General features: G+C 46.6%; 2 long non-coding RNA genes across 2 annotated transcripts; one reads left to right on the plus strand and one right to left on the minus strand.

The window, feature by feature from the left end:
* The first annotated feature begins 23,232 nt into the window (after positions 1-23,232).
* On the plus strand, positions 23,233-48,142 carry LOC132663805 (uncharacterized). Its single transcript, XR_009603284.2, has 3 exons — positions 23,233-23,519; positions 25,600-25,658; positions 47,946-48,142. It is a non-coding gene; the product is annotated as an uncharacterized LOC132663805 (long non-coding RNA).
* A 13,014-nt stretch (positions 48,143-61,156) lies between these two features.
* LOC132663804 (uncharacterized) lies at positions 61,157-66,806 on the minus strand. Its single transcript, XR_009603283.3, has 3 exons — positions 66,452-66,806; positions 64,567-64,770; positions 61,157-61,858 (listed from the first exon to the last, which is right to left on the minus strand). It is a non-coding gene; the product is annotated as an uncharacterized LOC132663804 (long non-coding RNA).
* Between the last annotated feature and the right edge of the window lie 4,669 nt (positions 66,807-71,475).

Consider the following 71,475-nt stretch of genomic DNA (forward strand, 5'->3'; position numbering starts at 1 on the left):
GTGAACCAAATGTCCATCAGGTGGTTAATGGATCAACAAAACAATGTATATCTACGTGGTGGAATACTACATAGTCATTAAAAGGAATAAATTATTGATAGCTTAAAACATTAGGCTCAGTGAAAGAAGCCTTAATTTACAAAGTACATTTTGTATAAGTTATTTACAATTTTTTTAAATTTATTCTTTTCTTGAGAGACAGAGAGGCAGAGCACGAGCAGAAGAGGGGCAGAGAGAGCGGGAGACACAGACTCTGAAGCTGGCTCCAGGCTCTGAGCTGTCAGCGCAGAGCCCGATGCGGGGCTCAAACCCCCAAACTGAGAGATCATGACGTGAGCTGAAGTCGGATGCTCAACTGACTGAGTCACCCAGGTGCTCCTGTATAAGTTATTTCATATGAAATTCTAGAACAGGCAAATGTAATCTCTAGCATAAAAAAATCAGAACTGTGGTTGCGTCTGCAGAGAGGGTGACTTTCGTGATTGGCTTGTTAGGGGCATGAGGAAACCTTCTGGAAAAATGGGAGTGTTCTCTATCTTGAGAAGGGTTTGGATTATAGGTAAGTGCATTTGTCAAGTCTCAGCGCATACCTCAAGATTTGTGCACTGCGTTGTACATCAATTTTACAACAGAAGGAAAAGGTGTAAGTAAATATTGAATCCTGCTAATGATATGAATGCTGAAGTTTTCAGAGTGACTAAGACTTGTAGTTTCCTTTGAAATGCAAAAAAGGAATCGATTAAAGGAAGGATAGATATGTAATAAAATAAGTATAGTAAAATGTTAATGGTACATTGAAAATAGCTTGGCCGTTGTTCAAAAGGTTAAACACTGAGTTACCATATGACCCAGCAATTCCACTCGTAGAGATATACCCAAGAGAAATGAAAACATATGTCCACACAAATACTTGTAGACAAATGTTCATGGCAGCATTATTCACAATAGCCAAAAAGTGGAAACAACCCATATGGCCATCAACTGATGAACGGGTAAATAAAATGTGGCATATCCATACAATGGAATATTTTTTGGTAATAAAAACAATGTAGTACTGATGTATGTTGCAACATGGATGAACCTTGAAGACATTACGTGAGCTAAAGAAGCTAGTCATGGAAGGTCACCTGTTGTATGATTCTATTTATATGAAATGTGCAGAATAAGCAACTCTCTAGAGACAGAAAGTAGATTATTGGCTTCCTAGAGCTGGGGGATGATGGAAAGGACATGGGTGGTAGGAGGGGGAAAGAGAGCAGCTGGTGACGGGTATGGTGTTTTCTGAGAAGGAATGACAAACATATTTGAAAATCATTTGTGGTGCTGGTTACACAGTAAGAAAGCATTTAACGGCACACTTTTGATATATGAGCTATATGGTATATGAATCCTGTCGCAATAAGGCTATCATAAAATTTGTTAATGGTAAAATCTAGGTGGTGAGTATACAGGTGTTTACTATAAAGATATTTCAACTTTGCTATATATTTGAAAACTTATTTATTTATTTATTTATTTTTAACATTTATTTATTTTTGAAAGAGAAAGAGGGAGAGAGAGAGCATGAGCAGGGGAGGGACAGAGAGAGAGGGAGACACAGAATCCGAAGCATGTTCCAGGCTCTGAGCTATCAGCACAGAGCCTGATGCGGGGCTTGAACTCACGAACTGTGAGATCGTGACCTGCACCGAAGTCTGAAGCTTACCCACCTGAGCCACCCAGGAGCCTCTATATTTGAAAACTTTTGAACTAAAATAGCCTAAGTAAGATCTGGATTGGAATTGTCTTATATCTAGAGATGAACAGGGACAAAACTGATACCTGGAAAATGTTGACTTTTTCCAGTTAGGGATAGGCCACCTGCTGTTTAAATCCTTTGTCAGCGTCCTTAATACACTATATCATCTCAGGCCACCTCTGACGAGTATGTGACCAGGTCCACTATTCCATCACGGCTCAGCTCTGGATGTCAGAAAGGTCTTCCTTATGTGCCAAGACAGAAATCCCTGTCACTGGTTCACTAGAACTTGTTCTTAACTTCTCGAAACTTCTTTCACATTTAGTTCCATCCCTTGAGACAATAACAGTCATTAAGTCTACGAGTCTACTTGTCCTTCCAGTGGTGTTTTCTATTTGCATGCTCCTGAGACCCTTGGCTCTCTGGGGTCCCTTTCTCTGAAAATTGTCAGCTTCTCCTCGCCTCCTAGGTAGTACAAGAACGGAACAGTGTGGCTCGGGTAAGGTCTTATTAACCCAGAGGAGAGAGGAATTATTTTCTCTCATCTAAGACATTTTACTTCTATTAATACAACCTTAGGATTGCAGTAGCTTTTCCAGACAACCACATCTCATTGCTTTTGAACTTAAAACCACTTCGTCTATTCCTGTGTATTACCAAATACACTATGTTTTTTTTTTTCCCCCATCTGTTTTTAAAATGACCTTAAAAAAAAAAAACAACACCTCAAGGACTTTCCTCAGCAAGTGTTCTCGGAGTGCTGAGTGTCTGGATGCCTGGTTTAGTGGCCACCTACCTTTGAGAGAGCTGCTTTTCTGGATTTGCGTCACTTTCGTGATGAATAAAGCATGGAGAATCACTCTCAGCTGGTAGCGGTATTCATAGCCTTCCCAGATTGGAAGAGACCTTAAAAGTCCGGCTCCTCCCTCCTCCTGTCACCAAGCAAGACGATATCTACATCAATCCTCTTCAGAGAGAGGGCAACAGCTGTCACCAATCCCCCCGCCCCCAGGTCCCTAGGCTGTCCCTCTGTGACCCAGTCTCAGGTTAGCATAGTCCTGTTGATCAAGAGTTTTGAGAGCCTTGGATGAATACAGTACTGCAATTAGCAGGAAGTAGTGGAAATAATTCGCCTGCGCTCAGCGTCTTGTGCAGACAGCATCTGCCAGAAGTGGGGAACTGCGGGCCGGAAGAGATGTTGTGCATGCCAAAGGGTGATGAGGGGGCTTGGAGCTCCCTGCACCACGGAATGAGAACTGCTCGTTCCCGGTCATCTACTTGGAGAGCACGCTATGAATAGCACTCCACTCGCCGCATGCTGCCCACAGCCCATGAAGGGAACGATTTTCCAAGGAAAGTAGGTCAGTGCAGTTCCTGGATGGAGGGTCACTTCACCTATCATCTGGGTCAGTCCCCAAGGCCCACGGTCTCTTACTGGCGGGGAGACCAGCATTCACAGTGCCAGGCTCTTTTACGGTATTTCTGCCAGACTCATCATATCCCAGAACTGGAGGCAAGACGTGGGTCATGAGATTCCAAAATCGGCCACCGGGTTATGGGATTCAAACAGCATTAGCTACTCCAAAATGTTTATTAATGACTGTGGTCGTGTTGACATACGTCCACAAAGGTTTTGAGACTCGTATCTCTGGGAAACAGAGCTTCATCCCCCTCCCCCTGAATATGGCCTGGACTTAGTGATTGGCTTCTAACAAATAGAGCGCGGCAAGGGAACAATGCTAACTTTGCAAGGGAGAAACCTGGCAGACACCCCCTTCATCAAACGATTAATTAAGAGCAACAGTAACGTTGGAGTCACATAGCCAGGGCTGGCTTCGTAGATGCGCAACCTGTGTAGACACAGGGCTCCGTGCTCAGAAGGGTCCTGCCCTTGACGTAATGTTCCGCTTTGGGCATACTGAAATTCTTAATAATTTTATTTATGAACTTGTGTTTTAGAATTGAAGTGTTACAGGAAATGGGGCAGATGTGTGAGCAGAAGAGATACGTGCGGCACGCATGGCTTCCATTCCTTGCTACTCTGTTTGCATACAGCATCCGATGCCCCGTGAGCACAGGGTTCCAGTGGACCCATGATGCATGGGAGTCCAATGAGACTCAAGCAAGGACAGGATAAGCGCATCACCCTGTGACTGAGGAGGCAGGGACGCTGATCGCCCCTGGAAGCCACTTCCTGTTCCAACCAGAACTTCCTTGGAAGAGAGAAAAAGGCAATGAATGGCGTAGGCATAGAACACACGCACGTGCAAGCTTCAGAACACAAGTTGTGTAACTTCGATGATTCTGCATACAAATTAAATGCTCTAATATTTGTACTTAAAACTGCCATTCCGCGATGCAAAGATAATAAAATTCATGCCCATAATTTACAATATTTTTATTTAGAATGATCTTCAGTAGCAAATAAAAATTGGTGTAACAAGTTCAGAGATATTGTGGCGGAAAAGGAAAAGCTTTATATTTAGTGCCTTTAATGTTTTTTCCTCCTTTTTAAAAAAAAAACATGGGGTTTCACTTTTTCATTGTACACTGTACCCAGAAAATTACGTGGCCGATCCTGCATATATCCTGATGTTCTACAATCACCTCTTTGATATTCTTCCTCCAGATACTTAACTGTAGTCTAATCATAAGTAAGAGTCAGACAAATGCAGTGACATTCTCAAAATACCCAAACAGTGCTCTTCAAATATGTCCAGGTCATGAAAGGCAAGGAAAGACCAAGAAATTATCAGACTGGAGGAGATTAAGGAGACATGATGACTTAAAACAACATGCGGTTCTATATCTGATTCAGGAACAGAAAAAAGAACATGCATGGAAAAACTGGTGGAATCCAAATAGTCTGTGGTTTAGTTAATAGTACTCAAATTACTCAGTCATGTTAATTTTTCAGTTTTGATAAATATACTAAAGGATTATCAGATGTTAACGTTAAGGGAGGAAGCAGGATGACAAGTATGTGGAAACTCGTACTAATGTTGCAACTTTTCTGGAAATTTAAATTGCTTCCAAATAACCTTATTACTTTGAATAAAACATTAACTTGGGGTCTACTATGTTCAAATCACCACAAAAGGTAAATTCATGTATATGTTCTTCTTTAACCCTCACAACAGAGCTATGATGTGTGTGTGTGTGTGTGTGTGTGTGTGTGTGCGTGTACATATATTCTCTATTTTACAATAATAAAACTGAACCTCAGATGTCAAAGTGGCCACCTAAGATAAAAAAAATATCTAAAGCGATGGGGCTCAGATTAAGATCAAACCCAATGGGGGCACCTGGGCGACTCGGTCAGTTAAGTGACCGACTTTGGATTTCCGCTCAGGTCATGATCTCACGGCTCATGGGATCAAAGCCCGTGTTGAGCTCTGCGCTGACAGTGCGGAGCCTGCTTGGGATTCTCTCTCCTGCTCTCTCTGATTCTCCCCACCCACCCCCCCTCAGAATAAATACATAAACTTAAAACAAAGACCAAAACACATCCAATGATCACTTTCTTCCCTAAACGTTACTTTTCCTCCTTGTCCCCTAAATTAAGTCCAAAGCCCTGTGCCTTATAAACCAGTCTCCTTGTTCTCATTCCAGGCTCATATTACTTTGTGCTATATTATTTCACACATGCAACATCACACTTGACTTCTTCCAGATCACTAGTCACAACCTGTATTTTCCCTACTTTATGCCCAAATTCGTGTCACTTCCCTGCCTAAACTGCCCCCCCCAAAATATCTAACCCCAACCCCAATCTTACTTGATGTTTATGACCCAGCTCAAATGCCCCTTTCTCCTTGAAATTTCCCCTTATCTTTCTTCTGGAAGTGATCTCACTCCCTCTCGTCAAATTCCATAGCACTGTGTGAAATTCTTTATGATTCGTAATGGTAATAATAAACAATAATGACACAATGCCATTAACATCTACTAGTGCCAGGCACTGTCACAAGTTTTATGCCTGTGTTATCTCACTGGTTCCTCACACACAATGGTGCTCTGGGGTAGGTACAATTGTTTTATCCATTTTACAAATGAAAAACTGAGGCTTGTAGAGTTTAAGTAAATCACCCAAGGTCACAGAGCTACCCATGATAATACCATAAAACTATGTAATTTTTTAAAAATTGTTTTAACGTTTATTTATTTTTGAGACAGAGAGAGACAGAGCACGAACAGGGGAGGGTCAGAGAGAGAGGGAGCTACAGAATCCGAAACAGGCTCCAGGCTCTGAGCTGTCAGCACAGAGCCCGACGCGGGGCTTGAACTCATGGACCGCGAGATCATGACCTGAGCTGAGGTCGGATGCTTAACCGACTGAGCCACCTAGGCGCCTCAACCTTATAATTTTTAAGTAAAGGATTTCTGAAAAGCCAACTAACTCAACCAAGTCACCCAATGCTTGGATTTTCTTTAGCACGTGAGGAGCCTGAGGCCAAGAGAGGTAAAGATGACTTTTTACGAAATAGGCAATGGCGCAAATGGATTAGGACCCAACACTCCTAATATGGGGCTAGCTCCACAAGCTGAAGCTTTATGCATTTTGCCTTAACCAAAATCCCCAGCCTTCAGGAACACTGGCAGAAATGTTATGGCAACTCAGGGATAAAGGGGAGCCTTCCCACAATCCATAGAAGAATGCATGAAATGTCTCTGCTTTGGAGGATTTATGACCTACTGTAGTAATCCTCAAACTGTAGTCCCAGACCAGCATTACCTGAAATCCTGTATGAGATGACAATTATTGGGTTCCACCCAAGACCAGCTAAATTATCAACTCTGGGGTGGGGCCCAGGACTCTGATTAATGAGCCTTCCAGGTAATTACGCTACTTGCATAATTAGTCTGAGAACTACTGTTGCAGGGTAGATTCTAAGGCACAAGTAGAGACATATGTTACCAACTGCAGCAATTCTGTGAGTTTTTTGGGCTCCTCTGGTTGTGTTGTTTGTTTCATGAGGCACTTGGTTTTCTTTTTCCTTAATAGACTCACTTGTTCATTAGCATCTGAATCAGGAAGAACAGGTGAGAGGAACTTTTCCAATTGGAGCAAGGTCACCATCTTGTCTTTGTCTGCCTCAAATCTATTCTTCTCCTCTCTCTTGGGTAAGAGTTGTCATATGGGTTCTCAGTATAAAAAGGTTAATGCAAAAAATGTCAAGGATTCCTTTTATGGACATGAGAGGCTTAAAGATTTCTTCAGGCTCTTGCTAATGCAGCTGTGCCTTGATTTTCCTACCCTGACACAATTCAGGATAGATTGGATTATGTTTTCAAATTCTTTATTCCCCTGCAAAAAGATTGCATCCCCATGCTTTGTCTTTGCAGTGCTCTCCTCTGTTTGTGGAATCCACTTCCCTGTCACACTGATGTTAACTTTGGCACAGTGACTTGGTTTGGCTAACGGAATATAAACAAATGCGACATGAGCAGAGTCTTTAAACTTGCTTGTATATCATGGTCCTATTGATCTTCTTAGATCCGTCGTAAGAAGAGCATTCTTCAGGTAGCCAAAAGAATAACGGAGCACATGGATCGTAGCTGAACCCAACTCTTAGCCCAGGGCCAAACCCAGATTCCAGCGGAACCACAGCCAACCCAAAGGTTTGTGATTATGGAAATAAATGCTTATTGCATGACACTAAGAATTTGACAGTGTCACTTCCGTGAAGAGGTCCTGGAATATGACCATAATGGTAACCAGAGAGAGTTATGTTTCTGTTTGGGATGTGGTAGTTCAAGATAGACTATTGATCCCATAACCAAGAATTACAGAAAATATCATCTGTCTTTTAAGATAGGAGAGGACAGTGGACACAAAGACATCTAAAAGAATTAAATTTCAGCGAGAGCTGAGTCCTTTCTTGATGAGCAGAAAAGAGTGGCTGCTTTCCTTCCTGCTGGCATCAGCCTTTCTTAAGCCAGAGAAGGTGGATGGTTATGCCTTCCATAGGCAGACATTCCTTCCATAGGCGGTTGGCCAATAATAAGCCAACAAAGCCTTTTGTCACATGACCTGGTATGATGAATGGAAATCTGTTGGACCCCACCTCCCAAAATACACCACTAATTCTCTTTTCCTACTGTTTCCTCCCCCTAGGACTTTCACTAAATACATGGTGGTATTGCAGAAGGTTGAGGGCCGTGGTAGGAATAATAACAATCTCTCTTCATCTAGTGGTCCTCAGAGCTCAAAGTCTTGCAGGGAAAGGTGCAAGTAATACACACAGGATACATGTTGACCTTAGACATTTGAAATCAGAGGTGAACTGAAACTAAATAAAGTTTAACCTCAGATGTGACCAATTGCAACTCATGATGGAATTTAACTGAAGTCATCAGTCCCTATTCCACCTTCCTTGTTGAGTAAAAGGTTTGTCTCTTTGGAGCAAAATAATATTTACTCCATGCTCTATGGTTGTTTAAAGCACAATATCTGGCACACAATAAAATTTCAAGGTCTGCAAAGGAACAGGAAATTGCTATCCATTAACAAGAGGAAGAAATAGTCAATAAAAGCAGATCCACAGGTGACCCAGATATTGGAACTAATAGGTAATGACTTAAAAATTATAACCATGCAGTAATAACATCTAGGATTAAAAGGGAGATTAAAAAAGGAGAAATTTAATGGAGAAAAAGAATCTCTAAAACAGTTCCCAGTAAACACCCAAACCGAAGAGTACAATATCTAAAAGAGAGGATTGATTGGATAGGCCTACAGCAGACCTGACGTAGCTGGATGAAGGAAGAGTGAATTCAGAAATAAATAAATAAATAGAAATCACACAACCTCAAGCACAGAGAGAAAAAACCATGAAAAAAAAAAATACGTGTAAGACACTAACAAATGATACAACTGGAGCCCCAGAGGAGAGAGTTAGAAAAGAAGAAATATAAGAAGAGATAATGGCCAAAGGTTTTCCAAAATTGTTCGAGGAGGTCAAATCAAGAATACCTTTGAAACTCAATGGGGTTAATGATAATCCTAACCAATCTCAAGATGCCAGGTATGAGCAATCTGGGACCCTGATTTCCCTTTGCACCATGATCTGTTTTTCTCTCTGCTTAGCCCCATGCACTGACCTCCTAACTTTATCCCCTGTGCTAGTGGCTCTCAGACTCTCTTGTAGTACCTTCCCTACACTGAAGAAGTCCAGCAAGGGAGCTACCAATGCCTCTGTCTAGCTCAGACTGATCTGCCCACATCAAGCCACCAGGGGAAGTGGTGACTGACTGTTGTTTATATCAAATTTCCACATGCATAGTGAACAGCCTACCCAGAGGCAGCCCCTCCCTAGATGGCCAATGATGCCTGATTTATTGTGAACTCAAGTTTCTGCCCGGTGGGAACACTCTTAATTAGCTAAGTAAACCACCAGGAAAGAAAATGGGAGGGATTGGTTAACGCAGAATAAGGAAATAACAAAACATTGGGTTTGGAGATGAAAAGACCCCATGATAAAGAGACCATATGAGGTTTGGAGCGAAGGACCCTGGGAAGCCGCTTTGGATTATTCACTCACTTAATCTGTGCCAGATGCAGAGCATTCAGATTTCATTTGCAATCCTTTAACAAATGCTTCTAGAGTGTCTCTTGTCTTTGCCACCATGAGCAAAGCTGTGGTCCTGCCAGAACGGCCCGATTGTCTGTCCCTGAATGACCCGATGGTCATTCTGCCTGGGACCCAATTCTGCCATGCACAGCTCAATGCAATGATTCTATATCCCGAGGCTGCTATACCAACAGGAAAATGTGCCCTGGACCACTCTCCTCCCTCTAACCCATGCCCCAGGTCCTAATTATTGTGGCCCTTCCCTGCCCTAGCTCATTTCACCCATACAGCATCCACCCGTCTCCTAAACCCCCACCCCCCACTTTTTTTGTATATGCCTGTCAGGAGCTATTTCAACTCAACAAATATTAACTGAACACCAACACTATTCAAGCCGCTATGCCACTTGTAATAAGTAGATGCAACAAATAAGTTTCTTTTGCATCAAAACTCTGATTCTGCAACAGAAGGAGCTTAAGGGGCTTTGTTATGAAGGGTTCTGAGGCCTTTTACAAGCACTGTGGTAAGGGATGCTGTGATTGATTATTAATGTCTACCTAGAGCAAGGCTTGAGGTAAAGGCAGTATGTTGCATACTTACTATCCTGGCTGTAAGAGAGAGAAATATGTATTAAGGGCGCTTCTGTCCCAAAGAGTCTCTCAATTGATTGGGAAAGACAAATAAATATACACATAGCTAACTCGCACGACAAACAAGCCAATGTGAAATATTAATATATTCTATGACAACATGGGGGGACAATTGGTCTTAATAATGAGGGTTAAGAAAGGTGTTATAGAAGCGGTAAAATTTGAGCTGAGATTTATTATTTTTAATTTTAAAATATTTTTAATGTTTTATTTATTTTTGAGGGGGGGAGAGAGAGAGAAAGAGAGAGAGAGAGAGTACAAGCAACGGAGGGGCAGAGACAGAGGGAGACACAGAATCCTAAGCAGGCTCCAGGGTCTGAGCTGTCAGCACAGAGTCTGATGCGGGGCTTGAACTCACAAACTGAGAGATCATGACCTGAGCCAGATTCGGACACTTAACCGACTGAGCCACCCAGGTGCCTCTGAACTGAGCTTTCGATACAATTAAATCATTTGTGAGTTGAAATCCAAGTTATAACATCAAGTGGCTTTTGGCCATTTAATTTTGCATCACCTTTTTTTCTTTTTTAAATCCAGCATTTCATTTTGGACCCAGTGGGTTTTGTACCTAGTGCTGTTGGAGTTAGGGAAGCTAATGTCAAGTGCTGTCTCCAGGTTCCTTCCCTAATTCCTCTAAGGCAACATTTTGTGGCCCTTCAGCTCATGCTATGCATGATCCCATTCCCAACCCATCCTTAAGCACTTCAAGGAGCTGGGATCCATGTCCAGGCTCCAAGGAGAGAAGAGGTTTCCATACTATCCAGTGTTTATTGCCATCCCTGAAACATGATACTTTTCTTTTCACAAATGACACAGATGATGTGGAAATAAGGGGGCATTTATAAATTTAATACACGTTTGTTTGTTTGTTTGTTTTTGTTGTTTGTTTTTTTGCACCAGAGAGTGTCTGTCTGGTGAGATCCAGGTATGAAAGTCAAACAAAGATAGATTTCTTCATTGTGAGCCCCAGAACATGGTATCCTTGAAAGATAGCTGGACAAAAAGAGGAGAAGAGATCCGAGTTCAGATTCTGTCTCCGCTTTGCACTGGGACCTCCAGAAGCAACACATTTCCCCTGAGTCATGTTGTCGTGTGTCCAGTGAGAGGGTTGGAAAAGATGACCTCTCTGTGCTACTCTGACCTCAATTTCTGAGATCTATAAGAAGGATGAGTCTATCAGATAGTGAGGGGAAAAGGTAAAGGTTAGAATGAGACCCTGGAAAGCTGCCCCAAGTCACCTTCTTGTGCGAGTCAGAAATTCTGACTATTCACCCAGTTGGTGGCAGGAGGACGGAACAGAAAGGGAGACCGGAATGTACTCAGAAGCTAACCCCTGAATCAGCCATCTGCAATGGTAAGGGTGTGACTAACCATAGCACAAGGAAAGACAAAAAAGAGTGCTATACAGTAACCCTGCCCACTAGCAAAAAAAAAAAAAAAAAAAAAAATACTACTGTTAATGTTTTGGGCAGGACTAGGAAAGGAGGGGGCAGATGGACTGAGGCATAGGAAAAGGAGGTAGCTCCCTCCTCACCAGTTGGTTTGGAAACTTCTCTCCAAACTCATGAGATCCAGCCAGTTACTGCCTAGGAAGTTGGCATATCCGGGCTAAACTCAACAATCAGCTTCGTTTGAAAGCACACAACAACAACAACAACAATAACAGCAACCAAAACAAAGCAGTATATGAATCACTTGAGAAAAATAACTTCGACTAATTATAAATGTACTTGGAGTTCAGAGAAGAGAGGTCAGTATGAGCTGGAGAGATTAGCAAAACTCTCCTGGATGAGGCAGGATTTGAATTGATCTGGAAGAATGGGAAGGGGATAGTAGATAAGGTAGTGATAAGATTTAGGAAAGTAGGGGGGTCAGATGTGAATCCATAAACGCGTTTCAACAACAGGCAAATAGCAGTGGAATATATTTCAGAAAAATCAGAACATAAGCGAACGTGCAGAGCAAGCCTCAACATGACTTGTCTGGGGATGAGAACGATAACTTAGACTTGGCGGGTGGGTAGGAAATAATATCGGGAGATGTTTGGATGGGCTGCAGGGACAGATAGAGTCAGATTTGGAAGGGCCTTCAAATCCATGGGGTTTGGACTAAAGTCAGAGTCGACATTAAGTATTGATAGGCAATATGGTACAGGGCAGTGGAAATATGAGAATAGGATTTTCAGGAGATATTTCTTATAGCTTATAGCTTATAGGGGAATAATTGGCATGGTGGGAGGGGGTGGGACTGGCTGTGCTCCGAGCCAGAGGCTTGAAGACCTATAGCATCTGGTTAGATGCTCAAACATAATGGTAACCTGAATGGTTGAAGCTTGGATTGGGGGAATGGCTGCAGGGATCCAGATAAAGTGTCAACTCAGAGAGACAATTCAAGTGAATAGATGTCAAATCTCAATGCAAATTGGAGACACAGGTGAATAATTTGAAGAAAAATCTCTCTAGATGTGCATGTATACCTTAAATAACTTCCTATATAATTTTCTCAGGGAAAACAATCTATAATTGAGCTTCACTTCCTGCCTAATTCAAGTGCCAACGATTATAAGGCTGAATTTTTGAAAAAAAAAATTTTTAACGTTTATTTATTATTGAGAGATGGAGAGACACAGAGCATGAGCAGGGGAGGGGCAGAGAGAGGGGGAGGCACAGAATCCGAAGCAGGCTCCAGGCTCTGAGCTGTCAGCACAGAGCCCGACATGGGGCTCGAGCTCAGAAACTTCAAGATCATGACCTGAGCCGCAGTAGGTCGCTTAACCAACTGAGCCACCCAGGTGCCCTAAGACTGACTTTCTAATGCAAGCTTTGGCTCCCTGGAATGGCAGGAGCTCCAATGAAACCCATGAGGAAGTTGTTTGGGCTGGTTCTCACGCAATTTGTCCGGCTCCCTCATCTCAAAATTTCTCAAGGAATTCACCAGATCCGAATCACGCGAGAAAAGGTCTGTGTTTTCCTGAGGGCATCCCTTCGTATTTCGCATGCGTTGTCACGTTTAAATCTCACATCAGCGCTGTCCATATGATATACACAACTCCTCCCACTTAATGACAAAGGAACAGTCACTGAAGGCAGGCGAGCCTTAGACCAGCTACCCAGACAGGTTGTTGATGCACTGGGGCTCCAGTCTGCCTGTCCCAACCCAGGGGAAGTTTTATTCTTTGATTTAAAGTGACATGCTGTAAATAACTGTCTCTTTCCAAGCGCCCAAGTCCCAAATAGTTTTACAAGTAAAAAAAAAAAAAAAAAAAAAAAAGTGAAAAAACATCTTATGACCAGAAGTTTTTGGGTCAAGTTTAGACTTGATCTAAGATAAAGCGTCTCCCTAATTCCCAAGTGGGCTGCCCACTTCCACTTCCAAAGATTCCTGGGAGTGTAATCGTTATGACCCAAAGGGAGAAAGCAGAGAAAAGGATCGCAGAGAGGTAGGTGGGAGCAAATGGCAGGAGACTGGATCTAAATACGAAAATTTCCCAAGACTTCTGAATGAGGAGCTTCTGTCAGAACATACACCTGTTCTAGCTTGCCAGTAAACATGCCAGCCCGAGGAGCAAAAATACGATAGAGAATCCCAAAATGTAGGATGGAAAGGAAAACACTTACTGGTAAGTGTATATGTCCGGGGATGAGTGTGAGAGCCGGGTTTGGGGAAAGATTCATCCTTCGGTAAATATTCGTCGACTCCTTTTAATGTGTCAGATAATGTGCTAGTTTGCAAGACGGAATCCATGTTGGAGGCTGCCATTCATCATGTGATCACACAAATACATTTTATACTTATATATTTTGAACTGTGTTTAATGAAGAAAAAAATGTGAGTTATGAGCATTTATAAAAAAGGGATCCTGATGTAACCCGTGAGGTGGGAGCCTTTGGAGGCAGGAGAGTGAGACATAGGGAGGTCCCGAGGACAAAGTAATCCAGTGTATTCTAAGCCTAATGTGTAAAAATAAGGTCAGTGTGACTGGGGGACAGATCAGCACCGTCCAGGGCTCGAGAGATAGGTGACAGTGAACCTGGGCAGAACTCTGTGGGCTACCCTGAGAATTTTGGTAATTGACTGATAGAGTGCTTGTTTTGCCCACTGATTTGGGGGCACCGTCGAGTGGGTTTACGTGGAAAAGTGAAATGGCCAAGTTTGTGATTTCAAGTTTACCCCAGCCCTATGTAAACTACTCGAATGTTGAAAGCTCACCAATAAGTAAATAAGTGTAAGTATCTAGTAAGATCTGCTGAAGTTAACACGTTACCCTGAGGGCACTCGTTCATGGATCCGGGGAAGGAGGCAGTTTTTGCTTGGTAGACTTGGAGTCTTTTAGACTCCAGGGATTGTGACCAGTGTTTACTGGATCTCGTTTCATTTAATCTCCATAAAATCTCCATGAAGTAGATGGTATTTCTGCCACTTGACAGATAAGGGAATACCAACGTTAGAACAAACCATCCATCCATCCATCCATCCATCCATCCATCATTAGCTCATTCGTCCACTCACCAACTATTGTATGGAGCGTTTACAGTGAAGGTACCTAGCTAAGCACCAGGATTCCATTGGTGAACAAGACACAGTCCCTACCCTCAAAGAACTCATAGTCTAGTGGAGATGAGTAAATGGGTGAGTATGGTTAGTGGAGAAGGTTCTCTGCTATGGGTAAACTCATGGTGCTTGAAAGAGCAAAGGCAAACACCCATCCATGTTATGGTAGATGGGCCTCCTTACCTAAGGTCTCACAACCGGTATGTGTCAGAGCCAAACCTATGTAGGTGGCTCTTAATCTGAAATCCACGTACTTTTCATCCGACTACATACGCAAGCAATTACTTTAGATTCGGGGCCAACTGTCAGAAAACACATGTCACGTCTTGTCAAAATCCCAGGGGAGGCTGAGCTGAGAAGCACTGCGTGAATAAGAGCAGTTGAGGTTGACAGACCTCAGCTACCCTCCCCCACACTGCCTGGACTTGGCCGGCGCGGGGCCGCTCTGGAAGCACTGAGCACTCGGGCCTCCGCAAGCACCTGCCCAGGACAGGCCCTGCATCTAATGAGCTCGGCCACGGCAGAGGGGCACTTGGCACCTGGGCCGATGGAAATGGCCCCTCAGGCTAAACAAAAAATGAAGTGCACAGGCTGCCAGCGTTTGGAGCATGAGAGAAAGAAATCTGGGTTGAGTGAGGAAAAGCAATTAATTATAATCTCAGCTCGGGCCGAAGAGCGGTGAGAAGTGCTTCTTCCGAAAATCACTTGTCTCGGAGAAAAGGAGAGGGCTGTCACCCTTCTGTTCCATCTCGCAGGCCCGCAGGGGCCTCGGAGGGGGCGTGAACACACACGTACACGCTCACACACACACATACACACGTTACCTAGCACTGATCATGTGTCAAGCATGGTGCTTAGTGTTTATCTGAATCATCTTACTTCATTTTGTTCCTACAGTGGCCCCTTATTTGGATCTCTTAATCATTCTCTGTTACCTATCGATAGACCAAAAAAAAATAAAGCACCCTACCTTCACCTTCCACGTGATTCTTCCTGACTCTTCTCTGACTTTTTAAAACAGATTCGTGAAAAAAGACAAGTGACATAAAAAGGTACTATTTTGCATGGGCCTCTATTCCCCTGCCATGACCCCAGGAAGGTAGCTGACATGGATGATGACTTTGGCCTTTGAGGGGGGATCATCTGCACCGCCCCAGAAGACCCTAGGAAGGAGGGAAGTGGCTTTTTTTTTTTTTTTTTTTTTTTTTTGAGGAAGGAGGTTCACAGGAGTGAAAGAGACAGAGCCTCTTCGGCCTGGGGAGGGGATGCCGTTGGATGGCCGACCGCAGAACCTGAGCCGGGACCGGAGGGCAGGTGGCCATGTCTGTGCTCAGTGGGCAACTCAGCGGCCTGTAGAGTAGCTGTGCCTTGGAAAAAGGAGGCCAGGGTCAACACCCGTGGTCCCTGCTGAAGGGGATACTGCAGCCACTGCAACAGAGCACCTCTTCCCTCCCGGGAGTCCCGAAACGTCCTCCACTCTCACAACATACAGACGCCATCTTGGAAGGAAGGAAGTTGCGTATTCCACGACCACGCCCATAAGGATCAGTCCCTCCCCTTATACACGCAGTCATGTAAGCTCAGCGTTATACACAGTGCTTCTATCATTGGTTCTTTTTTGCATTAACCGGTGCTTCGGGGCCTCCGTGCATCTACGCAGGGGCCCTGGGGGCCATTTGCATGATTCTCTTAGCGCCGCACGTGAAAGCCATGGACTTCTTTAAAAAACAAACACAAAAACAAAAACCACTTTACATTAGTGAGTGGCACAGAAAACAAGGAGAGGGGGAGGGGGAGACAGCCAGCAAGTGATGCCTCTTTGATGAGGGGCCGGGATGTCTTTCACCACAGGCACCATCAAGGCCAGGCGCAGGGCACAGACCGAGCGGGCAGCTGCCTGCTGGCATGCTTGAAGCCTCTCTTCCACCACAACCTCCCCACCGTAATCCTGCAGCTCTCTGGATCGTCTCCCACATGTCCCTCGTTGGGTGTATGGCGAAGTCCCCATGTCCGGTTACGGGTGTGGGGGAGCATTTATTCGTGAACTCTCTATCAGTGGCGTGAATTACTGGCAGCCTTGACCAGAGACGAGGTTGAAGGCCACTGTCCCCGCTGACCATCTGAGGGGCTTTGGCAACATCACGGACCTCTCTTTGCTTCCATCTTCCTGTATAAACTGTTTTCTTTCGGGGGCCCCCTGGGAGGTTCAGTCGGTTAAGCCTCGCACTGCCGCTCAGGTCATGATCTCGCAGTTCGAGGGTTCGAGGCCCCACCGGGGTCTGTGCTGACAGCGTGGAGCCTGCCTGGGATTCTCACTCTCTCTCCCTCTGCCGCCTTCCCTGCTCGTGCTCTCTCTCTTTCAAAATAAATAAATAAACTTAAAATACTTTCTTCTCTTGGCATTTCACTGTAGTACGGTGGGGTGCAGGGGGGGGGGCATTAAATGGGGAGACGCACCGGAACGGATGGCTCGGCCACTGCTCTGGCCATCGTCACAGACTGACCAGCTTTGTGAGTGCTCGCCGAGGAAGACGAGTGTTCTCAGGGGTGCGTTCTGATGGCAGAGAGGGAGTGGAGAATGGCCAGGGGTGAGGGGATTTTGTCAGGAAAGGCAAGGCTGAGTAGGGTCGTGGGCAGATGGTGACATGGCCGGTGTGCAGATGCAGGGGGGCAGGGGGGGCCGGTGACGGCAGCTGTTCCAGTAGCTTCTTCCAGCAGGATGGGAGGAGAGCTGGTGCAGAGGCCCAGCAAGCATCCTCCGCGGTCTGCGGTCCCGCAGGTGAGAACTCGGGCAAACGTCGGGCGTCTGTAGCACGTTCAGGGTGCAGGGGACAGCGGTGCAGCTGAGAGGTGAAGGAAGCTTGCCCCAGGTCACTCAGCAGACCGGCTCTGGAGTTGAGACTGGAGCTGGGGTCCCTGGACCCCCGTTCCAGGGCACCATTCCACGCCTACATTGTCTCTGTTCAAATGGCAGCACTAGGCTGTGCCAGAGGCATTGATCACGCAGCCCCCTTGCAGCTTCCCTGGGTCCTGACACCGCCCCTGGCTAATCGTGGCCCTTAGGGGCACCCGTCCCCTCCCGGAGTTGTGTCAACCGGGTGGCTGATCGGATGGCTTCTGAGGTCCCTTTGGCTTTGACGATCTGTAATTCCTCGGCTCACGAGTCACGGAGGCTGTCAGATGTCCGAGTAGGAGGAGGACGCAACATGACAGGTGGTGTCCCTGACTCTGGAGGGGGACTTGGCAAAGCTGCCTCCTCTGATGGGGATGGGGGGGGGGGGGGGTTGGTGGGAGCTGGCAGGAGGATCCACCCACTTTGGACACCAGCTATGATTCACCCAGTGGAGGAAGGGAGGGAGGGAAGCGCATCAGCCGGCAGCATGGGACTTCACAAGAGATGGGTCTACAGTCTTCCAAGCTCTGGAAGCCCACCCCCCTCCCCCGCCAGACCTGTGTGCCAGAAGGCCTGAAGTTGACTCAGACAAAGCCCAGAGCTCAAAGGCACAACTTTCTCACCGAGATTCAAGGAGGCCACTATTTCTGTAGTGAAGATATTTTAGGATTATTCAGCAAGTTTTAGTGACTCAGTTCTTCATGGCACAGCCGGAGGGGGTCTTTCTAAAATGAAAAGTGGGCCATGGCATTTTCTTGCTTAAAATCTTTGAGGGACTTCTGCAATCCTCGTCACTGCCTCTAGAGTCTGGCTGGATGAGACCTTTGCCTGCCTTGCTGACCGCCTCCCAGCCCCCTGCCCTGCACCCTTGCCTGACTGCATTCCCACGGCCCTTCTCTCCTGAGGGACCCTGGCTGGTTCCCTTCTCAGTGCTGTTTTTTGCACGTGCTGTTCCCACCACCAGGAATGCTGTTCTCTCCACTTCTCTACCATCTATCACTAATCTTCCTCCAGGTCTCTGATGAAATAGGACGTTAGCAGCAAGGCTTTCTTACCCCTCTCCTACATAAATTAGGGTCCTTTTCCTCTTAGATCTTACCTCAACTTCTTTTTAAAAATATTTATTTATTGGGGTGGGAGGGAGGGCAGGGTGGGTGATGGGTATTGAGCAGGGCACCTTTTGGGATGAGCACTGGGTGTTGTATGGAAACCAATTTGACAGTAAATTTCATATATTAAAAAAATAAAAAATAAATAAATAAATAAAAAATAAAAAATAAATAAAATATTTATTTATTTATTTTGAGAGAGAGAAAGAGAGGGTGCGTGCAAATGGGGAAGGGGCAGAGAGAGAGAGACAGAGACAGAGACAGAGACAGAGACAGAGAGACAGAGAATCCCAGGCAGGCTCCACACTGTCAGCACAGAGCCCAATGCAGGCTTGAACTCACAAACCGTGAGATGGTGACCAGAGCTGAAATCAAGAGTTGGACACTTAACCGATTGAGCCACCCAGGTGCCCCATTTACCTACTTATAATTACATATTTGTTGGTGTTTATTCGTTGCTCTCTGTCTCTCTCCCCCACCATCCCCAAGCCCCATGAGACCAAAAATCATAGTTTTCCTTTTTCCTTCTTGAAATGCTGGTCCCTAACACAGTGCCTGGCAAATGATGAACACACAGTAAAATATATTTTTCTTTGCTTTAATAAAAAGGAACGTATGATCATTGGGACTCACATCAGGAACAACTGTCACAAAATGTGAAATGTCCACAGTTCGTTCCAAAATGCCTTCAGAGGAATTTGTGCATTTATGTAAATAAGGGCTTTGAATCACTCCTCCCCGAGGAGAGCAGTTTTAGAGCCATAAAATGTGGCGACTGGCAGAACTCTAGAAAGAACATATCAGCGGATAGCTTCAAATTCCTTTTTAGTGGTGGAACTTGTTTCCTGGCCAAAGCTATGTCCAAACCCCAATACATAAACCACACAAAAGCAAAGGTCTCTGGCTAATGTGTGTGTGTTGGGGGGGGCGGTGCTGGGGGCCCTGCAGAAGCAATTTCTAGAATCTTTCTCTCCTCCGGTGGTGTCCCTAGGGTGGGATAGCGGGAGTGGTCCACCCTGGATGTAAGCTATAAGAGGGTCTATAGAGAGTTTAAAACAGTCATACAATCAATAAACAACAAGCATAAAACAACATGATCTAAACCTAAAATTTGACTGGCTTTTTATTAGACAGCTCTAGATAATATCCGTGATAAAATGCCCGTTTTTGCCTGGGGGGTGGCTCCCACTGCTTGCACGCTGCAGGTCCCAGTGGCCTTCCTCCATGGAATTTTTATCCAAAGCCCCCATCAAAGAAGAGACGGATTTGGTCAAGTTCAAACTCCACGCCCGGGGGGAGCTCCGCATGAGGGCGCCCGCCTGGAATCAAGTCAAGCTAAACGGAGCGCTGGATCAAAGGGCTTTGGTGTTGTGCTTATGGCTACTCCCGGGACAGAGGCTCGAGTCTTTGAGGGCCTAGACTGGGTGGAGGTCAAAGGCAGCCAGCCAGCCTGGATCCAAACCCGTGCTGTGTCATTTGCTAGTGTTTGAGCTTGGGTAACTCACCTGAGCTTCTTAAGCTTCAGCCCTCACCGCTAAGTTGGGGATAACGAAACGACCTGCTGAAGAGTGCTGCTTTGGCAGTTAGAGGAGAGAATCGACTTCTCTTGTTGGGGTGTCGGGAAAAACGCAGGTGGTGTCGGGGATGTCCTTGATGCCAGCATTCCAAGGGCACCTTTCTCCCCCTGGGGGTGCTCCGTGGCAGGGGCTGAAGGCACAAAACGTTGAGATCCACAAGAAGAAGCCGGGAGTGCCTGCTGGCCCCCCAAAAGGGAACACCAAAACCTTTACCTTCCTGCCTGATCTTGAGAAGCCACCAACAGAGTTGGGAGAGGGGCGGGATTAGGACAATTACTGTGGCTGATCTCGACAGGACTGCAAACCAAATATTAAAAAAAAAAAAAAAAATCACGGAGGGGCGCCTGGGTGGCTCAGTCGGTTGAGCATCTGCCGTCGGCTCAGGTCATGATCTCACGGTTCATGAGTTCGAGCCCCGCGTCGGACTCTGTGCTGATGGCTCGGAGCCTGGGGCCTGCTCCGGATTCTGTGCCTCTCTCTCTCTCTCTCTCTCTCTCTCTCTCTCCCTGCCCCTCCCCCACTCACACTCTGTCTCTCAAAAATAATAAATAAACATTAAAAAAAAATGTAAAGCCAAATCACGGAAAGTACGTTTTCTTCTTAGAGCTAGGCTTGAGACGCTACTTCCTCTGCCCCTACAGTCCTGTCAGGCCTCACGAGCGTCCAGGGGCTAGAATAATCACCCCTTTTCTCAGTTACCTAAGACCTCCAGTGAGCCCAGAGCACGCCCAGCCTCTCAGAAACAAGAGCGTTACACATTGCACCGTGCAGCTTGCTGATACGTCTGTGATTTCAGGTGCTCGTCCAGAGAAACATGGAGACAAGGGCACGGTATTTGCTGCAAGCCTACCGTGTGCCCCTGACACTTTCCACAAAACACCTCCTTTAATCCCAGCCGTGACCTTGTGCCATATTCCCGTTTGTCAGATGGGAACATTGAAGCTCACGAGGTCAAAAGTAACTTGTCCGAGGCTACGCGTTTTCGAAGGGGGAGAGAAAGTATTGGAACCAGGCCTGGGAAGACTTGATGGTTTTACTCTTTCCCCTCTGCCCCTCTGTTGCCTTCTTCATAGTTTATGTCTCAAACATTAATCCATCTATTCTGAAAACAGCCTTGGAAGGCAGAGGTCATTGCGTCAGACAGAGCCGTGGAGAGACGACTCTTCGCTGTCCCGGAGCCATTTTGAGGACACAGCTCTACGTCTAAAATGGGTAAAGCTCCCTCCAGTGAGCATGGGAGGGTCTCGAAAGCTTTGTGACCCCCTGGCACCTTTCCGGAGAGAGATTGAGGAAAGGAGCAGGGGAGGTAAGTGATTTTCCTAATGCCACACCATAGAATATTTTGCAGTCCTGCCCCTGTAGGATTTTGGAGAGTCTCCCTTAGGGAGCTCTGGTTCAAGATTTTCAGAAACAGAGCCTGCTTCTGGATCCTCGTGGCTTCAGCTGTCTGGTGGGGTGGAATTTTCCACTTACTGAGCGAATTGACTTCTGAGTGACAACCTCCTCCCACCTAGAACCTGGATCAGGCCCAGGTTTCAGGTGCCAGACACTGCCATGAAATTCGTAAGCCCTCGTCCCCTGGGGCCGGACCGTCATGCCTGGTGCGGGCAGGCGCCCGGGCCGCAGCCCTTGCAGAAGGATGTGTTCCAGTCTTGTAGGAGCACACAGAGAAACTCACTCCATCCCGCGGGCCCTTGCTAAGCAGAGATGTTCCAGCTCGAGAACACATTAGTCATGCTGATGACTACTGCTGACTCAAAGCAGGGCAGGATGTAGCACAATAGTCGGGGGAGGAGGCCGAGGGGATCATCCAGGCCAGCCTCAATGGCTTCTTGCTAAGGAAGCTGAGGTCCAGTGGGAAGCAGTAACTCACTCAAGGCCACCTGGTGGGTCACGAGAGAGACAAGTCATAGCATTTGTTCACTCTGATCAGGGCCCGGGGAACTCTCAAGGGTGGAGGTGGTCAAAAGCCACAGGAGAGATGTAGGCATGTTTCAGAGACTGGTTCCGTTAGTGTCCTGGGCCAATACTGGCAGATTCTGGGCTGAGAGATTTGCTTAAGTCCCGAGTGCCCCAGTCCTTCCCCATGCTTCCGAAAAGACCGAATACGGGGCCTTAAACCTGGAAGGCCCCGCAGGAGAGCCTTCGGTGCGGATGCAATATTGACAAAAGGTATGCTTCAGTTGGGCAACGTAAACGGCTGCACTCGTGGTCCTGGAGCTGAGTGGAGCTTCTTGGACTTGCACACGTGTGGTTGTGTTAGGAGGAGGCTGGCCCCGCGACTCCCCATCACATGCCCTTGCCGTGCGGCCACCGCCATTCTAGTCACTCATTCATTGCACAAATACGTAGAGAGTGCCCGCACACGCCAAAGCACTGTCCTGAGTCCAGAGGTACAGGAGCAAATTAAACAGAGTCCCTTGCTCTCATGGAGCCTGAAATTTACAGACTCTCCTCAAATGTCAACCTTGTCAGTGAAGCCTTCTCAGGTTATACCGCACAGACATGGTCCGTCTCTCCATCGTTTTTACGGCACGCGAGGCCAGGAACTCAGTAATGCTGGACGAGTGTTTCCTGACGTATTTAATTAACCCAGTCAGTCAATCATCCATAAACACTTGTTTAGCATTTTCTATGTACAAGGTCCTATATTGGTGTCTATCACAAATGGATGCATATCATGTTTTGGGAACATGTGTTTTATCTTCTTAAGGATAATATAAACTCCTTGGTGATGATAGGGACTATATGTCATTTGTCCATGTGGTGGACATGATGTTTTCTGGTAGTAAAATAACCATCAGGGCATGTTATTAGAAGGAGGGAAGAAGGACGGCTAGTAATGACAGCTGCACAACTGTATGGTTAGAGACATTTGCCACCAGTTCAAAGACTAAGAAACTATGAGTTTCCTAGCCAGGTCATACTCAGATCCAGGATTAAGATCAAGGACTTTTGAATATGGGTCTCAGCTCTTTATTCTCTATGGGTAAAATAAAGGCTGTGGAGGCAACTTTGGGAACAACAGCTCTCCAAGGACCGCCGGGGGAGTGCCTAATCCTAGCCAGCTCTTTCTAGGGCCATGGCAACCTGACCTTCACCCATCACGGTCCTTGGCAACACACTCCAGAACTGAGAAACCTTCCGTTTACAAGAAGTTCCTCTTCATGGTCAGTCCACTAGAATCTCTCCATCCCTTCTGTGAATTGGTTCTGACCGTCATGGAAGTTGAGTTGAATTGTTGTCGAGCTTTTGTCCAAGGTGATGCTTAAAAGCACAGGCTCTAGTGTCAAAATGAACGTGGTTAAGACCCTTCACTTTCTGAATTTCTGTCTTCGGCATTGGTGATAGCCTCCGACTACCTGACTGCTATGAAGACGAAATGAGAGAATCTACATAAGGTTCCTACCCTAAGACTAAGTCCACGGTGAGTCCTTAACAAATATTAGCTCCTGGGGTTGTTTGCTTCCAGTGAAGATCACTAGTCACTCAGCAAACCTTTCCCAAGAGCTGGTCATGATGCCAGGCTTTATGCAAAGTTCTGAGAACTCAGGAGTAACTAAAAACAAAATCCCTGTCCTCAAGCTCCTGACACTCTCGTTGGGTTCTGACACACACACAAGTTATGTCCACTGAGGCAGAATCGGGCACGGCCCAAATGGATCGCCCATGGTGAACCGCACAGGGAAGAGATTCATTGTGACCGTGGGATGGAAGACGGGGTGGCATTTGAGCCAAGTCCTGAAGGATGAGCAACGAAGAAGGAGAAGGTTGAGGGAATGGCGTGATCAATGCTAAGAAAGAGCTGGGCATTTTCCACGTGTTCTGAAGCAGTCAGAGGGGAGGGAAGGTAGATGGATACAAACCAGGGTAGGACTGGAAAATGCTGAAACATCCACTAAATTACCATGAAGAGTAATTTGAACTTAGTTTTTATTTTTTTTTTAATATTTTTAATGTTTATTTATTATTGAGGGGGCGGGGAGAGAGTCAGGGAGGGGCAGAGAGAGAGGGAGATACAGAATCCTCAGCAGGCTCCGGGCTCTGAGCTGTGAGCACAGGGCCTGGCATGGAACTCAAACCCATGAACCGTGAGATCATGACCTGAGCCGAAGTCAGGCGATTAACCGACTGAGCCACCCAGGCACCCCGAAGTTAGTTTTTTCAATGTCAGGGAGCCACTGACAAGCCTTGAGGATGGATGTGACATGATCTACCCAGGATTGGATAGAGATTTGAAAATCAGATGCACGGGGAAGATGGGAAAGATGAGACACCGACATCAGGGAGAAACGTGGGAGTTTAGGCAGGAGGCAATAGCCCAAGCTCCCATATTGGCCAAATGCCCTCAACAAGCTACCCCTGCCTGCCCTTCTCACCTCCTTTCCTGCTACACTTCTTTCTACTCCGCTGTACTCCTGGCCCTGGAACCCCACAGACATGTCTAAACCTCAGGGCCTTTGCACTTGCTTTGCTCTCTGCCTGCAATCATCGCTCCCCAGTTATCCACATGGCTTGGTTCCTTCCTTCTCTCAGGTCTTATCCAGATGTCACCAGTCTATCTAAAATGGCCTCCAGTTGTTTTTCAGTCCCTTCACCCTGGTTTATTTTTATTCACAAAACTTACACCCCCTGTCCTTATGTTACGTGCTTACTTGTTTACGTCTTTGTTACCTGTCTTCTTGAGGGGAGGGAACTTATGCCTCTCATTCTTACCTATATCCATAGTGCCCTCCCATCACATTACAGGCACTTGGTGAATATTGGCCGAGTGAGCGACTGAATGAATGGTCTTCCTTTATCCTTATATCACTGCCACTTCTCACCGGCAATACATTTTGTAGGGCGACAAAACGAAAATGGTTCCTATCCTTGAGGATCCTACAAAATGACCCATAAAATGTTTGCGCAAATGTGAGCTCTGAGCCCTCGTGGCGCAACAAGGAAGACTTTCGGTGTGGTAGGAAAACCCCTCGAGGCAAGAACTTTTTGGGGCCTCAGGGAGGGCTGGGGATAAGACTTCGAGGACAGACTTGCCTCAAGCTACCACGGACCTAGCATACGACTGACACACGGGAGGCTCTCCGTAAACATTGGACGAATTACTGAAGGCATGGCACATTTAGCTGAGTTCTTTCCAACACATCCATGCCTATTTTAAGGGGCAAGATGGAAAACAGGGCCAAATACTGGCCCAGAGGCCACAACAGAGGTGGGAGCCAGGAGGCAGGAGTGAGCAAGCACGCGCCTTTTTTTATGAAACCCCGTATAGACCATTTTCCTCTCACAATGAGTAGTGCTCATGTTACGTGGTATTACAAAGGCCGGAACCACAATGCCGTGTATTTATGGAGGGGCTGCCTCCGAGGGGCTCAGACCGTTTTACAGACGTGATCTCATTCATGCTGTCTCAGGTCTCCTCTCCAATGACAGGATGGTTCATTGTTCCAAACGACGTCAACTATTTCTTTTAGACGCACTCAGAATTATCCGTTCTCCTGTTACAGGTTCAAAGATTTACAAATCACCACCACATGGCTCCAGAATTGCTACAGCAGGCAAGGAGGTGGGTGGAAATGGAAATTTTCTGAATTTGTAATTTAGAAACTCTTCAAATATTAGGAAGTCACTCTTTGTAAACTCGTCTTAAAAACGGGGGGAAACATAGGCTATGACTTCCAGTCGCATAATGTGCTAATAAAGGTAGGAAAAAAAGAATATCAATCCTCCACAATGTTAGCTGGGGCTATAAAAATAGGCGTTAACGAGTGTGGCTAAGCGGCGGGATAATTAGAGCCATGATAAGCATGAAAGCAGGTGGCGATATGGACGTATTCTCAAGCTCAGGGTCACAAGAAGTGGGTTCCTCTTTGGTGCTGCTGTAAGTTACTTTGTGCCCTTACACAAACGCTTCACTTCTCTGGGCATTTTTGTCTTATCTGGCAATGGAGGTGATTGGAAATAGGTCCTCCCAAGCCCCTGCTCTTAGTGAGAACATTCTGGTCTGCATGGCTCTACTACAACCACCAGTGCATCGTGGCCTAATGTTTCACCTGGAACATAATAGATGCTCACCAAATGTTTGGTAGATGACGGTGGCTACTCTTCGGTGGTTTCCACACTAGATTAGACTTCATACACAGTTGGCGAGCGCCTATTCTGTTCCAGGCACAAAGATGGTGCTGGGTTATAGCAATTTGTGGAGAAGGTCGTCATTGACACCCATGTGAGCTGTGAAGGGAGCCAGATGATTAACACTGACACAACAGAGCCTCCTTGGAGGAGGGGACATAAGCTGAGTTTAAACGGGTAACGACCAGGAGCTCACCAGATGGACCAGAAAGAGAAAGGCATTGCAGTCAGAGGGAAAAGCATGTGCAAAGACACAGAGGTGGGAAAGAGCTGGAGGAAAGGTGAACAGAGTGTGTGGGTGGGCCACCAGGAAGCCAGGCTGGAGAAGTAAGTTTGGGTCACATGGTTCAGGACCTGGAACCCTGGCTATAGATCTCAGGCTTTGTCTTCTAGGCAACCGCATCACTGAAAGGTTGATAGCAGGAGACGGTCATGTCTGATTTTCAGAAAAAACATTAGAAATTACTTTAGACTTTACTCCAAGGAATTGGTGGACTGGATGTTATTCCTGTTTTACAAAGGCAGAAGTTGAGACTCAGACAGGATAAGGCATCTGCCTAGAATCAAATGGCTTGAAGATAGCAGAGGGGCATCTGGGTGACTCAGTCGTTTAAGCGTCTGACCTCAGCTCAGGTCATGATCTCACAGTTAGTGGGTTCGAGTCCCAGGTCAGGCTCTGTGCTGACAACTCGGAGCCTGGAGCCTGCTGCAGATTCTGTGTCTCCCTCTCTCTCTCTTTCTGCCCTTTCCCAGCTCATGCTCTGTCTCTCTCTCTCTCTCTCAAATATAAATAAACATTAAAAAAAATTTAAAAAATAGCACAACCAGGATTAGACTCCTTTCCTAAAAGTCTGTCAAATCCACCTTCTCTTACTGATGTGATCTAACCTATTCTTCCTCTCCTGCACGGACACCTTGTTCCAGCAGCTAAGTCACTTGCTTGTCCTCTGAGCACACAGTGACACTCCCCCCTTCCCTACTCTGGCCCCCATGTTGTTCTCTCAATCTGGGATATGCTACTCGGTCCAAATCCCCCACATTCAAGGTCCACAAATACTTCAAAGTTCAGCTCAACCTCCCTCTACTGCGAGAAACTTTCCCTGGCGATTCCAGGGTCCACAGGCCCTTTGCAGAAGGACTATAGTGCGTAAGGTGTGAACCACATATCTCACCAGTCTTCATTTGCTCAACCCACTGGGCCATCCCAGACGGTGCAGCCTCCAAGCACCCAAAACCATGCTGGGCAGTGAGCAAAACACACAGTCTTTACCCTCATGTAGTTTACATCTAGTCTGGGGAGATGGCCGGATAGTGCTTCAAAGGAAGATGGCAGGGTCAGGGGAGGGGCTAAAGGAGAGAGGGGCTCCAGGGCTCGAGGGCTGCTATGATGAAATGGGGTTCAAGCTGAGGTCGAATGGCTAGAGGGCGAGTGGGGGTTAACTAGGTGAAAAGAAGGGGAGACAAGGGGAGAAACGTGGTCCTGGGCTGAAGGAACCCCCAGCCTAAGCCGACGGTGGGAGAGAATGTGATGTATGGAGGCATGGACAGGAGGCAGTGTTCCTCAGCCAGGATACAAAGGGGCAAGCAACAGAGATCGACTCTGGTGAGATTTAAGCCAGATAGAAGATTAGCGAAGGATATTGAGAAGTTCAAAGTTCCACCAGAAGACCAAAGGAGTTTATACCACCAAAGCCCATCACAAACATAAGCTCGCAAGCAATCTGGTAGGGATCCTGGGAGCTCACTGTTTTAACATCGGGATCCACAGCCAGCTTGAGCACTCCTCCCACACGCGGCTTCCCGCACCCTCCGGCACCTTTGTCACCAGTGCCCTGAAAATAGGCAGGTGTCACTGCCGCCACTACGATGAACTTTTTCCCAGTCTTTTCTCCCCCACCCGCTATACCACGACCCCCAGCCAGGCACCTCTGATTGGCCATCCATGCTCTCGATCCCGGCTATCTGGAAAAGCTTCTAGCTGGCTTTTTCAGCTTCTATCGTGGGGCGCGGACTATTTCCCATCAAGATGTATAATGTGAAGAAGTCCTCAAATATAGAAAGAAAGCTCATGTGCCGGGCACACGCTAGCACAACGGGAGGACGAGAGAACCTGTAAAATTCCGTAATTGTTTTAGTTGTGTTCCTGTCAGCTGCCGAACTGGATTGAGATCTCCTTTGGGGAAGTGCCCACGCTTTCTGCCTCCCTCACAAGTTCAGCCCTGACTGACGGTCCTGGCCACATACTCCCTGCTCAATAAATTCTTGTTGACTTCAGTCTAGTTCATTCTGCAAAGGTCATTTCATTTGGCCTTCGCTGGGAGATGATTTTCAAATGTAAAATATGAATAACTTGGCCCCGGAGTCAGTAACATCTGCAGATAATCATGTCATCTGGCCATGCAGAACCTGTGGGCATGGGAAGCTTCCTGGGACGTGAGCAGATACGCAATGGAAATGTGGTGCGTGATGTACCCATCACTTCTCAGGGGCTTATTCCCTCCAGGGCAGTAGAGAAGCTCAGGTCTTGAAAACGCATTTGGGCAATCCACTATTAAGTAATGGTTACTTAGGTGAAAAAAAAGCTCCTTAAAAAATGAACAGTCCACACAAGCAGGTGCAATACCTTGCTGCAAGGAATTTTGTCCTTTGTTTTGTTTTTTTTTTTACAGTGTTTCAGTAGTAGGAGTGCTGGATTAGGAAGTGGGATATCTGAGTCCCAGATGTGGCTCTGGGCTTAGCAGACATGAAGTCTTGGCGTAGTTTCATTATTTCCTGGACCCTCGGGCTCCCCTTCTGTAAAATGGGTGTGCTGATTTATTAGGGGGCAGCCTATAATAGGCATCTGGTTTTTTTCTGCTCGTTCACCATACTTCTGTCCTTTTCTAGAAATCTGTTTGTGTATTTTCTTTTAGAATGGTGGTTCTCAAATTTGAGCATACATCAGAATCACACAGGGGGACTTTAAAACACAGATTCCTGGGGCACCTGAGTGGTTCAGTCGGTTGCGTGTCTGACTTGATTTCAGCTCAGGTCATGATCCCAGCATTGTGGGATCAAGCCCCACACTGGGCTCTGTGCTGAGCACATAGCCTGCTTGGGATTCTCTCTCTCTCTCTCTCTCTCTCTCTCTCTCTTTCTCTCCCTCCTCACACTCTTTCATTCTCTCTCTAAACAAAACAAAACAAAACAAAAAAAAACACACAGAATTCCTGAACCCTTTCTTCAGAGTTTCTGATTTTATAGGTCTATATAAAGAAGTGAATTATTATATTTATAATAGTAGGGTTGATATAATAATATATTGTACAATATAATTGTATTCTGGAATTTGTATTTCTAGCTATTTTTCAGGGGATGCTGATGTTACTGACCCAGGGACCATACTTTGAGAATCACTGTGCTACAAAGCCACCCTCTTTTATTCTAACTCCATGGGGTTCAGAGACTCATTTTAGCCTTTGGCTCCACAGGTGGGAACACAAACCAACCCTGACTCAATTAGTTTATTCTAACCATCTACTCATAGAGGATGGTTGAGGATGGGGAGAAGAACCATATCAAACCAATGAATACTCTTCTTCGAGGGCTGCTCACCGGGTAGAATGCGAGCCTGAATCCACTGGGGGCCATCTTGAATCTTCTGATGATTATATTGACTGAAGAACTCAGATTTGAGACCTGCAAACCAGAGATCCCTGAACCTCTACCTGAGCTTCTTCAGTCATCCTCAAAACATGCCACGTGAAACTACATGTTCTCCTTTTAGCTTGAGTCACTTGCGTTTCTGTTCCTTGCAACTGAATAATTCTAAGTAATACATAATTCTCCAGAACAGAGAGTGGGCTCAGTCCTTTAAAAAACAAAACAAAACAAACAAAGAACAAACAAACAAAAACTCCTGAGAAGTTGTTAGCTGTGAGACAGTGACCAGATAGGAAAATGGTGAAATGATATTACAGTTCCTTAAGGACTAGGCTAGGAGACAAATGGAGAATGGCACACCAAAGACAACCATGACAGTGAAAAGGACAGTAAGGAACCTTTGCTGAGTGTTTAGTCAATACCACGTTCTCTGCTTGATGATGTGCATGTATTACCTGACTTAATCCACATGATGACCCTCGGAGCCAAATATGATCATAAGATCAGCTCCTGGATAAGGATACTAAACCTCAGAGATTTTAAGAAACTTGCCCAACATTGCTCACCCAGTAAAAGGCAAAAAAGGAAAGGAAAGGAAAAGAAAGGAAAGGAAAGGAAAGGAAAGGAAAGGAAAGGAAAGGGGAAAGGAAAGGAAAGGAAAGGAAAGGAAAGGAAAGAGGAAAGGAAAGGAAAGGAAAGGAAAGAGGAAAGGAAAGGAAAGGAAAGAGGAAAGGAAGGGAAGGGAAGGGAAGGGAAGGGAAAGGAAAGGAAAGGAAAGGAAAGGAAAGGAAAGGAAAGGAAAGAGGAAAGGAAGGGAAGGGAAGGGAAGGGAAGGGAAGGGAAGGGAAGGGAAGGGAAGGAAAGGAAAGGAAAGGAAAGGAAAGGAAAGGAAAGGAAAGGAAAGGAAATGAGACGTGCCCACTTGTCCCAGCTCATTCTGTTACCTTGACAACTGCTCAGACCTGTTCCCTGTCCAACTCATCTGCAGTATCCCCCCCCCCCCCCACAAGCCTGCCTCTTAGAGCCACCACCCAAATCAGAATTTGGTAAATCAAAGATGATCCCAATAAATACTTCATTGGTTACCAACTTCACCTGTCTCAAAAATATACACCCAGATGGTTTGATTATATAAACAGATTGCCTTTTTTTAAGTGCCTGTGGCTTTCAGCACTTTTCACTGTGTCCTCTGGCTCCTTTGCACATACCTCACCTGCTTGCTTCTCTGATTTCCACTTATTTGTGTTTGTGCCACGGCACAGTGGCAGCCCGGTGTCCCTTGCCCAAGCAGTGACGGCGGTGGGATTTGATCTGGTTTTATCTGAGCCATCATCCTCTGCCGCCCGCATGAACACTTCTGCCAGGTTCATAACATGAGTTCCTGCCTCCGTGTTTATCCCGCACACCTGAAGCATGTCCCTCCTGACCACACTGCTGTCTTTCCGAAGCACAAAGACGCCTGTTGCTCATAAGCCTAAAATCTGCTATTGATTTAACCTCCTGGTCTGCCAGGTGAACTCCTTCAGAGACTCTTCCCCAACTGCCATGCAGCCTTGCCTCCTTGCGACCTCACCCCAACTGTGCATTTAGCTTCAGCTGTCCCATCCCGGCCAGACCCCTGTTCCCTGGACTCAGTCTCTGTATCTCTGCTAAGGATTGCTTCCTGACATGGTGACAGCCATACTCCTGCATCTTTTCCCATCCAGCCATTACCTGTCCTTCAAGTCGTAGCTGGAAATCTTCCTTCTCCATGACATGTCCCCAAGTCCCTTGGGCTAAAGATGATAGCACCTCCTCTGGACTCCCAAAGCACATTTAAAGTCCTTCTCTCCCACTACCTAGCCCTGTCTCCATTACAGTTATTTATAGATAGAAGCCATCTCTTCCCCACTAGTCTATAAAATCTTTGTGGGGTTTTTTTGTTTTTGTTTTTTTTAAAGTTGATTTATTTATTTTGAGAGAGAGAGAGAGGCAGAGAGAGAGAGAGAGAGAGAGAGAGAATCCTGAGCAGATGTGGGTCTCAGTCTCATGAACCATGAGACCACGACCTGAGCTGAAATCAATGGCAGGACCCAGGTGCCACCCAGGCACCCCAGGGCCTAGACGATTTTTGAATGCGTGATCCTGTGTCGTTTGTCAATGTATTCCACACTGGACCTGCCTTATTACCTTGTACATATTAGAAACTCACATATCTAAAAATAAGTAAGTGTATGGGGTTCTGGGAGGGGACGCTCCTCCAAAATGCCCCTTTCATAGTCTACCATAATCGTGGACATTCCATGATTCCAGTATAGAAGATTAGTTGTTCTGGGTTGGCACTAAGTACTGATAACAGGAGTCTCTCATGAGACCAGACTTCACAGGAAATGTCTCCATACATCTGGTCAGTCACCGGGTGTCCCTGGAGCACTTGGGGACCCCATTTGAAACAGTTCCCCATAAACATGTTATTTTTGGTATACTGCCTTAGTTTTTGACATCCATGCACATTTTAATTCTCTATTATGCAATACCAATATTCCATTTGATATAAACATTTCCTCCCAATGGTCAAAGAAACTTTAGCTCCAGGCATCTATGCCCAGTGTACTGTATGACCCTGAGTACCTTCTGGTCCCCCATCATGGATGGTGATACCCCTGGCTGCAAGGCACAGCGTGAAAGGATCTGAGTCATTCACATATTTCCGTGAATTAATGATTCAGCTCTTTTCTCACCGAGGGCGAAAGGAAGACAACATGAGACATGAGAGCATTACTAGGGACCGGCTAGCATTGTGTTTCCCTGAGGGACAGTGTAAAACACATCGGAGGAGACGGGCAGAGAGAATATCCCTGGCATCTGAGACGAGTCAAGGTGACCTGACGGAAGGTGTGGGAGGGAGCCTGATCTGGTCGCCAGTTTTCCAAATGATGGCCCTGCTTTGGCCTCTCCTCTCCCCATGGAAGGTGAAGGCCTGAGCTAGAGAGGTCATCAATTCATTTTCTTATTGGAAGCTGAGCTAGCTTATCCAGAGCCGGGGGGCTGTCAGCACAGGATTGTTAATGAACATGTTTCCTGTAGATAATTATAGGAAAGGGAATATTGAAAGCACTTAAAACATTTCATTCTTTTTAATTCATTAATTATATTGCAATTATCCCGTGCTCAGGAGCGGTTCAGGAGGCTGGATTCCAGCTATTCCTGTGAGGCCCCATGGGCAGAAATGAGGGCCAAGGGCTTGGGGAGAGAGGGCCTGAAGAGAAAAGCTCAGAAAAGGTTAACTGTGCAGTTACAAGAAGCTAATTGGAAACCTCTTAAACAAAATCCAGGTTAATAAGAGTTGAAAAGAACAACAAGCCTCTTTGATAACGATTATTATGATTATTATCATTGTTTTCCACCTACATCAGAATTGCTTCCAATCTGATAGACCCCGTCATAAGCAACCTGACCCCTCCCGAAAACTTCTGGCTCTGAGGTTGAATTGGGAACGTCAGACTTTTAGAGATGGGGAGAAACTTTAAAAATGGTGGACTCATGGAGAGACCAGTCTCAAAACTGCATCTCGGTGGCTTATATCCTAGACCTGACCCTGTGTCCTCTCCCCAGATTCTCACGTTATCCATAAAAGAGGATTGTAAATAACTTGCATCGACAAGTACCGGACCCCTCGCATATGCCAGGCTTGGGAGAATAATAGTGGTACGGAGGAGGTCTCTGTTCTCATAGAACTTGCGTTGTGTGGGGAACACGGTGGGTTAAACGTGCGATCGACGCTACGGATGAGGTGCAGGGAGAAAGGCCATGGGAGCTCAGGGAGGGAGCTCCTATCCTGGTCAGAAGATAGGGTGGTGAGAAGGCCTCCCGTGGGGGTCTCCATCCTCCAGAAACGGGTGCGTCACATTAACAGCATTACCTCCAATCTCAGTGTTTCCTGACTCCACCCTCCTGCCTTTCGGGCAATCCAGGCTGCTTTCTTCCCCCCCGGGGATTTCCTCTAGGAAATCTGGTTGTAGTTGTGGAAAGGTGAAGCGTCGCCCTCACCCTTAAGTGGAGCTGCAGCCTAAGGGTCTGCAGTTGGTCAGCCTGATGGGCACCAGTCATCCACCCTTTCTCCCTGCCCGTCTGCTCTTCATGGCTTCACCAGCCTCCTAGGACTGCTTGACCCCAAGCCACCCATGGCTGATGCTGCCACTTATAACCAGGTACATCGCTAACAGATGAGTCATTAATATATTTCTGGGAATTAATGAGTCTGCTCTTTTCTGGCTGAGATCAAAAGGAAGACACTAGGAGACATGAGAGACTAAGTAGGGACCAACTACAGTTGAGTCTCCTATGGGGGTAGTGCAAAATGGACCTGGGGGGGACAGAGTATGCCCTTGGCTCCTGACCACTAGCCAAGAGATCTTGAACCTGAAGGTATGTTTTCCCAGTCTCTATAATGTGAACCAGCTCATGTCGCACTGATTAAAGGTGATAGACCACGTGGGGGCGCCTGGGTGGCTCAGGCGGTTAAGCATCTGGCTTCAGCTCAGGTCATGATCTCCGAGCCCCGCGTCGGCTCTGTGCTGACAGCTCGGAGCCTGGAGCCCGCTTTGGATTCTGGGTCTCCCTCTCTCTCTCTGCCCCTCCCCTGCTCACGTTCTGTCTCTCTCTCTCTTTGAAATAAATAAACATTAAAAAAATTTTTTCTAAAGATGATAGACCATGTGGACTGCAGATGAGTCAACCCAGTTGTCTCAGTCAAGCCCTGTATATCTTACAGAGCTCAGTCAACATCAGCAAAAACAATCTGTATCTCACTCACAACTGACCAAAACCACATATTGGGACCTCGCTGAGACCAAAGGAACTCCCCAGATGAACCCCATCCAAATTGCTCACCTGCAGAATCATGGGTCAAACAAATGGCCATTGTTTTAAGCCATTACCTTGTGGGGTAGTTTGTTATGCAGTAACAGCTGACTGATAGAGCATTTAACCATATTTTAGGTCAGTTCAATTCACCCAAATGTTTTGGAATATCTATTATGTTCTTGGTCACTGAAGACATAATAATGAATAAGGCACAGTCCCTGTTTCTGGAAATATACAGATCTAACACCTCTTAAGTGTAACTAAGAAATTTTCAAACGCTGAGATTTTTACACTTTTGTATATGCATCACCAGAGTGTATATGATGAGGCCCCAGGGTGGTCTGTGGACTCCTTGAAAGTGTGTTAAAACTTTGCACGTATGTGCTTCTATACGTTTCCTAAGAGAAGGCCCTTGGTTTTCAAAGGGATGTTGAGAACCGTTTGACGGTAATGCAGCGGAAACCCGCTCACTTTGCCAGCACTCACTCCAGTCTATTTGGGAATGCATTTCACTGCTGACTCATCCAATCAGAAAGGCGTCCTCAAAATGTTATGCTGCCCGAGGCCACAGAGGTTATGTTTTGGACCATCAGAGTGTTACGACTGTCTTTAAAAAAGCTTCCAACAGATAATGTTATCACTTTTTTGTCATATAGAGCAGAACCTTTGTATGATCCCCAAGCACAGTTTCTTTTATAAAACATGATGGGCTTATCTGTGTCCTGCTTTTGTTCACTGTAAGGTTGGTAAATCTTTCTCTCAGGGCAAAAATGCAAGCTATCATTCCCTATAGCCTTGCTCTTCCGGCAACAAATGCCTCTCATTTTAGCCAAAAATGGAGAATATCTATACTGTGTGTTCTTGTTGGAGGACTTCACCGAGCTCTGTCTGAGATCGAGAACCATACTAAACCCCGATGACAAAACATCTGATGTCGGGAAAGAGAAATTATCCCTTTCTCTTATTTACTTAGGGTTTCTTTATTTTTAAACTAGATAACACAAAAGGGTGAGAGAGCAAGGTAAAGGACAGAAAATGCCCTAAAGGACCGTGTCTTATGTTTATCTTATAATCAGTTCTATAATCTTGCTTAGCATCTTTGACCAAAGCTACCACCTCTGAGTCTAGGTATTTTTATTTGTAAAATTGGAGTTACCCTCCGTGCCTTGCCCTCTTCACGAAGGCGGTACTGTGCAGCTCAAGCAACTATGTGTGAAAGTGCTTTACAAATCGTGAAGTGCTACCAAACCTAAGGTTGGTCTCCTCTATCTTGTGTTCCTGTGATTTACTTGGAGTCTTACGCCTGGGCCCATGTGATTCTATCAAATTGCCACCTCTGGAATTAATGACATCGTAGTTCATTAACAATATCAGATGGACAACATCATTCCCCGAATCGGCTCCTTCCCTGATGCCCACTGGATGGATGGTGGGAGTGGCCGAGTGTTGAACTCCGACGGTCCCTATGTTTCCCTGGACGGCTGTGTGAAAATCACTGGTCTTATTTCTGCATCAGGAGATGATAATAATTTACTGGTTAACGGCATGAACTTGGGAATAACGATGCCTGGGGTGGAATGCTGTAACAACCCCTTAGGAGCCACGTAATCTTACGAAAATCATTTAACCGCTCTGTGCCTCAGTTTTTCTCATAGGAATTCATAACTCATATAGTTTGGGAGGATTAAGGGAGGTAAGTATGTAAAGTACTTAGAACAATTCCCAGCACTTAGTGGAGTAACAAGAGAGCTCAAAAATATTAGCTAATATTATTAACTTTTTCCTGTGCCAACTTGGGAGCACCTTGGGTGGTGGTGAGAGTTGCACCTGCTTGCCCATTTCCCGATTCTCACACTTGCTGTTTGATAGGTGCTCAACAAATATTAAAACATGCACACATAACATGAAGGATAGATGAATAAGTGAAGGAATGAATGATTTTGGGAAAAATTCTGGCCCTGAAGGCAGAACACATGAATCCTGGGCCGCGCCCCATCTTTAACTCTATCTGACAATCTCTGAAACACATTATTTACCTCTCTAGCCCGCAATTTCCTTGCAAATGCAAGCAGTGGACCATATAATCACTAATGACCATTTCATCTCCAGAGGTCTATAAAATGAGATTATAAGGTGAGAAGGAGAGGGGCTGTTTCACTCAGAGTCTGCCGGTGGGTCAGACAATTTACTCAGAGGATCTTGTGAAATCTTCCCAGCGCATTATCAGGGAAACAAGATTATCTCCATTTTATAAACAGAGAAACCGATGAGACTCAGAGAGGTTAAGTGACTTCCCCGAGACCACACAGCTGATAAATTGGGAAGCAGACTCTGCCTAGCTCTGAATGAAGTCAAAGGTCAGTCCTTCCCACTATCCTATTGAGATCCACGATATAAAAGTGAAAGATGGCATGCTATAACCCACGCGGCACCTTCTCCCGTCAAAGGGAATCAGAGGCGGTGAGCATGGGGCAGGGCAGGTATACTGAGAACAGGTGTGGAGAGAGCTGTCACTTGACATACACATTTAGACACGTCAGCATCTGTGTTGGGATCCAGATGGGGAGAGATTAAGCAGGGGAGACAGTAGCAGCTATAACATTAGCCTTGAGTTAATTGCTATTTTGGTATCCTTATGGAAGGAAACATCCAATGTACATATTCACGCAGCAAATGGAATTCATAACAATTTCTTTGAGTTGGGAATCACTTGTCCCCTCCTCCCTGGAGCTAATCCAATGTCTATATTTAACCCGGCAGGCTGGGTGGCATTACATTTGGGTGATTATTTATAGATACCCTCATGCACGGTCTGCTGCAAAGCCACAGGGATTCTGCCAAGGCGGTGGGGAGGGAATAGTTCCAGATGTGCGACTGCATGTGAATCCACGTCCGGGCCTCTTCGGATAGGGAGGTCTGGGAGCTCGAATATGCATGAGATCACAGTGTCTCTGCTTTTTATTTCTATTCTTAATTCCCAACGTGAGGGGATTTATTTGAACATGAGGGTAGCTAAATCATCAGTCTTACAGTTGGAAGGCAATTTAGAGTCATTCACCCAATCTCCAGTCTGATAATTTGAATCTTCTCTACAGTATTTTCATTCAACAAACACTTGCTAATTATAACCCTAATCTTACCTATCACTGATTCAACAGACAGTGTTTGAGAACCTACATCAGGATCTGTGCTGGGACTTCGCAGGTCAGGGACGTGCCCTCATGTTGAGTTGGGAGAGCGCTGCCATCACGGGGTCACAGAACATGGGATGACTTCTAAGAACAAGGTGCCTGGCAGGGCTAAGGGCTCAGTAAATGGTGGCCATTGTTGTCATCCCCTTCTTCCTGATGTGGTTGGAGAATGCTTCACAGCTCGTTCTTGAATGTTACGTTGCATTTCTCCAGGCAGAAGAGAGGATGACTAGGGGAAGAACGAACCCATAAGGCATTTTCAGGAAATGGTGAGAAGACCGGAGAGTCTGAAATATATTCTTCATGTGGAGGAGTGGATTGAGAAGAGACAGAGAGGGTAGATTGGGCTCACGGAGAAGCCTAGAATATCACACTCAATAGGAGGAACATGGTCGCAATTATTTGGTAAGCAAAGGAGTACTGTGCTTGTTTGTCTTAAAAATATCCAAAAAATATCCCTGTCAATTGATACTATTCAGATTTTAGGATTTCTTGGGAATGGTAGTTGGAGCCCAAAGCATTAATCTCTCGGAGTCTCAATTTTCATATCTGTGATGCATTTACCCTCGAGGAACTTAGAGTCCAGAGAAGATAAGACTCAATATGGTTGTAGTATAAGGCAGCTCATAATTAGTGCCATTAGATTCGATAACGGTCTTGCTTTTCAAGTATATTGGTTAAATTCTGCAGTTATGAATGCCACCGCTGTTATTTTGTTTTTATTATTTTGTTTGTTAACTTTGTTTTTATTATTTTTAAGTTCCAGTATAATTAATGTACAGCATTATATTAGTTTCAGGTGGACAATATAGTGATTCAACAATTCTATACATGACTCGGTGCTCATCATGATAAGGGTACTTTTCATCCCCATCGCCTATCTCATCCATTCTGCTCCCCGCCTCCCCTTTGGCGACCATCAGTTTGTTCTCTATAGTTAAGAGTCTGATTTTTTTTCTCTCTTTTTTTTTCTTTGCTCCTTTGTCTTATTTCTTAAGTTCCACATATGAGTGAAGTCCTACGGCATTTGTCTTTCTCTGGCTTATTTAGCTTAGCATAGATCCATCCACGTTGTTGCAAATGGCAAGATTCCATTCTTTTTTGTGACTAACATTCCATCGTATATTTATTTACCATATATTCTTTATCCATTCCTCTACTGATGGACACTTGGGCTGCTCCCATAATTTATGCCACTGCTATTATTAATAACTACTCTTTATTGACCACTTACTGTATGCAAGCTACTTGTCTAAAATACTTTATTAAATTTTCTCCTTTAACTTAATGTTAGCAACGCTGCTAAGAAGTAGATATCATTAGGTCCATTTTACAAAATAGAGAAAGCTCACAAAAACAAGTCCATTCGTTCAAAGTCGTACAGCTAATAAAGAGGAGCAAGGAATCAGACCCAGGTAGTTCTGATTCCAGAGCTTATCGCCTGTCTGTGCCCTGTCACAATCCCATTGCACACTTTTGAAGTCTACTGTGCTTGCCTCATGGGCTGGGCAAACTGGAAAAGGTGAAGGGGGTTGTTTACCTGTCATCACGTGGTCTCAGGTCTGCAGATTCTTTGCTACTCCTGAAGTTCACCCTCCAGACCATCCAGAGACTCAGCCTCTGTGAATATGTCCCAGTGACTCCTTATTCATGCTGTTTGGGGAAATGTGGCCCTGGGGTTCCCAGCCTAGTTGTTAATAACTCAACATTTACATGGTCACAGTAAGATGTATCCATAATGTATCAACTTCACCTTAAGGTTTATTTTTAATGAAATGAAGTTGACATACGTTTTGGTAACCTTAAAGTCACAACTGTGCAACACATCTGTCTCCAGGGCCAATTCATCTTTTTATATTATTAGCATCAGAAGGCTGTGTTTATTTTATTAGGACCCCGCCTTTGACTTGTTCTCATGCAATCTTTGACAAAACACTAATTTCAGTAAAGGAAGTAGGTTGGACCATTTTTAATGTTTTTTTTGTTTATTTATTTTGAGAGGGAGAGGGAGACAGTGTGAGCAGAGAAGGGGCAGAGAGAGAGAGAGAGAGAGAGAAAGAGAGAGAGAGAGAGAGAGAGAGAGAGAGAGAGAGAGAGAATCCCACGCAGGATCTGCACTATCAGCACAGAACCTGATGTGAGGCTTGATCTCTCGAACCATGAGATCATGACCTGAGCTGAAATCAGGAGTCGGACACTTAACCAACTGAGCCACCCAAGCGTCCCAGGCCATTTTATTTTAGTCGTCCCACATTCTGGTCCTGAACATTCTGTTCCACAAAACACAGAAACCTGGGGAGAGAGCAGTCTTACCCCTTAAGGAAGGTACAATTTGCTCCAATAAACAAAACCTACCTGAATTAAGATTTCACACACACAGTGCTACAAGGCAGCATGAGTTCATGTCTCCAAAAAAGTGGCTTGGGCTGTCAGTGGTGGCAGTGTGGGGGGAAAGGCTGTCATTTGGTTGTGGTAGTTGGTCCAGAAAGAGGTTGGAAGGAAATACTAGTGATACGATATCGACGAGAAACCTGACTAGCTTCACGATTCTCTAGAACTGACTTTGGAGAAAAATCGACATAATGGTTGTCATGTTTGCATATATATTTATAGTCTCTGTATGTATATCTTATATAACAATGCATAAGGAGCTGCATAAACACACTGAGTAAGAAGTCAAGAGCCTTGGGTTCTTGTTCCAGCACGGATACGATCTGGGTAACCAGGAGCAAGCTGCTAGACCTCTCTGGGTCAAAATTTCTCTACCTATCACGTGAAGGCACTGAAGCCAAAGAATCTCATATTTCCTTCCAGCTTAATATCATAATTATGTGGTTCTTGTTTGAAAAAGCAAAAGAAGGGAAAACGCACAAGAGAAAAAGTCAGCAACACTGCTAACAGTACCTTTCCAGTGTAGAACCTTTTTGCCGTAGCACAGATACGCTTGCTTCTTTCTGGCAACAAAACAAAACAAAACAAAAATACAATTCCTGAAATATGTCCTAAATGTTTATTAGGTTCCAGTGACAACATTATAAATGAACATCGAGTGACAGTCTTGTCACCTATTCATAGCATCAAATTTCGACAGGTGGAATTCTGGGACTTATGTAAATGAAAGACTGGATCCTCTGTTATACTTTCTTGGTCAACTTCCAACATGCTGACTTAATAGCTATGGTGTACTGGAAAATAAAACGAAACCACTCACATATATTATAAGGGAGATAATGAATTATTATTCCAAAAGTAGGCTGGTTGCACTCATTTGCATATAATGTTTAATTTTTACCAAATGTTTCATTTTAATACATGCAAAAATGATCAAAAACTATCAAAAAATGCTAATGAACTTTCTATTGCAAATACATTGTTGCCCTTGATTCTGGGGGTTTATTATAAGAACATTTGAAATTCTCAATGGTAAAGTGATTCTTTCAACAAAAATAATATTGAAAATCTTCACGCACTTTCGGTGGAAAAGGCCTTTGAGATCATCTAGGTAAATCACCTATTTTTATAAAGGAGGCTACTGGGGCTCAGACTGCTGGAGCGAGTTGTCTGTAGTCACATAGCTAACCAGCGGGGGACCCCAGGGTTGCGGCTGTCCAGTTTTGTCTATTTTTTAGTGGGCTACATGATCGCAAACAAACAGACTTCGTGTTGGTGTTTCAAATGTTTACAACTGAACACAGTTTCACCGTCAGAGACCCCTTAGGAGTTATTTCGGTTTACATGGGGACGGAGATGCTGGCTCGGGAGTGGAGACAGGGCACGAGGCAGGCTGCCAGAGACGTATGGACGAAAGTAAAATGCCGAACGCCTTCATAACACGGTACTTCCCACACGACTGTGGTTCAAGCACCATCTTCGTGATTTTTACTATTCATAGACCACTTATGTTCTTTATTTAACTAACTTGTTTTTCCCTTTTTAAAAGGCTTTTTTAGGTTTATTTATTTATTTTTTAAGAGAGAGACAGAGACAGCGAGTGCAAGCTGGGGAAGGGCCGAGAGAGAGAGAGAGAGAGAGAGGGAGAGGGAATCACAAGCAGGCCCCGTGCTGTCAGTGCAGAGCCCGACACAGGATTTGATCTCGTGAACCTGAGCTGAAATCAAGAGTCAGATTAACCAACTGAGCCACCAAGGCACCCCTTAACTTGTGTTTCTTAAGTTAACCCTTTTTAGTTAAAGAAATGCATGTTCCAGAGGGATTTAAATTCTACTAAATGGAAAGCCAAAAGTATGTGTTTGTATAAAAGACAGTGGGAAAACAACAACAACAGCCATAATAACTGTTAGAGAAACCGCACAGTTAGTGAAATTCTAACAGGATACCGTTTCTTATCCCAAGTTCTGTGCCCGGAGCGTGCTCTTACTTTGTTATAAGAAAGGATGGAAACGGGGAGGCTAGCAAGTGTTAGAAGCATTAAAGATGTTAGCACCCAACGAAGATTTTGTTTTTCTTTGACATTGAAAAGGAAATGACTTTCTTCCAACATGATTTGATATCTGATGGCATCAGAGTCCTGCCCCATCAAAATTGCCTCTTGGACCATCAACAGTGTGCATCTCACACTTTGGAAAAGGCTGGGCTCACAGGAGACACCTCTGTTATTTGGGCCTCTGGCACTTAGATTTCTGACCAAGGAACCACGTAGTAGAGAAACTGAAAGAAACCTCAGAGATCATCCAAGCAACATAATACGGCTGCGAAGGTACGGGTCCTGGATCCCAGCAGCCCGGCATGTATCCTCATCTCGCCACCTAATAACTGTTAGCCAAGCAAATTAACTTGTCCGAGCGTCAGTTTCCTCGCATGTAAAATGGTGGTAAAACTCCCTGCCTTGAAGGGTTATTGCAACGTTATCTAAGAAAATGTAATAAACATCGAAACATTTACTGAGCACAAACTTTACATGTGTGATATACCAAATCCTTGCAAGAGCCTATCAAGGGAAACATTATTAATCTCATTTTACACTTGAGAAAATTGAGGCACAGGAAACTAATGATTCCCCAAAGCTAATAGGCGGCCAAACAGGAACTCAAGTCCGTGTGTGCTTGCCTCCCAGACAGCTTCTTAGCAATTATGCTTTAGACATGCAGATAAGATGTTTAGAGAGAGAAAGTCTAGCTCAGATGGATGGGACCCTGCAGGCAAAAATCCCACATAGAAGCCTTATGGAGGTAAGCAGTGAATTATTTAGTCGATTACCGGAGTCCTATTGTCGCAAACATGCTACATAATGAGCCACCCAAAAGGAGTGGAGTAGAGCGACAAGTTTTTATGTGTTTTCCCCACTCACAGTCCAGACGTTGTTTGGTACATGTCTCATCCACAGGTGCCTACCTACCACCTCCTTGGAATAGTGGCCGAGAGGGACTCTTCTTCCCCTGGAGGTTCACAGAAGCTCAAGAGAACAAACCAAATGGCACACGTGCATTGAACGCCTTTGACCGCGTCGCCTCTCTCGTCACCTGGTCCTGGCCACCGCCAGGCACACGGCCAGTCCCGAAGTGGAACAGGAAAGTACGCCCCACCTCCGGGGCCCAGGGAAGGGAATGACCATTTGCTGGGAAATATTCCGATCGGGAGAAATGAGCACGAGCCTCGAGAAGACAACTTTGGGTCTCACGAGGGAGAGCCCCGAATGCCGAACAGGGCGAACGCGGTTCCATCAGCAACACGGAGTCACGGAGGCTTGCGGAGTGAAGCTCGAATCTCACTCATTTCGTCTGACCTCCCTGGCGCTCGTTTGCTCACCAGTGCTAGCGAGCGGTCTTTGTTAGCGAAGGTTCCACCTGGGCAGAGAGCACTGCAACCTGCAGCCTCTTTACAGGAGATACTCAGCTCTAGCGGAGAGGTCAAACATGACAGCAGATTTTGGGGGGAATAAATAATAAGGGAGATGCCTCTCAACGTCCATGGGCCGGAGGACGGCCCGTCTGTGCAGTCAGCCTGGAGGCAGAAAGGCACGAATGGAGCAGAATCTTGTGCCGGTGAAGGCTGGTGGCCTCTTTTCTTCTTTCTCGTTAAGATGGCCCCCCTTTTGTCTTCTTTGCCTTTTCATAAAGACATCGCTACCTGACACGATGCTATACTTTTGTTTGCTTCTTTATTGTCTCTTCCTCACTCGAATATGAGTTCCGTGAGGCCAGTGACCTTGTCTGTTTTCCTTTCACTAGATTCTCGACACCTAGAATAATAACTTAATAAAGTTAAGAGCTCAGGAAGTGTTCAGTGTATGAAGGCACAGACACCGGGCTGGTGCCTTTCCGCTCGTTGCCTCTTCCTCTGAGATTCCCGACACTCAATACCAGGGGATCGTCACCATCTTCAATCCTGCACGATCGATCAATCCATCAATCCCACGTCTCCCACGGACAGCCTGCGGCCTACTCCTCCTCCTGGTACCACTCCGTATTCGTTACAGTTCTTGACTACACGTGAAAGAAACCAACATCGGGGGCGCCTGAATGGCTCAGTCGGTTAAGCGTCCGACGTCGGCTCAGGTCACGATCCCACGGTATGTGGGTTTGAGACCCGCGTCGGGCTCTGGGCTGACGGCTCAGTGCCTGGAGCCTGCTTCAGATTTTGTATCTCCTCTTTCTCTGCCCCTCCCCTGCTCTCTCACTCTCAAAAATGAATAAAAACATAAAAAAAATAAAAAAAAAAAAAGAAAGAAACCAACTTCATGTAAATAGCAGAGAAGAAAGGTACTGGGGGATATAGGTGGTACAGGTAGGAATGGAAAGAGACAGAGCACAGACAAGTTCTTGGCCCTGGAATCATCTGCTTCAGGCATCCTGTTCCCCGAACTCCAACCTTCTACTCGCGTCCTTATTGCCGAACTCCCCACTGCGCTGAAGCCTTGCAAGTGATTTCGAACTAACCCGGAAGCTTTGGATTACTCCCTCAAGACTCACAGTCCCCCTTTTTGAAGGAACATCGGCAGCTGTTTCACGGAAAATGGTTGCTCCTATTGTGGCAAGATCTACAAGATATATTGTCTAGTGAAAAGTCAAGGTACGCGATGGTGTGTGCATGCTTCGTGTTAAGAAAAAGGATGTGGATGCTGATGCATGTATCTAAATAGATTTCCCTGGAAGGCTACAAACCCATCTTGGCTATAAGAGTTTCGTAAGTAAGGGAATTGTATGACGGGGAAATGGAGAGAGAAGATGTCCTTTTTTTTTTTTTTTTTTTTTTTAATTTTTTGATGTTTATTTAGTTTTTGAGAGAGACAGAGACAGAGCATGAGCAGGGGAGGGGCAGAGAGAGAGAGAGAGAGACACAGACTCCGAAGCAAGCTCCACACTCGGACCTGTCAGCACAGAGCCCGAGACGGGGCCCGAACTCACGAACCGTGAGATCATGACCTGAGCCGAAGGTGGATGGTTAACCCAGGCACCCTGAGGAGATGTCCTTTTTCTAGAATATGGCTGTTCAGATCCTTTGAATTTTGTACTATGTGCCGAAGTTACTTGATTAAAAGATGAATCCAAAGTGATTTTAGAAAATAAAAATGAATAGAATTAAAAAAAAAAAAAAAAAAAAGAACCAATATCCTGGGCTGAACTACATGATTCGCCGGCTTCATTTATTTTCCATGCTTTAGCTACTAGAAGCGAGGGGAGAAAATAATTTTCTTCCTACCACTTCCTACTCCTTCTACCTTTTATGGCGTGTTCCCCTTCCACACACACGACAAACGAAGAGTGTCGGACGCGTAGCAGCTCTGGTAGATTTTATTAATGGCCCCAGTTATTTACCCCATCCTGTATTCACAGCCTTTGCCAAGTGATTTCACTTCCTTCCGTCCCAAATCACCAAGTGCATTTTAACCCCTCTTAAATTTGAGCAGAACCGCGTGACTGGCGCTGGACAATGGGGGTGAGGGGTGGCAGTGACACGGCGTCCATTCTGAACCTAGGCTTCCGGAGCCATCTCGTGCTCCTGTTGGCTGTCTTGCACCTCTGTTATCTCTACGAGAACATACCGGGCTTGCCTGTTGGTCCAGGGAGGGCAAGGAGCACATTGAAGAGACCTTGCCAATGGGTGGCTTCGAGCTGCCTGCTTCGGTCCAGCTGTAGGATAAATAAATGCTCATTCCGTGGCCTTGAGATTTGTGGTTGCTTGTTACACAGCGGCAGATGACGGATACAGCCACCAAAGCGAGGAATAGCTCCTGTAGGCACCAGCTTTCAAATCGCATGGCCCAGGGTGACCTCTTGCCCTCTCCCAAAGGAAGGAAAATCACTGACAGGCCGTAAGCCCCTAGAACGTGTCACACGTAGAGCTAAATACCTGACCTGCATTTCGTCTTTTGCTCCCATCACAGACGCATTAATATAACCTTTCAGAAGAGGAGAACTAGAGGCTCAGACAAGTAAACAATCTTCCCAAGTTTATAAAGATAGTCAATGGCAGAGTTTGGATTTTAAACTATTTATATCTGATGGCCTTTTCACACACACACACACACACACACACACACACACACACAGAGCTATTTATTAGCAGACATGATTTAAGACATGCCTCTTACTGGGAGGTCCTGTCCCTCGCTAACCACTCCACACGGGTGGACACTAGAATGTTCTGAGGACATAGCCAGAAGCGCGGCTTCCAGGAGAGTGTCACAGGACAAACAGTGTTTTTGTATTCATCTCCAGAGAATCGTTCTCTGGGTGAGACAAGATTCCCTGGAGCGGGGGCCCTGGGCAGTGTGCAAACCTCTGAGCTCAGAGTAGCCTCAGCTGGTAAATCATTGGTGAGACGATAGCCTGTGGTTTCAAGTTACTCCAGGCCCAATTTTGCCATCTCTGGATTAAAAAATTGGGCTCTGCACTGCAGGCTAAGAACGGGGAATGATTTGCTACTTTAAAGTGCTAATGCTTCTAGCAACGCCCTTTGTTTCCAAAGCTCTACAGCGGGCTTCTGCCTAAAAGGGTAACAGCACCCACTCCCTCCCAACTTTCCAGGAGATGTCACGTGCCCGCCTGCTGAAAAAGGTTAGGAGGAAGCACAGCCTGACTCTCCTGACCGTGATCTTGCTTCCTCCCACCTCGGCTCAGTGAGGTCAGTTTTATTAACCCTAGCATTCCCAGTGAGGAAACTGAGACTCCAAGAGTATAAGAGAGAAGCTCCGGGTCCTACAACTGACAGGAAACGGCAGATCTGGACTTGAAATCCTGACCCCTGAAACCAAGTCCGGAGCTCGTTTATGAGAACTGGCCACACAGGAGCAGAGCCCCAAGCTGCCCTCCGAATGTGGCCTCGCTTTGGAGATGAGCTTCACCGCTTCCTAGTGGCCATCCGTGACAATACCAATTGTCTGCCAAAGCATTTGATTAAGCCGTCTCTGTACCTCGGTGTGCATGAACTGGTCATGGAATAGCTTGGAAGGAATGGACCTTAAAGGCATGTGGAAGAAATGGACGAAATTGTTTCCTTTTATACCTAGAAGAACAGAGATCTGGAGAGATAGACTTTCTCAAGGTCGTACTAGAGACCTAAGCTTGTCTTTTCCTATCACAAAAGCAGCCAACTCTCCTATTTCTAGGGCCAGTCTGAAGCAAAGAGCATTAACAGCAGTTTGTTGTGTATTTACAGAGATCCACAAAGCCCTCTGTGGCTCACGCTCTTATTACGATGCTCATGAAATAGACGAGGTGAGCTTTTTCCCTCCATTCCCCAGACAAGGCCACAGACAGCCAAAGAGATAGATTACCTTGGTTTAAAATACTCTACACCGGGGGCGCCTGGGTGGCTCCGTCGGTTGAGTGTCCGACTTCAGCTCAGGTCATGATCTCCCAGTTCATGAGTTTGAGCCCCACATGTGTGCTGACAGCTCAGAGCCTGGAGCCTGCTTCCGATTCTGGGTCTCCCTCTCTCTCGGTCCCTCTCCCCCTCATGCTCTGTCTCTTTCTCTCAAAAATAAATAAACGTTAAAAAAAAATTAAAACAAAATACTCTATATCCACTGCCCTTCGTTTTCAAAAAAAGTTTAATAACATTAATTTGTATTTATTCTACAGGCTTTTATTGCACAAGGATTGTGTGACAAGCACAGTGCTACTTCTAGAATCATAGGGCACAGAAGACTTGGTGCCTGCTGTCACAGACGTTACATTCTAATCAAGGAAGCAGCCATGAAGTCTGTAAACTATACAAATAATTGTATAATTCAAAAACCAATAAATGGAACAGAAGAAAAATATAGGAAGTCATAAGAGTTTTAATGTTGTTGGTGGAGAGGAGGATCTAATGGGTCAGGAAACACTTCTCTCAGGGGTGTTGGTAAGAAATGAGTGTTTTTTAAAGGAAAGAGCGCAGAAGGTATAGATGCCCTGAGATAAGAAGGAGCACGTTACATGAAAGTGGCAGATGAAATGCCAAAGTGAGTGGACCCCACAGATAAGAAGAGTGGGGAGAGACAGGATGTGGGGTAGGGGGGTCAGATCATGCCAGGTCTTTGTAGCCAAGGGAAAGGATTATGACCTGCATTCTAGCACTAAAGAGAAGCCACTGGAGATTTTAAGTGGTTGAGCAAAATGATCAGACTCTGATTTAAAAATTAAACCAAGCATGCTGCCTATAATGCTGAGAACAAATCCAAAGGGCATCGAGCGATTAGGTGGCTGTTTTTGACCAGGGTGGGAGAAGCAGAGAGAGTGCCCAAGAGTTGGTAGATTTGCATGGCATTTTGGACATAGATTCAATAAGATTTTGTGATGGACGATCTGTGAAAGCAGAGGGAAGAGGGAAGGCAAGGTGTCAAAAATGAATCCCAAGTTGCTGACATAAGAAATTAAGTGATTAAGGGAGATGAGAAACCCGAGAGGAAAAGAAGCAGGAGGGCATGTGCCTGAGGCTGGTGAGAGGTGAAGATTGGGACACGAGGCAGTTTCAGGGCAACGAGCGGTCATGAGCTTACATCTCAAGAGAGAGTCTGGACCAGAGGGACGAATGTGGGAGCCATCGCATAGAGATGAAACCCAATCATGGAAGGGTCTGGGTTGTCCGTGGAGGAAGTGACCAGTGAGAGAAGCAGAGCCTATTAAAGCAACGCAGGGATCCTAGGAGGAGAGAGGTTCAGGATTAAGCCCTAGGGAGCTCAACATCATCTTAGGTAGAAAAGGAGGGGCTAGCAGGAGAAGCTGGGAACGAGGACGGCCAAGTAGGTAGATGATCCAATGGTCATCCAATGGTAGATTTCTCCAATGGTTGAGAGGTCGAGAGACGACTTCAGAATACACCTTAGACTTGGCGACATGAAGGTGACCGAGTTTAGGCTGAAGTGATACAGTGGAAATCTGGAGGGAGTTGAAGATTACTGGAATGATGTGGCGAGGAATAGAGACTGTGTGCTAGCCAATGCTTTTGAGAATTTTGAATATGGAGAAGGGAGGCATGTTGATTGTCATTGTTACGTTTGCTGGGTGACCTCGGGCCACTTCGTTAACCTCTTTGTTTATGAACGAACACCTGCAAAAGGAAAATAATAGAATGTATTCATAAACTGCTGAGAAGACCCATAGAGAGGGAGATGTTGCTGATGGAGAAGAGAGGTTGGGAGACGAATGGAGATGGCGGAGGGAGGGCACGGGCATACAGAGCACAGGCGGGGGGAGGGGTGGTCATTGGCAAGAAGAGGGTCTGTTCCTACCGCATTGGAGATATAGGTAGGGTTCCCACGTGAGTCTGTGCAAACTTGTGATACTATGCATGAAAACTTGAGAAGGGGGCCACGAGAGGACAGAAAGCAGACGACTAATTTCTGAGTTGCTCCTCCAGACCATGTGGTTGGTCCATGCTCTGTGGGGGAAGCCCCAGGCCAGACCCCAGAGACTTGAACTACAGGTGAGAGCACCGTCGAACGTCAGCATTGGAGACACAAGACAGCATCGGAACAGGCACGTGGGGCCACAGAAGCAAGGCAGCTTGGTGTTGAGGTGATTAATCCCTTGTCTCCATTACTCGAAATGAGCTAAACAGATCCCTTGCTGGGCCTGTCACACTGATGTTCCGCATGCAGATTGTTCTTAATGAGCAGGGCACAGGGCTGGTCCCTGGTTTGTAAACCCATTCATTTCACAACACATCGTTTTGGGTACATATTTCTGTGACACGATCTGTTGGCAGATGAGCTCTTAAATGAAACGTTGGCCATTCAGAACTGCTTGAAGAACATGCCGCCTCGCTCGTGGGGAAACACCACACACAGTGAACTCTGGTTAGAAGATTCGGGTTCGAGTCCCAGACTGCCAATTTCCATTCTCAGAGCCTCTATTTTTTTTTTTTTTTTTTTTACACAAGATGTGGGGTTTGAGCTACATTGGTTTTTCCATAGCATTCTCTGACATATTCATGGTTTGCAAAATCAATTTTAAAAGGACTCTGTGATCCAATATTATGGAGAAATATGGAGTTGAAAAGCTGCACAAGTTTTTTTCTTTTGGGGGTATTTTTTGAGGGGGAATTATGGGACATCCCAGAACACTACTATGTTAACTTGCATCACGAGTATTTGATCAATCAAGCAAATTTTTTTTTTTTTTAAAACAGAGGATCTTACTGATCAAATCTTCTGGGAACCGCTGGGTCAGATGATGCTGGAGATTTCTCCAAACACTCAACTGCCTGCAATTATAAGGTGCCCACTGGGAATCAGAGGAAGAGGAGAAGGTGAAAAAAGCTGAATGGGTCAGATGAACTGATTTCAAGGACATTTACCAGGCATCTGCTCTATGACAGATATGATTTTCTTAGTTTCTCTTTTGCTTCTCCTGGACTTGAAAAATGTAACGCTGGTAAAGGAGGTGCGGACCACCACATTGATTTTATTATATTAGATTTATGGCATGCTGTTTTTATTGTGTTGAATTGTATTTGTTCTCAGTGCTGGCGGCAGATTTTACTGAAACTCGCATAGTTTGGTCTTACTGACACTCATGTGATCGCAGAGCCTCTCACCCACATCTCTGCTGCATGCAATACTTCCTGGGCCAGAAACTCTTCCAAGAGTTAGCGCCCCAGAGAAAACGCCAGAAGTTTCGCCCGGTGTCTCTAAATGGACCAAGTGCGGTCAGAGAAGTTTCTCTGCCTTTCTGGGCCTCAGCGTCCTCACATGGAGAATAAGGAAGTGACCTAACTCAACTTTAAGTGACCTGGTTTAGCTCTCTTGGGCTCCAGCCGCGGACAAGTCCTGAAGTGCATAGCTGAGGACACTATTGCACTGTAACTCTAAAGTCCCGACGTAGGAAATTCTAAGAAATACAGTCTACCTATAAGTGTGATCAAAGATCTCCCCCCAAGAGGAGTTGAGAATTCTTGTGACAATAACCACGCTAAAAGAGGGGCAAGAGGGGTGCCTGGGTGGCTCAGTCGGTTGAGCGGCCGACTTCGGCTCAGGTCATGATCTCGCGGTCCGTGAGTTCGAGCCCCGCGTCGGGCTCTGTGCTGACAGCTCGGAGCCTGGAGCCTGTTTCAGATTCTGTGTCTCCTTCTCTCTCTGACCCTCCCCCATTCATGCTCTGTCTCTCTCTGTCCCAAAAATAAATAAACTTAAAAAAAAAAAAAAGACAGGCAAGAATCCCAGATTCTGGGTCCTCTCACCAAGCAACTGTGTGGCTTGTAGACCGGATGTTTGTGTCCCCCTCAAAATTCAAATATCGCAGTCCTAAGCCTCAGTGTGATAATATTAGGAGGTGGAGTCTTTGGGCGACCATTTGGTCCCGAAGGGGGAGCCCACATCAATGAGATTAGTGCCCTTAGAAAACAGACCTTGGAGAGTTCTTTGCCCTCTTTCATCATGGAGGATACGAGAAGTCAGCGGTCTGCCAGCAGGAGGTGGACTCTTACCAGGCACCGGATCTGCCGGCACCTTGATCTTGGACTTCCTGCCTGAGAACAAGGAGAAATAAATATCTATTGTCCCTAAGCCACCCGGTCCATGGTATTCTGTTACAACAGCCCAACCTGAGTAAAATACAAGTTAGTCCCCCCCTCTCCGAGCTTGTTCGTGCACTTGTAAAATGAGAGAGTCAATGCCATGTGACCGCTAAGGTCCCTTATAGCCATCACACTCTGTACGTCTGTGACATGAGTCCAGAGCCTGTTCGTGCAGGTGTTTGGTAAATAAGAAAGAAGAGAAACGCTCTTGCAGGCAGGAGAAAGGTCAGAGGCCTCAGGAACTGTCACATGATCAAACCTTCACGATGGAGAGTAGAAAAAGCCTGTTCTAAAATATAAAGAAGAAGGGTGTCGAATAACAGACGATAATGATTCATTCAGTGATTACCGTATGCCATTGACACTCGATTGTTCAACAAGTATCCTTAGGCACTTACTCTGTGACAGGCACTGTGTGCTAGTTCTGTGGATACAGCAATGGATAAGAAAGAAATAATTTCTGTTCTCATACAAGCGACATTTGCGTGCATGTGTGGGATTAGACGCTAATCAAGCAAATAAGCAAGCATGACGACTTGAAAGAGGCTATTGGTGAACGAAGAGACTTGATCGCTACGATAGCAACCCCAAATAACATTGTTATCTATTTATATTTTTGTTACACTTTAAACAATTTTTTTAATGTTTAGTTTTGAGAGAGAGAGCTAGACAGAGTGTGGATGGGGGAGGGGCAGAGAGGGAGGGAGACACAGAATCCGAAACAGGCTCCAGGCTCTGAGTTGTCAGCACAGAGCCCAAAATGGGGCTCGAACTCACAAACCGTGAGGTCATGACCTGAGCCAAAACACCTGTCAGGGGGCATGGAAACTGTTGTCTTGATTCTGCAAAGCCATTACCTTGCCAAAAATTAAGAATTCAATCACTGTGGAATTGATGCTGAGAAATAACTAACACATTCATGGATAAAGGTAAATAATTCAAGGGGTCTATCAGCCAGGTTAGCCTAGGTTATGTTGCAATAATAAACCCCAAGTCGTCGTGTTGTACGATTCATTGTTGTTTATGCCTCAGCCTGGGTCTGGGAGACAAAAGAATCTTTTCTCATCATCGTCTTAGAGGGACTTGTCTTGAGTGGTGCCAGTTACCGTATCAAAGAGAAAATAGATCTCTGGAAGGTCTTGCATCGGCAAGAAAAGGCTCAGAATAATTAATGTCATTTTTGCTGACAAGTCATTGTCTAGAACTAGGCACACGGTCCCACCTAACAGCAAGGGACAACGGGTGTCATCCTGTTGTCCAGTCCACAGATGGAGGTAGAACTGAAAACATCTGGTAAATAGCACTGCTCACGACTCTGGAGGGTAATGCGACAGAGTGGCTTGGATAGGGGGAGGGTCTACCTCAAATACCATGGCCATGGAAAGCCTTTCTGAACAGTTTACTGGAGCTGAGACTTGACTAATGAGAAACAGGTTACAACCACGTGAAAATTCTCTGGGAACGCTGTTTAAGTCTCGCTGTGGTCGCTGGGTAGAGGGGTAAAAGGACAACCAAAGAGGTCACCTGGAGGTGATTATCATATCTGGGTAGCCTTAAGAGGGAAGCATTATTACCATCCTGGTTTCAGAGAGGAGTAAACTGAGGCACAAGTCAACAGAGCTAGTAAGTGGCAGCATCTGAATTCGAACTCGGGCGTTGTGACTCTTGTGAAGCTTAGACCCCGTCAAGTTAGACGCCTCATCCTAGCCCTGAGGTAGACCTTCTCTAGGAGGGGACAAGTTTAGGACTAGCTATTAGGGCAGCACGTACAAGTGGCCAGGGAAAGAAGATGCTGAACGGGCCCACCAGAAGGCGGCAGAACAACGCAAGACTCTCAGACAACTCAGAGGAGTTGTGAGTTCTTGTGAGTAGATGTTTAACAGAAGAGGGAGTGGGGGATACATATTGCTGGCAGGGAGAACAGTGGGTGCAAACGCTCACAAGCTTGGAACAGGGCTGCAGAGAGAGGGATACTGACAGGGTGTGGCCAGGAAAGAGCCTGCAAGGTTGGCCGGGGTCGGTTTTGCCCACCAATAATCACGAAGAAAACGCATCAGTTATTCAAACTTCTTTCCAATTGCAATCTCCGTGACAAAGTACTCCTGTTTTACTCCAGCAAAGGCAGCTTCCCGAGGACTTCTGGAGGTCATCAGCACGAGCAACGGTAACGGAGACCCACTGGGGCAAAGACAAGCAAGCAGAAGAGACTGGCGTTAGGGCGGATGGACTTTGGCCCAATCCCAGGGGGAAAGAGAAAAAATCCAGGAGTAAAACATGGGGCCTTGTGAGCCCACTCTGCGTCTTTCAGCTTTAGTAACTGCTGCTCTTGGCTTGTATGGCGAAGCCTAGAGAAGGAAGTTGATAGCTGGAATCAGCTGCCTCTGGGATCACCAGGCAGGAGCATGGAGGGAGCCATCTTGGACTCCAAGCAGATGTCACTAACATCAGACCATTCTGGCAGAACACAGGCAGGACAGAGAACTCCAACCAGCTTGCCGTGATCTTCAAGGCGCTCTGGTCAAACTAATAGTAAGGAACTGGGTCAGACTCCCTACCGGACTTCATTTCCTAGAGCTCTCCTCTACCCTCATTTCACTGAAGCTTTGCTGGCCTGCTAATGATGCCTCAACAGTCCGGGTTTGTCCCCACGTCCGTGCCTTTGCCCTTGACCACCTGTACCTGGAACACTTGCTCCCAGACACTCATTTGTCCACCAGACAAGACTGCTCAAATGCTACATCTTCAGAGAGGCATTCCCTGACCGCCTCACCCCGCCCCACTCAATTAGATGAATATCTTTGATGCTTTTGCTTCATTTATTTGTCTTCATAAGACATATAATTCCTGATGTTACAGCGTACATTTGGTTTTTTGTTTATTTGTCTCCCCATGGAACATGATCACCATGCAGACATTGTCTGCCATTTGTATGTCTATATTCCGAGGATTTAGAACAGAGCCTATCACGCAAACAGTGCCCATTCCATATTCGTGAACTGAGTGATGATTATGGCAGAAACACGTATGCAAACTTGATCATAAGGGAACATAAAAACACCCGAGTTACTGGAACTGGAGTAAAAATGGAAACTGGAATTATGCCATAGTAATGGAAGCCACTTAGTTACTTGCCCAAGGCTCCTCCCATGGATTGTACATGGAGCTCAGGGTCCGGCCAAGTCCTGAGATGGTCCCTACTATGGGTGAAGATTGGAGATGTGTGTGTCTGAGTTAAGTCACTGCAGTTCTCCTTTGTGAGTCTTCCTGAGTCCAGTTCAGTTTCATCTGAAACCCTTGCGAGCGGAGTAAGGACCCACGCTGGTGCCGAAATGTGCCATCAACACCCCACCCATCTACTCCTACAGAGCCCTTGCTTCTGGTCTTGGTGCTTAGTGGTAAGAGATGACTGTGATCGCAAACATTAAAGAAACTCGGAGCTGGGGTAGCTGGCGACATCCCTCGGTGTGTGTGTCATTTTGCCCAGCCTGGGGTCTGCTAAGAGCCTGTCGGCCGGCTCACTGTTCCTGTGGCAGGGCCAATTATCTCCATATTACAGCAACACGCATCCAGACCACATACCTTGACAAGTGCCACAGCTCATTAGGGTGATTACACACCCCAGAGGCTGCTCCACCGGAGGCTCAGGTCTGTGAAATGGACTGTAGCCACCCTTGGCTTTCAGAGGTGCCCACCCCATGGTTTCTGCCACCCTTATCCCACACAACCAACGACAACTAAGGGAAATCGATATCAGTCTTAGAGTCATGAGCATATAACATGCCTAAGAGACCTCTGGATTTGGAGAGCCAAGATTGAGGTTCTCGTCCTCCTTCTGCCTCTGATTTACCGTAAGACCCAAGGCGCATGGCTGAAGATCTCAGGGCTCAGTTTCTCCCCTGTAAAAAGAGGGCCTGACTAACTCCCTTCATTGTTGTAAAGATTACTTGTGAGTTACTTTAATTATTATACTGAGTGCTGATTATCAGTTATGACCATTTGTGGGAAGAGAACGGCACAAGGGGTCAGTGGGCTACCATTTGCCTTTTCTTTAGGAAACCAGACTGATATTATTATATAATTCTTTCATCCCAAGAATCACGCCTCCTCATTATAGAGCCTTTCCTATTTCAATTCCTGGGTAGAGCAATTTACATCCATCTTTAAAAATAGCATTGACCAATGATACAAACCAACTTCCCTACTGCAAACCACACTTCTTTCCACCCTCCATGCAAGCCTTCGTTTTGGCTTTGGACAGTTGATACAACAAGGTTATTACACTAATATGTGGGTATTAAATACGCTATCTCCTCCAGCTAGCACATGTGTATTTTAATAGAATTTTTTAAAAACATTATCCGAGGAGGGGCACTTCTGGTGGACTTTTGGGCACAGGGATCTTGTGACTCAGAAATCAAGGAAGGTGGTCAGCTTCAAGTATCACATCTTTATTCCTCGAAATAAATTCAGTTTCATAGGGAATCAAGCCCAAAGAACTTCCCTGCCATTCCTTCTGCCACTAGGCTCAGAGACTTTCAGCTTCTCTTTCTTCATGCACCCACCCAAGTCTAGACAGGAAATACCTTGGAAAGCCAGGCTCAGAAGACTAGCTTGGTTATTCATTAGAAGGTGGAGAGGTTATCAAACTTGGGCAACATCATTTTTTCCCCCCAAAGTCCTTTTCACTTGCTGATTTCTACTGGCTCCTGGCCCGTTTTTTCAGACATCCCGCCTCAGACTCCATTAGTTCTGGAAACATGGTATAGTGAGGTACCTCTCTCACCATACAATGAGCAAGGTCAGGGAGGTGAGGTCCAAACCTTTTCTAGTACCATGATTCCATACATCCTCAATTGATTTCATTTCAATTAATCTCCATTCAATCCAATTTGCTATATTTCAATTCAATTACTTCCATTTAGTTTTGTAATTCTATTTCACTCAGTTCAAGTCAATTCAAATAAACTAAATTCCACGGACTCCAATTGGATCCACTATTTCCTGGTGTCCTAAGCAATTTCTAGGGCTTGAGAATCTAGGACTGAGCTGGGGAGAACATAGGGGCAGGCAGGAACGCCTTCATGGCCCTCATCCAGATCTGAATAAAGGTACCACCGGAATGTCTTTGGTCTGCAGAGAAGTAAGCATGAAGCATTGGAAAGGAAGTTGAATTAGGAATGCGGTGTGGCCTTGTGCGACCCGTAGGGCCCTGCACTCATGACGTGCAATGAATACATACTCTTGAATGATTGAATGTAAATATTAATGAATATAAGAATCTCCTCCTTTCTCTAGATCTGGCTTTCTCTGTGACCTTGGCCAAGTCACATCGCCTCCTTATTCTCAGGAGAGAACTGAAGGTATTGCACTAGGCCGTCCAGATCTAAACCCCAGGCCTGAGACTCCATGAGTCCCCCTGCTGTCTCCTGGCCAAGTCCAGAGTGTTCCTCCAAGGAGCTGAGCTGGGAGAACAATACCCCATGATTGGCTCTGGCAGCTTCCCCAAGGGAAGAGCAGCAGGTGAGCAGGGGGAGCCCTGATTGCAAGGCCCATGATGAGCCGAGAGGGATTGATTAGCTTGAGCTTCTTAAGTCAAGTGGCTCCAAAATTCCCCCAGTGCGTGCGTCCCTCCCCTTGGCTCTTGTCTCCGGAGCCGTATGTTATGTTCCCAGCAACAGCCACCCTTCTCCATCTGACATTGCCCTGTTTTCCCCTACATGACTTGGGGTTTAAGGAGTTAAAAAAACATCGAGGGCTTACTGTATGCCCATGGGAGTTCTCTGATCTTCTTTAAATCCTCGTGAGGACCCCCATGCAATGCTGTTATTATAGATGACGCGACCCTCCACCTATTTTTTCCGTGGCCTTTGGATGTTGGTCAGTCAGCCATCCTGGGTTCTCTCCCAAACCAGAGCCCGATCAGTCCAGGAAGCAGGGCCAGTGCTGAACCCCAGTCCATCCCGCTAGAGTGGAGGCCATGCCCCATTTGGTCCAAAGGTAAGCCACCTCCCAAGTCTGATGCAATGGGGGTCAAGCAAGCAAGGACTTGGGTCAAACTGAGCAGAAGGTGGGGTCATTAAGTAGGCTACTTTCTCCGGGTCTCCCAGGATCCTGAGCCATAGGCACCCAATTTTGAGGGGTCGAGGCCTAAAGGATGCCTATCCTTCTGCCATGAAAATACACCAAACCAGAGCTATCTCCCTCCAAGTCCTGTATAGGTCTGCAACAGAGGGGTGGGGGTGGGGGGGGCGGCTAGTGGGTTAATCAGATAATCCAATCCATCCTAGAGCTACTCACTCTGTTATCTCATTTTGGTAATCTGGTTCTTTGAGCAAGTTAAACAAATTTAAGGTGCTTAAGGAGAAAGGAGGGAGAAAGACAACCAGTGTTGAGTAGGTACTTTCTGCGGTGGTCCTCCAACCTGAGTGTGTGTAAGAATCCTCTGGGATGACTTAAGAAAAGGCAGTTTGAGGACTCACTTCCAGAGATCCTCATTCATTCATTCGTGGGTTCTTTTATTCCACAGTTATACCAAACACGGTTCTAGGGGCTGGAGGCATAGCAGCAAAAAGTCTCTACTCTTATGGTGTTTATAGGAAAATAAGTGGAGAAAACACACAAGAAAGAAAGGACGAAGTATACTGTATATCAGGTGATAAGAGCTGTAGGGAAATATGGAGCAAAATAAGGGATGATGAAACTCTAATGGGAGTAGAGGTAGGGTCTATATTTTATGTTAGAGAAAGAGAAAGAGAATGAGTGAGGGAAGAGGGAAGAGGGTGGGAGGAAAGGGGGGGGAGAGAGAGAGAGAGAGAGAGAGAGAGAGAGAGAGAGAGAAAGAGAGAATCCCAAGCAGTCTCCATGCTCAGCTCAGAGCCCAAAGCAGGGCTCAATCCCGCGACCTTGGGATCATGACCTGAGCCGAAATCAGGAGTCAGACGCTCCACCATCCAGGAGCCCCTGGAAGGGTTGCATTTGAAACAGGGGATTCCAATGCAGGAGACCCTGGACCCCTTGAAAAACACGGGCTTGCTTCGTGTCAAAATCTTCACACGGATATTTCATTTAATACTCACACCAGTCAAGACGGTTACTGTGGTCATAATTTCTGTTCAGCAGATGGGAAGACTGAGATGCCGAGAGGAGAATTTGTTAAACTTATCCCAGCCAGTAAGAAGCAGAGTCTAACTTCAGGGCGCGCTCTTTTCCTTACACGTGACAGTGAGGAATGGGGAAAACTGCAGACAGCACGGCTGTGTGTGGGTGCATCATCTGCATCACCCCTTATGTTGTCACACCTTCCCCATGTGCAAAGCACCCTCTCACCCTTTGTCTCGTCTGAGGCTCACAGCTCTGGGGAGGAGAGTGCGGCCCCTGCTTCCCCCCTCCCCCGCTCCTGCACCTTAGGCTCTGACAATGATCACTGCAGGGACCCGCTAACCTCTCACCCAAGCCTGGCCTGATTAGGCACATTCACCCCAGAAATGGGGAATGCTCTTGCTGGCATTTTCAAGGAGACTCTTGGGACCCATGGGCCCAAATGGAATTTAGGGCTTTCCCTATCGCTGCGGATTACCCAGTTGACACAACTGGTTTTTGCTCTGGGATTCCGGAACCCCAGCCTTCTTCGTCTGCTTCCCTGGCGGCTCAATCCTTCCCCGGGACTCTCAGTTTCCATCTGAAGAGCCCTTTCAAGCAGGTAGACCACACCTGCTGATGATGACCAGAACAACAACAATACAAACAATAAACACTTAGAACAGTGGTTGTCACATAGCAAGTGCTCAATAAAAACGTGTGTAATGAGGGGTTGAATGACGAATAATTATCACTAACACTTAGAAGTCTTCCTAGGCTCCAAGGGCCATGTTAGCACTTTCTCACTGACTTCTCACAAAAGTCCTGGGGAGAGAGGTATGATTTGTAGGACCCTGTTTCACATGAGAGTGAACCGACACTCAGAAGGGTCAGGTCATTTGCTCAGGTTCCCAGGGTTGGGAAACGGTCAAGCTTGTGTTTGGACCGGTGTCTGATCCCGAAGCCCACGCTCTCCATCATCGGGAAACAAGATTAAATGACCATAATCTGCTCCCTGATCAACTTCGTTCATCGCCGCAGCCCAGAAGCCTCTGTGCCATTACAGGATATGCTGGATTAGGGCGTCTCAAAAGACAGCGCTGACTCAGATCAAGGGGAGCTTTCTCGGCCACTTTGGCCACTGTACTTTGGGCTCTTGGGAAGCTCATGTTGAGGCCGACGGTAGAGCTAATGAGCGCCCTTTGGCCCTGATCCCATCAGGTTCTTCAGTCTTTATCAGTCTAACCAGATGCCCCAGCAGAGATCACGGCTGATCCCATAATGGTGGTTTTAGAGCATGGCTGCAGAAATCTTCACAGCTCAGTCCACTGAGAGGTGGACCTATGTGCCCACCTGCTGAATCTGAGTAGCTTATGACTGCTTTGACCCCATCATAGGAAGAAGTGTTGCCACGTGATTCCTAAGACTAGATCATGAAGGGCCACCGGGCTTCCAATGTTTTACAAGAACACTCGTTCTTGGAGCCCCTGTGCCAAAAATGTAAGCAATCCAAATGCCTGGAGGTCACCATCCACCAGAGCACCATCTACATAGTCTAGCCCAGCTGCGTAGCAGAAGGCTAAGGGCACAGACTCTGGAGTCACACGGGACTGGGTTTGAATTCCAGGGGGTGTCATCCTCCAGACCCGGCAAGTTATTTCACTCCTCTGAGCTGTATTTGTCTCGTCTGCAAAATAGCAAGAAGGACAGCATTTCAATGCGTGGACTATTATGAGGATTAAGTGAGAAGGGTGCCTGGCAATCTTCTTAGTGCCTAGTATATAGGACGCATTCAGAGACACTGGCTCTGGCCGTTGTTACCGAGTGGCTGAGTGAGTGCAGGTATTATGCTAATACCCTACAGAGGAGGAAACCAAAGCTCTGAGAAGTGAGATGATTCCCCCAAGGTCACACAGCCAATCAAACTTAACTTCACGCCCGGTGCTGTAGAGCCTTGCCACCGTGGATGTGGCCAGCTCCCGGTGGAACCAAATAACTTCCAAGGGGCTAGGGAAGCGAGAACGACAGCGCTGATCTTTCGGCCCCTTAGGAAGCACCCGAGGGAACACAGAAGAACTTCTCTTCCTGCGCCCCCACCTTCACGGAGCCCCCAAGCACCAAATTGGAGGGACATCTTCTGAACACATTCCCATATCAGCTTCCCTTTAAAGGAAGTCTTAAAAAAAAAAAAAAAAAAAAAAAAGATGTGATACTCTAAATGTCATCCTTTCCCGTGCTGGTAAGCAGCTTTTTTAGCCCAGTGTGTGGCCACCTTAAGAGCCGGGAGGAGAAAGCCTACTGCTGGAGTCATCTCTGGGAGCCCTGGGGGGTGAGCGAGTCACTGGCCTGATGGGGACAGAGGGGGGCAGGGGAGGTGGCTGCACAAGGACAGGAATCTCTGCGGGGGTAAGCGGAGGGGTGGGGCTGGGCGAGGCGAGGGTCCCGCATCCGTTTTCATAAGCATGGAAACCAGAGGCTCAGAATTTGAGAGCCAGAGGGAGGCAACGCGTTTTGTCCAACTCGCAACATTCTACGGATGAGAAAACTGAGTGCCTGGAGTGGCGTGGGTAAGGGAAGCTCAGAAAACTGAAAATCTACCTACGAGAAATGGCTTTAGAGCGATTCCTCCCGTAGCCCCACCACGTATCCGCTGGGTCTCTGGCGCACAAGTGGTAGCTCTCTTTTACAGACGCGCAAAGCGAGGATCAGAAGAGGAGCATCTCGCCGAAGTCCACACAGGAAGTTAACCCGAAAGCTTGGCCACCAGCCTGGTCTTCAGACCCTGGGTTTTATCTTCTTGGAGTAAGAGACTAACCCGCTACCTTACTGCCCGGAAACTCACAGGTAAAGAGTCACTTTCCTCAGTAACCACGGGGGGTGTCAGTTGTCACAGGGTTGGAGATGCGTCTGTCTGTGGAGGCTGGGAAAAAAACAGGCAAACGTGTGAAAATTAAATAGAAAAGCTGGATTTTTAAATTAGAAAGGATCACTTCCCATCGACGAGGAAAAACCAATCCCCCAAAGGAGAAAACAACTTTCTGGTTAGTGGAAGACGTAAAGTTGTTTAAAGAGAGGGACGGGGCTTGGCGTATCAAGAGACCCAGATGTCCCTCCCAGGCTAGCTCTTTACCAGCCGAGCATCCTCGGGTAGATTATTGAAACTCCCCGAGCCTCTGTTTCCTCGTGTGTAAGATAGGAGTAAATATCCTCTTCATACGTTTGCCTTGAAGATTAAATATAAAACAGCTAGCATGTAGGAGGCCTTGCCTACTTTGCTTCCTAGAAGGAAGACCCAAGACTCAAAACAGTGTTCTTTAATGCCAGCTTCTTTGGAAAGATGAGATTTCCGGTGGAGGCTATGTAAGAGCCTCGCGGGTCCCTACTTCTCATCTTCTGAGGTGGATACCAACAGAAGCAGCCACCCAGCTCACAAAACCACCCCCCAAGTTGGGGGGTTTCCTTAGTACACTGTGGTGGGCCCCTGGCGGCAATGCCCGTGTTGGGTTGCCCTGGCCCCCAGCCACAGAAAATTGTCCCAGGGGTAACTCCTGCATGTAAGCCGGGCCAGTCAGACGTCCCCCTGGGTGTTCACACTAGAACTAAAGGAAGAGACTGAGTCTTTCCACAGTGGTAGTCATAGAACACAAGTGATAACAACCATGAGGCTCCATGTTCTGTGCCTCATGGAGGAAGCCAGTAGAAGAGGATGGAAGTGATGCTCAGAAATGAGAGACACAAGAGAGCTGCAAATCTGGCTGTGTGGAGCACCTGTGACCTAGCTATACCCGTCATTCAGAGCTTACAAGACGTCCCCGTGTCTTTCTAGTGAATTACTCTCTTCTTGGGTCAGGTAGCTTCTGGCCTAAGATTTCCCTCCATCGGGTCACCCTGGGTGATGCTTGAGGCTTCCCCATGCCTTAAGCAGCTGTAGCTCTCCAGGGCGGGCTGAAATGTCTACCTCACTCTCATCCTGTAACCCCAAGACTGAGAGAAAGGGAGACTTTTGAGAACCCAGTGTAATAAACCAGAGATAAAGGATTTCTACCAGAGCCTTCATATCCACCTCCCTCTCACTTAGCCCTCACTCTTAAACCTAAGAGCGTCAAGAATGTCTTTTCCCTACCATTAAACAGCATTTCATACTTTTTAGAGCTATTTATTATATAGGACACTTAAAAGACCCCTATCTGGAGGTGTGTTTCTTTTTGCCATCTTTAGAGAAGCTCATATCCTTGCCCTTCCTGGCTTACACCTCTAGACTTCTTCAGGGAGTCCGACCCCGGAAGAACCTGTCCCATCCCCATCGCTTCATCAATAAAAGCCTTAAAGCAAGAGTTTCAAATTCAGGGTCTTCACTCACTCCTTGCCTCTTGAGTCCACGGCACGTCCCCTTAGAGCTGGAGCTCAGCGGGGCCCCCCAATGTCGATGTGCCTCTGATACAGTGAACCCCGCCACCCGGTTCTCTGGGGTATTGTTTTCAGCAACAATAGTGAGCCGGGTCCAGGAATGTGTACTGGGGAGGAAATAAAAACTGCAAAATATATGACCCCAGGCTTCCAGCAGGTCACTATTCGGGTAGGCGGGTGGCCACTGGCACAAAGAGTGGCGACCTTCTGGGGGATGTGTTATCATCCAGGTGGGCACTAAATTATCTGAGCGGAGAGAACAGCAGGTTACCTCCAGGAGTCCTGAGAGGTCTTGCCCGAGGACGCCAGAGCGGTGACTTTAATCAACTGGCCACCGTAACTTGGGGCAAGCGAACTGATCTCTGGCACGTCAGTTTCCTCCTCTGTAAAATGGGAATAATGATAGTGAGTCCGTCATAGACTTTGTGTGGCTCAAGTGAGTTAATCCACGTAAAGTGCTTTAAACCGCGTGGCCCATCATCAGTCTCCGGCGCTCGGCTGGCGGCATCCACATCGACATTAAAAAGGTGAGCAGGAGCATCCCAGAGGGACAGGCAGGGAAGCACAGGATAGCCAGATACAGAGCTGTGTCAACCATATGACGCTTCGAGCCTGGTGAGTTACCCCAGGTGGCTGGCAAGCTGGGAGCTGACCCTCCAGAGGAGGGGTCCCCGAACTTTTTCAGTCAAGGGTCAGATGCTAAGTATTTTAGGCTTTGAAGTCCAAGAGATGAAGCCCTCAACTCCTCGAGCCGCCAAAAAGCTAATAGTCTGTTTCACATTTTACATTTAAAAATGCAAAAACTGCAAAAAAAAAAAAAAAAAAAAAAAAAAAAAAAATCCTTTGCTCACAGCACACACAGGCTGTGGGCTACATTTGGCCCGTAGGCTGTAGTTTGCCAACCCCTGCTCCAGGAGAAGGCCAGAGGCTGGGCGTAAAGGAGATCACAGGCCTTGCTCAGGAAGCTGCATTTCTCCAGGCAGGGAATGCAACATCAGATTTGCATGTGACAAAGCAATGTGCAGAATGGATTGGGAGGGAAGGGCGGGGGGGTAGGTTAAGCCGACAGTCCAAATAGAGCATCACTGTAATTGCAATGGAAGTGATGTGTGTGCAGAGGCAGGAATAATGAAGACGCTGAGAGAGATTTAGGGGGAGAAATGAGCATAACTGGTTGTCGAGATTTAAGCGGCAAGCGGGAAAGAGAGGCAGAACACTCACCGTTATCTGCTTATCCGATGACGGATGAACTTCCACGCAGAGTGGAAGTGAGCGCTCCATCCCCAGAAGCAATCAAACAGGCAATATGGATTCCTGCCTGACAAGCGTTCTGCAGACAGCAGTGGATGAAGAGAGGGACAGATAAAAGTCTTGCCTGGCTCCGAGGGTCCACGATCCTACAGTTCTGGGATCGTCTTTATCAATCTAACAGGAGCAAACAAACGATTTGTTTAGTCAATGAAGGATATAGACAAACTTCGCCCCTCAATACAAATCACCTTAATTTTGCAGAAAGCTGTCTATTTTCTAAAGTGCTCACATCCATTATCTCTCTGAGGGGCCTGGAAAAGGACTCCGAAACTTGAAAAATGCTAGGCAAACGTGAGATTGTGTTATTATGGTCATTATTATTTTTAAAACATGCTGCAATTGAATATAAGAATTCTCTATTTGACTTCAAATGTAGTGCACTTACTCTGACTTGGGCCCGGTGAATTATTCATTTCTGTACCCTTCTCATCTCTTGGACAACACTCGGCACATTGTAATAATAGCAATAACAATAACAACAATAAAACGGTGTTTGTCAAATCCTAGCAATGCGTCCAGACCCAGCTCAGAAAGCATTTGATCCACACAATGTTTCCCTTCACTGCGGGGAAGACTTAACCAGTGCTAGCTCCCTTTGCAAAGACAATAGTATCTTTATCAATGACAACAGTCACCATTTATCAAGATCCCCCGGGTGGCACTCAGGAACCTCATGACAGACGCCATCGTGTGCCCATTTTACAGGTGAGGAAGTCAAGACCCAGAGAAGCGCAGCTGCTTGCTCAGGGTCACAAAGGTTAGAATCGTGCTTTCAACAAACAGGCCATCTTCCCGGTGGACACAGGGAAGTCACTTTTGCACACGTTACTTCTTGGAGGGGGAGATTGGGGCTGCTGAGTGGCCAGGACCGGCACAAAGGTCTTTTGTCATAACTGCCTTCTCCATGTCAGGGTCGCTCTGGGAAATACCTGCCACCACCGGTCGGCAGAGTCTCTGAGGCAGAAACCACAGCTTCTGGGTCGCAGGTGTCGGCCGCCTATGCTGCTACTGGCCAGCAGAGGGCAGCTGCGGGAAGCCGTCCAAGGACAGTCTCCACCCCCATTAGAGCTAATTAAGCCGCAAGAGGCAGGAGGCGAGTGCCTGTCGGCGCGATGAAAGCAAACAGATCTACTCGTGGGCTGAGTGAGGCAGGGGAATCACAGGAGAGGGGCGTCCATCGGCGTCCAAGAAGCCGGCTGGCCGGTGCCGTGGTGGCTGCCTGCACCGCGCCCCCTCCTCCCCCAGGCAAGCCCACCAAACTGGAAGCGAATGGCCTAGGGCTAGAGATGCTGGGAAGCCCAGTGGCGGGAGCCGAAACGGCAGCCAGTTTGCAGCAGAAAAACCAAGACAAACCGAGAGATGCATAGCATGCCCACAAAGCCTGTGCTCACCAAACAGGGTGGAACCCACAAGCGTTCACGGGGGACCAGCCGTCGCTGCCTGATTGGAGTAAGAAAACCGGGACAGTCGAGGCGAACCCCAATGGTTGGTTGCTTAGCCCTCTGAACATACACAAAGGCGGGCAGATCCACAGCAAGCGCATGGATAAACACACACACGCACACACACACACACACACACACACACACACACACACTCCTGCAAATACACGCAAATACTGATCCACCATCCAGAGGCATATTGAGGTAGAAGGCTGTACTGCTTTGAATTCTAGTACCAGCTCTCCCACAGATGGGTGCAACCTGGAGGAAGGTACCAAACGGTTCCCGATCTCAGTTTTCTCCTTTGCAAAATGAACACTAGCCTGGTTTCTCAGAATCATGCCGGTGCTCACTCAGAAGTTGGGGAGCCCAATCCAGTCCCCCCAGGGACGCCGGGGACGGCTCTGTGTTTCTTCTGCCAATTCTCTAACCGTCGAGGAGGTATGAGCTGGGTGGCGAAGTTCACGTCCCTGGACCCAGACCAACACCCCCAGGCCTGCTCTGCTCTCTCTAACAATGTGGGAATCTTTAAGTCTATGTGCCTATGACATTCTCCCTATAAGCACAATCATACTGAACGCAGAATTTCTTTTTCTGTCCTCCTTCTTCACTTAACTTTAGCATTTCATAAACATCTTTTTAAATGGCCACAGAATGTTTCCTTATATGGCTATCTGTACCTCTCTGATTTTCTATTTCGTTCTTATCCACCCCCCACCCTTTGGCTACTATAAATAATGCTCCAGGAAAAAAAGAATCTTCATGCATAGATCCTTTCTCTATTTTCGGAAACTTTCTTTAGGAAAAAAAAAATCTGAGAAATTAAATTACTAAAATTAAACCATATTTTAAGAGTCTTCACGCACACTGCCAAATTGTTTTTCCAAAAACGCTTGCCCTGGTTTATGCGTCTCCCAGCAATGGTGGAGAGCCTCTGTCAGCCCATTCTCGAAAGCACTGGCTGTCCTCTTTTTGTTTCTGTTTAAACTTTGTTAATTCAATAGGCGAAAAATGTTATCTCATGGTTTTAATAAGCGTTTCTGTGATTATTAGAGGGAATGAACATGTTTTTCTTGTGTTTGTTAACCAGTTGTATGTATTTCCCTCTTTTGAGAATTGTCTCTTTCTGCCCTCTGCTCACTTATCTGCTGGGGTCTTAGTGACTTTAATTGATTTGCATGCGCTCTTTACATAATAAAGATAGTAATCCTTTGTCGTATTTGCTGTGGGTATTTTTCCAGTTTGCTTTATGTCTTTTCCTTTGTGGTATCTTCTATCACTTCTAAGCTTATACAGCCACCCCCTCCTCCAGAGACTTGATAAATATTCATTTCCGATTCCTGAAGTTTTCTTTTCTCCTGGTAGGATTTGATTCTATAAGCTACAGATTCCATGAGACCGTAAATCTGTGATTCTTTGCTTCCAAGACGAGTGCTGCCAGCACTGGGTTGGTTATCTTTCCAGGTATAGGCTTTCTAGCACATTCCATGTTTCCTGAATACTTTCACGCACTCTTCAGAACATGAGCTCCGTGAAGATAGGACTGTGTCTGTCTCATTCTCCCTGAATCCTACGAGCCCGGCACAGCGCCAGGCACACAGTGGACGATCGCTAAATATCTGTTGCTTGATTAACTCCCCGATCCTGCGGCAAGCCCTTGAGAACGCTCCAGTGCTGGTTCCACGTCCCAGCGCGCAGCGTGGACGTCCAGAGGTACGAAGCCACCTGTACCAGCAGGGAGGGCGTTGCCAGAAGAAAGAACACCAACGGCTGAATTAAAAGTGTGCAAGGACGTGGAATTTAGGAACGATAAACAGCGGAGCATGCCAAGACCCCGGGACGTGTGGCAGCGATGGACAATGTGGCCGAAAGTTTAAGTTGGGCCCAACGAGCGAAGGGCGCTGAATGTCAATATTGGAGTTTCATCCACAAAAATTCCGTTCTCCACAGTGCGGCCAGAGGGATCTTTTTAAAAGGGGAAACTGATCATGTCATTCCCCGGCTTTACACCCTGAAAAGCTTCCCTTTGCACTCAGGATGCAGCTGAGGACCTTGCTAGATGGTCTACAGGGTCCTGCCTTCCTTAGTCCCTGCACCTCCGGCCATCCTCCCCTTTCCCACCACCCCAGCCCCCTTTCTGCAGCTCTGCTGAGCCCAGCGCGTTGTCTGTCCGGCCTCTGTAATTGCTACTTTCTCGTCCTGTTAAGCCTCCCATCCCCAGGCTGCCTGCAGCTGCTTCCTTCCCCTGCTTGGGTGGAGCTCAACTATCCTGTGCTGCTGACCCTCATTACTCTGGCCTTCTCCCTGGTTTTACTGCCCTCCTCTGACTTGTCACTAACTAAGGTCATCTTCTCTGTTCACCCTTCTTTTCTTTTTTGTCTCTTCTTCTTGAAGGAGGGACCTCCCTCGTCTCACTTAATGCTACAGTTTCATCACCTGCGACAGTGCCTGGAGCACGTTCATCTGACTGTGTTAAGTATGGAGATCTGGCCAGTGGAGACTACCGTGGCGGGGGGGGGGTGGGGGGGGGCGGTGGCGGGTTCAGGCGTGTGTTTCAGACAGATAATCTGGCTGGTGTGGTGGAAAGTGGTCTAGAACTGGGGAAGGCAGGGGCAGACAGACGGAACGATGTTCACATGGAAATGACTGCTTTCAGAAACATTTTTTTTTTAATTTTTATTTGAGAGAGAGTACGAATGGGGGAGAGGGGCAGAGGGAGAGACAGAGAGAATTGCAAGCAATCTCCAGGCTCAGCAGGAAGCCCGATGCGAAGTTTGATCCCACGACCCCGGAATCATGACCTGAGCCGAAGTCAAGAGTCTGACACTCAACAACCTGAGCCACCCAGGTGCCCCTGGAAACTTTTTTTGAGAGGATTTGATCCCGGGGGAACCCGACGTGAGAGGATATCGGGAGGCCGGTATTGGAAAGGAAGAGCAAAAAACATGCAGAGTGGGCAACTGCAGGCCTCCCAACACAAAGTAACCATAATCATAGTGAACATTAAATGGTGCTTCACGCTATCTCGCAATAGCCTCACCAGCACCATTTTGCAGACGAGAAGACTGAGGCTGGGGATTGTGAACTCGGGGACACACAGCTGGTGAGCAGTGGACGTGGACGGGAACAGAGGGCAGAGTTAAAACACGATGAGTCAGGGAGGAGGCCATTTGCCGCCACATTAACGGTAAATGCCATTTGCTCCAGTGATATCTCCGTATCTGACTTTTTTTGTTCCCTCCCCCAGTGGCTGAAATTACGACAAAGTGGAGCAGGGACCGAGGGAAGGAAGAGATAAACAGGGGTCAGAAAGAGACAGGGAGGGACATCTCCGTTCAAGTCGGCAGACAGGCCGAGAGACCCACATGTCCTTATCCCCTCTAAACTGGAGCCAGCGACATCTCGATGGAGGCGGCAATTACCGGTGGTGTTCCGGTGAAGTCTCTGGATGCATGAGCAGCAGAGGTAGGGAGAAGGGCCCGGAATGTCTCCTAATTCTCCTGAAGGGAAGAGCCCTCCCACCCCCCAACGTGGCACACCCAAACCTATTGTTCCAGTGCTATCTGCTTCCTGGAGCTTACATAGGTCCCACTGATCATTTTCATCTAGAGCTTGTTCCTGTCTGTCATGTTTCTTTAGACGGAGACAAAGAAGTGGAAGGCGATAGGGGCACCAGGCCTGCACCTGTCCTCGAGTTTGGAGAACAAGCCACGGGCTGGGGACACAGCCCACAGAATGATTCCTGTCTGAATGGCTCCCAAAGGGGCTCGAGCAACACCTTCCAACTCTGGGTGTTTCTAGCAATTTGTATCCAAATAAAAGTCGTGGGCAAGTATCCCTATGGGTTGACAGTGATCCAGGAATAACTTGACCATCGTGTTCATAGGGAAATAAGTTAAGGTTGGGGCAATGGGGTCCCATATCCCACCCTCCTGGAGTGAACCAGACAAGAGAGCTGTCCTGGCAGGAGACATCTGCCAACTGATTTTTCTCTCCTTCCCTCCTCCCTTCTTTCTCTCTCTCCACTCTCCCTTCCTTTAAAGTTTTTTCACTTATTCATTCTCTCTCTTCTTTTTTGCCTGCCTCTTTCTCTTTCCCTCTCCCTGAATCTAAATTCACAATTTCAGATCTTTCTCATGTGTTAAAAAAAATTAAGCTCTTTACTACTCAGTTCAAGATATTGTGCCTATAAATCATATATAAGAAATTGAATGGTTTCCTTGGGGCTGTTCAGTGTGTATTTGCCAAGAGGTAAACAGAGGCATCATTTTAAGGTAAAGGAGTGTGTGTGTGTGTGTGTGTGTGTGTGTGTGTATGTGTGTGCGCGCACATGCACACACGTCTGATGGCTCCTGGGAAGAAAGGGAGGGGCAAAGAACAGAAAGCACAGGTCAGATTCAACCATCCATTCATTCCTTCATTCATTCAACCAAGAAATATTTGTTGTGAGCTCCCCATAAGCCGGTGCTGGGTGGGCTCCAGCCTCATGGAATGCCCAACCTGGTATGGAGGCAGAAAGCTATCAGGAAGTCATCAGCCGTTGCGATCAGGCCTGGGGTAAAGGTCACGTGAGGAGGAAAGGTAAGGGATACGTAGGGAGAAGCAGTGGCCTTGGGACCATTTCTCAGAACAGTTGAAGCAGCTCAAGCCAAGAGGGACATGTGTAAAGCCATATTTAAGGAGAAAACAAGAGGGTGAAGTTCAGGAAGCCATGCCGGCCAGTAGATACGGGAGGGACGTGAAGGTCCCAGGGTTGGGGCGGAGGCTAAGAGCCAGGACAAGTCAGTAAGGGACAGGGGTAGGACATGTCCTTGTGTGTGTATGCGTGTGTTTGTGTCTTTAGTTGGGGGAAAAAGGTGTTTATTCAGAATCCACCTGTACCTGCCCTTCTCCTAGAAGGAAGAAACTTGAGAAGCAGATCTGGTTGTGTTGAGTTAATAACTATTCAAAAGCAGATTGCAGAAGCAGAGAACAGGCGGCTACACTCTGAGAAAGGAGAGTTCCTATAAAACACAGGTTGTATTATTATTCACGTTCAGCGAGGTTAACGGATCGGGAGGAGGTTGCCGTTGAAAAGTTTGTTGTGCACACAAACCCCCTACTTCAAGGGGGCTCCCTGGGGAAGCGTCAGGGTCAGTTCGAACGCAAATGGGGGTGGGGAAACATGGACAGGAGCCTCAGCTGAGGTTTCCATGGGAAGGAACAAGTGAGGCAGGGCACCCAAGCTTAGGGTTGTCCAACTTAAATAATTTCAGGGACGTCTGAGACAGAGGGGCTGTCCCTGACTATCTGGCACCTGGGTCTGGGATGATGAGGGCAGGAGAATAGTGACGCAGAGTGTCAAAGCCCGACAGAGATGGCGGTCAGCGTGTAGGCC

The sequence above is a fragment of the Panthera onca genome, chromosome D4, assembly GCF_046562875.1.
Source record: "Panthera onca isolate mPanOnc1 chromosome D4, mPanOnc1 haplotype 2, whole genome shotgun sequence".
Classification (NCBI taxonomy): domain Eukaryota; kingdom Metazoa; phylum Chordata; class Mammalia; order Carnivora; family Felidae; genus Panthera; species Panthera onca.